Source organism: Adiantum capillus-veneris, chromosome 28, assembly GCF_014529385.1.
Source record: "Adiantum capillus-veneris isolate H3 chromosome 28, ASM1452938v2, whole genome shotgun sequence".
Taxonomy (NCBI): domain Eukaryota; kingdom Viridiplantae; phylum Streptophyta; class Polypodiopsida; order Polypodiales; family Pteridaceae; genus Adiantum; species Adiantum capillus-veneris.
This window is the reverse complement of record NC_140958.1, coordinates 23,936,332-24,008,420: the sequence shown is the minus strand read 5'-3', so window position 1 is coordinate 24,008,420 and position 72,089 is coordinate 23,936,332. Positions and strand designations below refer to the sequence as shown.

The 72,089-nt window shown below is 43.1% G+C and overlaps 2 protein-coding genes across 2 annotated transcripts; both read left to right on the top strand.

Moving 5' to 3' along the window:
* Nucleotides 1-32,782: 32,782 nt before the first annotated feature.
* LOC147420180 (Zim17-type zinc finger protein) lies at nucleotides 32,783-63,664 on the top strand. Its single transcript, XM_086504685.1, has 4 exons — nucleotides 32,783-33,055; nucleotides 62,883-62,986; nucleotides 63,072-63,329; nucleotides 63,396-63,664. Exons 1-4 carry the CDS (start codon nucleotides 32,857-32,859, stop codon nucleotides 63,555-63,557), a joined length of 723 nt encoding a protein of 240 aa, XP_086360811.1. The 5' UTR covers nucleotides 32,783-32,856; the 3' UTR covers nucleotides 63,558-63,664.
* A 403-nt stretch (nucleotides 63,665-64,067) lies between these two features.
* LOC147420179 (uncharacterized) lies at nucleotides 64,068-65,962 on the top strand. The gene is made up of 2 exons (XM_086504686.1): nucleotides 64,068-65,334; nucleotides 65,457-65,962. The coding sequence occupies exons 1-2, from the start codon at nucleotides 65,197-65,199 to the stop codon at nucleotides 65,532-65,534; spliced, it is 216 nt and encodes a 71-aa protein (XP_086360812.1). The 5' UTR covers nucleotides 64,068-65,196; the 3' UTR covers nucleotides 65,535-65,962.
* The last annotated feature ends 6,127 nt before the right edge of the window (nucleotides 65,963-72,089 follow it).

Below are 72,089 nucleotides of genomic sequence, written 5' to 3'. Positions count from 1 at the left end.
CCAAGAGCTTACAATCCACAATGGAATTATCCAAGCTCTTATACAAGTGGAGCCATGCCATTTAATAATAACATGCCATATCAGGCACCCCCTATGCCTAGGGCCACGCCTGTAAACTTTGGACCACCGTCTCGTACACCACCATACAAAATTTGGGACCCAAGAGCCGCGCGTATGCCAAGGCCAAGGCCAACTCCCATCTCACATGTGGTTCCAGGAGCACATACATCCATTATACCTGCTCAAATAGGAGATTTGGCAGCATTTGCTCAAACTATCGGTCGCTCTATTGCGGAAAACATGCGTAGTGCACCTGATAGAGAGCCTAGGAGCAAGGCAGGAGCAAGGCAGTTCAAGTAGCTAAGCTCACACAGAAATTCAGTGGAGACGGAGATGCTAGAAAGCATATGGAAGTCTTTGAACATGTGTGCGATTCCTTGGAAGAGCACAATGAGCTACATAAGTGTAAGGCTTTGAGTTTGACCCTAAGCGGAAAGGCTAAAGATTGGTATAGAACCTTAAGAGTAGAAGAGAAAACGATCTACTCTACTCTTAGGAGACTGTTCTTAAAAGAATACATACGAGAGGGAGTACTTTGGGGTGTAGCCTCTCAGCTCCAGAAAGCCCAATGAGAAGAAGGTGAATCCGTGAGAGACTTCATTAGTCGCCTAAAGAATTTGAATTCTCGATGCAATCCAAACGAGCGATTCAACAACAACCAATTGCTCGATAGATTCATTAGGGGACTACGACATGAAAGTATCTATAATGGCCTAGTCATTAGAGGTATCACTACTTGGGAAGCAGTCACCATGAATGCAATCCAATTGGGGGATAATTTAATGATTGCAGGAGAAAGAGTGTCTGCCGAGCCGAAGTCTAGTAGCTCGCAAGCATCAGGGCATGAGCCAATGAAGATAAAGCCAATCGTGAAAGAGCAAACGATATCTGAGATGACTTTCGCAGATCTCACAAAGGCCATCCAAGAAAGCCTTAGGGGTAATCGTGCTCCACAAAACACTCATATGTATCCAAGAAGGGAGCAACAATGGTGCTCAATTTGCTTGGGCCCACATACTACGAGTGAATGCCCTACTTTCAGAGTAAAGTTTAACGGGACTTGTAACGCGTGTGGTAGGTATGGCCATCAAGCGAAAAATTGCCTAATGCTTAAACGCATCATGGAAAATAGACCGCCTATAGCTTGGGCAGACTCACCTCGAGTTCCTGCATTGATGCCTACCCCACCCATGGAGCAAAAATTGCCATTACAACACATGGTCCCTAGAACCCAAAATGTGGTCCAAACCACACCGTTGCCACCTCCAGTGCTAGGACCGCAACCCCCTCATCCAAGAGTTACACCTATGAACCAAATAGGTTGCGTGTCATCTAGTACTTATGTAGATTGTGAAGAGGACATAGACTCTAGTATCACCTATGGAGTCGACATGCTTGAGGAGTGTCCCATGTACTATATGGAAGACCATTGGGGACAAATCAAACCGGTATATCAAGCTACTGCGCTAGCAGCAAGAGGCCAAAACATTAATAGTTTTGCCAGGAGAACACCTCTTCAGTGCTACGAATGTGGTGGACCACATCGAGTAGCTGAGTGCCCCATTAGAATACAAAAGAATGCCGCACTAATGCAAACAAGTCAAGGGAGTGCATTGGCAATGCCAATACTCATTTGTAATCGTTGTGGCATAGATCATTTGATCGCACAGTGTCCTAACAATCCAAACGCACCGAAAATCACACCATTGAACATAATAGAGATTGTTAATGGGACACCACCAACTATAAACATAGCACCAGTGAATGCACTCACACGGTCGATGCTCCAAAAGCAAAATTACATCCTCGAAGAGAGAGATGCTGCATCCATTGGCCGAGCAAGAAAGAAGAAAGCACGAAGAAAGAAATCCCTTAATGCTTCTAGCTCAAAACCTAGTTCAAAGACTAACATAGGGACAGGAGAGGATCCCGTGTATATGAATGACCCTGAGGATGACTCAGATTCGATAGAGACTACAGAGACCAAAACTATTACTACAAAGGAAAAAGCCAGTGAGGAGGATCACGAGAGGGAATCACGACGAACACCAAAAGAGTATTCAAAGTTAAACTGCCCAGTTGCGAACCCCCAAGATAAGCCACGAGAGACAAAAAATGAGAATTGCAAGAGAAACATTGGAACCTATCCAAACCCAACAATGGAAATTGAATGAGTCCAACAACTGAGGGGTTTGGTGGAAGAAACTCAATGAACATTAGAACTTGAACCCAAACATATCTAGATGTCGGACACAGTGTTTCCCACACAAGTTCAACCTCACAAGAACTACAGGCCGTTAGCTATACCTAGTATCATTCGGGAAGAGAGTGAGGGTAGGACATCTGAAAGTGAACACACACCTTTCCTACTAGAGAGAATGTTTGGTGAGGGAATACCCGACCCCCTTGAGGAAGTGGAGATTCCATCTTCACCATTCTCTTGTCAGGGTCCTACGTCCCACAAGATGCCATTAAATCTTGCCAAATTGATGGATTTCATGTCTTCAGAAGTTAGAACCACCATCATGTCCAAACTATATAAAGACCCCGAGCTAGTCTCAGCTCTTCGAGCCTTCCTCAATGGAGAATTACAGGCCGGATTACCACAGTTTGCACATATGAAAAAACTTGACTCGGTAATGAATGATGAGGAACATTTAGCACCACCATCTGACCTAGCGGGACATGAATCTGTAATTGAAGTACCCGTTAACAAGTTGGGGCAATACTTTGAAGGTGATGAATCTAATGCTACTCTGCCAATCACTACTAAAGGATTAACTGTAAAGGGAGTCCTTGATGGTGGTGCGGGAGTCAGCATGGTGACAAAGAGTTGTTGGGAGTCTATGGGGAGACCTCACCTTGAAGCCACAAGCGTAGTGGTAAAAATGGCTAATGGATCTATTGTTACGCCTATTGGAATGCTAAAGGATCTCAGAATCAAGGTCTTGGGACACAAGGTAAGGCAAACTTTCATTGTTATGGATTTTTCCAAGCATCCTATGTCATTTGAGATGATCTTAGGGCGTCCATTCATGAGGGAAGCAAAAATGGTGCATGACTGGTCCAAAAACCACGTCTACTTACAGTTCCAAGACTCTGTCATTCGAGTTGATCTTTTAAGTGGTCGAACGCATCGTCTAGGAAATAAATTCATCATTGATAATCGATCAGACACAACAATTCACTTAGCTCCATTACAATATTGTTACACGTGTAACGAAGACACGGATATTGGGAAGAACTCTCCTTATATGGATATCCTACCCGGAATGGCTGAGTCAGACAATGTCGATTGGGTACACCTAGCGGCAACTATAGATACATGGGGAGCTAGAGGAACAACCTGGGTAACACCAGATGGGAAAGAGATACCACACATTGCACCAGTAAACATGTTAGGTATAGCGCATGTAACATCCGATGATAAGAAAGAGGCACACCTACCTGAGAGTGAAACCGATGATTCCTCAAAGGCTTCAGGCCAATACACATCAGAAACGGAATCTCAGGGAGAAATGGATTCAGAACTTGAGGAAACATCGAGTGAGCCAAGTGTAGAAACTGAACACTCAAGGTCTAGTACGACCATCTATGGTAATTTATATGAGAGTGAAGAAGATACAAGCGAAGACCTATCAAGCGAGTCGAGTTCAAACATTTACCAAAATCAAAACCTTAACAAGAAACAAAGGTCATATAAGAGACGACGATATCGAGCAAATCTGAGAGCTAGGATAAACAAGGAAAGATCTACTGCAGAATGGCTTAGCTATCTAGGGGCATGTGATGCTCATCAAAAGCTAGTAGACAATTGGGGTGAACATCTCCAGAGTGTCATGTGGTGCAGCTCGCGACCCATTGACCTCGCTCAATTGGAGGTTACAGAGCCGAAATTGAGTCGAACTATAAGAAGTCAAAACCGAGAGTTAGCACAACAACAAAAGGAGGCAGAACTAAAAGAAAGGTCTCCGTCAGGACAAGAGCCTGCTGACTTACATACGGCTCCTGAACATTTTAAATCTTATACCATGGGGGAGCGAAAGGTTGTGTATGCCAAGGCCCAACGAATACCTACCAATGAAAGCAGTGGAGTCTATGATGGTCCAGCGGTAGTTAAAGAGATAGAATTAGCAGAACCAGGTGAGGAGTCTAAACCAGTCTTTATTGCTCAAGACCTTACCGAAACTGAAGAGGCTGTACTTAAGGAGCTCCTCAAGGAATACAAGGATATCTTTGCTTGGACATATCATGACATGAAGGGTGTTCCACCTTCTGTGGTGCAACATACAATTCCCATGATCAACACTGCTAAACCCGTCCAGCAACGACCCTATCCAATGAATCCTAAGTACGCCAAAATTGTACAAGAGGAGATTGAAAAACTTATCCAATGTGGAGTCATATACCCTATTGAGCACTCAGAATGGGTTTCTCCAATAGTCATTGTGCCAAAAAAGAATGGGAAACTAAGAGTGTGCGTGGACCTCAAGAAAGTTAATGCAGCCACTAGGAGAGACCATTATCCCTTGCCATATTCAGAACATGTGCTTGAAAGAGTTGCGGGCAAGGAAGCTTATAGCTTTTTAGATGGGTACTTTGGTTACAATCAAATCACAATTGCATTAGAGGACCAAGCTAAAACTGCTTTTATCACAGAGTTTGGAGTGTTTGCATTTCGTGTTATGGCTTTTGGCTTAACGAATGCCCCTGCTACATTCCAACGATTAATAAACACTGCGTTTAAAGAATTTCTAAGGGAGTTTTGTGGAGCTTTCCTAGACAACCTTTGTGTTTATTCTTCTTGGGGGAAGCATTTGTTATATCTACACAAAATATTTGAAAGGTGCAGATTTTATCACATCTCATTGAACCCTTTCAAATGCCAATTTTGGGTTAAGCATGGAGTCATTCTAGGGCATATAGTGTCCAAGAACCGGATATCCACAGATGAGAGTAAGATTAAAGCCATTGCCGATTTGCCACCACCTACGAACTATAAAGGAGTTCAAAGATTTATGGGCCATGTTGGTTATTATCGAAGATTTATTTTAAACTTTGTCGAGATAGCGCGTCCATTGTACAAGCGTCTTATCGAGTTTCACTGGACGGAAGAATGTCATCAATCTTATGAGTTATTAAAGAAGGCCCTAACAAGTGCTCCAATCCTGCGAACACCTGATTGGAATGTACCTTTTCATGTGCATATTGATGCATCAAATTTTGCTATTGGGTGTGTTCTAACTCAACCAAGAGAACATAAATTGGACTACCCTATTAGCTTTGCAAGTCGCCAATTAAATGATGCCGAGATGAACTACCCTACTACAGAGCGCGAAGGTCTAGCTATGATTTACGCAGTAAAGAAATTTTGCTATTACCTTCTTGCTACCAAGTTTGTGTTTTATGTTGATCATCAAGTATTGCTATATTTGGTAAACAAACCGTGTTCCACAGGTCGAATTACACGATGGTTGTTAATTCTTCTTGAGTTTGACTTCACCGTTGTTGTGAGGCCTGGGAGGAAACATGTCATGGCGGATCATTTATCTCGTATCCCTAATGGCGAAGCTCCTACGGGGGTTGATGATGAATTGCATGATACTCCTTTGTTCATTGTTGAGACAATGCCTGAATGGAGTGAAAAGATTGTTAACTTCTTAGTTAATGGTTTTCCACCCAAAGAACTGCGAAAAGATATAGCTCGAAAATTAATCAAGGAATGCGAACCCTATTGCTTACTGGCTGGAACTCTCTATAAGAGAGGAAAAGATGATGTTCTTAGACGCTGTGCCCGCGAGGATGAGTATTTATATATTCTACAAGAGGCACACATGGGCGTAGCTGGTGGTCACTTTTCAGGAAAGTTGACTGCCCGAAAGATCTTACAATCAGGCTATTGGTGGCCCACTCTGTTTAAGGATGCATCACTTTTTGCAAAGGGATGTGATGAATGCCAACGCTTCAACAAGCCACAAAGAAGGGATAGGATGCCTCTACATCGCATCAAGGTAACCCAACCATTTGAAAAGTGGGGCTTAGACTTTGTAGGACCGATTAGTCCGGCTGCACGTAACACGCAATCACGATATATCATTGTGGCTACCGACTATGTAACCAAATGGGCTGAAGCAAAAGCAACACGAAAGGCGGATGCAAAAACAACAGCTAAGTTCCTCTTTGAGAACATTATCACACGTTTCGGATGCCCCTTTGAACTTGTGAGTGACAATGGAACTCATTTTATAAATGAAGTAATAAAAGAACTCACATCAAACTTCATGATATCTCACCACAAGTCTACACCCTATTATCCCCAAGCAAATGGCCAAGCTGAGAGTACCAACAAAACTCTCATCTCCATTTTGACAAAGACAGCCGAGGCTCATCGCACTGATTGGGACCTAAAGCTTACATCAGCTTTATGGGCTTATCGTACTGCATATAAAGTTGCTATTAATTGCACACCGTTTAAGATGGTGTATGGCCAAGAAGCAGTTATGCCATGGGAGTTTGTCATTCCTAGTCTTCGAGTAGCTTCTCAAGAAGGTTGGGATGGTAACCCCTTAGTGGAGCGATTATATATCCTGGAGAGGATAGATGAAGAGAGGCAATTAGCTGTGCGAAATGCTCTAGTGGAGAAGGATAGGAGAAAGAAGTGATTTGATAGCCATTTAAAGGATAAAGACATCAAGGTTGGTGATAAAGTTCTTATGTACGGGATACGTAATGAAAAGAAGAAATTGAAATACGCTGGTAAGGGACCATATCGAGTGTGTGAAATTACCCCGCAAGGTACCATTCGTGTGGAGACTCTAGATGGAGTTGAAACCATTGGATTCCTTAATGGGAGTAAATTCAAAAGATATTATGATCCTCTAAGCCAGGAAGAGTTGCAAGCCATCCATCAAAAGAAGGCTGCCAAGGAACAAGCAGAGCTTAAAAAAATCCAAGCAAGAGTTGAGGCTCGAGAACGACAACAACATCTTAGACGCCAACGAGAGGCTAATCTGGGAATCACGCAAGCATTTTTCAAGGACACAGATGACGACTCATTAGAATCTGAGCCACCCCTACGACACCCAATTGAGCTAAATAGCCCCTATGGGAAAGTACTATACAATGCCTTATTAGATACGGGAGCTAAACACAATTTGTTATCCTATGGAGTTTGGTGTCAATTAGGGAAACCGACCCTATCCCCGAGTACGATGCAAGTCAAGGGCATTAATAAAAAGAAAACTGCTATTCTTGGAGTCCTTCAGACCCCTGTTGTCTATGACAATGGAAGCATAGTGCAGAGGTTTCTAGTCATGCCCGCGGGAGCTATGGAAGGCAACGTAAACCTGGGACGCACGTGGATGTTGGCAACCAAATGCACTATTGACTGGGATACTGGTAGTGTCACGACGCGACCACCGACTCTTACCCCTATCATTCAAGCAAAGTCACCTACGTTGCAAACTCTAGAAAAGTTGAAGGATAGCCAACATTCACAAGCCAAGGTGGTTAACTCGTCTTTGCCGGCTACCCATGAACCTAGCACTTCAACACTTGTAGTTGCAGCAAGCAGTAATATTGCAAGTACTCAACCTGCACGACCTAAGAGTAAATATCAATGGGTCCCCAAGGCCTTACTTCCAACTACCTCAACCCTCCCATCCATTCCATGAAAAAATTTCCTGGGAAAACCAAGAGCGCGCCCTAGGAGAGTCAAGACCAAATCACGATGGATTCCAAAACCACTATTAGAAGCCCAAGGCTACTATGATGGAAATGAGCAAATTTGGGTACCTAAACGTAAAAGGTGTCCTTCCCTATCGACAAAAAACCCATATGAGTCAAACAGTGTAACGCTAAAGCCAATGACAAATCGTGGGAAGGGAAAGATCACAGAATGCTACACACCTAGTCCAGAGCTAGTTTGAGCTCCAAGGCAAAACCAATTTATTCCACCTAGCTCAGGAAGGGGGGAGTTCCATGAATCTTCTAGCTCCTCATGTAATACATCCATAGAGGTAAAAGATTCTACGCAGCCTCCATCTATAGTAATGGACCTCCATGAAGCTACAAAAGAATCCACACCTCCCAATGTTCAAGAATCACCTGATGAACCACTTCAAGTTCGATCCTGGGAGAGTACCTTACCACCCTTGCAACTTGACGAGACACCTAGGGTAATAGAAAACTACTGGCAAAAATCCTCACCTATTACCAACTGGAACAATTGGTTTCAAAGGGTGACGACATCATTTCAAATGGTATGATCTACCCAAGAAAGGGGGGAGTGTTTGTTGACATCCATCATTCACTTGCTTCCCTCTCAACCTTTCTCCCTGACCTCTTAATCCCCAATCTTAGGGAATGTATATATAAAGCCTTATACTCACAAAAACAAGATAAAAAAGTAAAAGAGCAAGAGCCATAACACAAATCATAAAAACAAATTGCACAAGAACACGACCCTTGTAATATTTGCACTCTAACCATCATCTATTTGCGTGTACATATATGGCTAGTACGCTAGAGTCATCCACTCCTGCCTTGGGTGAGAGGTACCCTTGTTACTTTTCACAAATATTTCACATGGTCTTTCCAGTGCTTGCATGTGAATGGGATTTGATAGGTACGCTAGCATCTGAGAGGAATTTTGAGGAGTTAGAATGGCTGATACGTCTATTGACCACGTCTGATCCATACTTAGTAGAGAGTGTTTCTCCCATTGCACAAGCCTACCCTTTTGACCAAGATGACTATAGGCATCTAGTGACCTTCTTAGTAAACATGGGCACCTATGATGAAGAAGAAAATTTACACGACTACACGAATGGCACATATGGTCTCATGGATGATGACTTTGTTTATCTCGACGACGAGGATAGGGGTTTAGCCTTAGGGTTTCCCCCCAACCTCTACAATATCCTATTCCCTTGACTCTCTAGGGGAGTGCAAATAATTAGGTTAGGGTTCCTTATGTTTTTTGTTGTGTTCAATAAGTGTTGGTACCTTTTCCCACTAATGTGCCTCTTGGAGGTATTCCTTTTGTTTCCTAGTGTGTACAGGAGCGTGTTGCTATTGGTAGGATTTAAACCTTCATGGAATCTTTATCTCGACTCACTCTTCAAATCAAGCGCGACCATCGACACAAACAGGTGTTTCTTGTCCATTAGCATTGCCCCTTATCTTTTTTGCATCTATGATTGTCAGCTTTAATTGTGATTGGTAGCCTAATATACACCGCATTTGCTTAGTATCAAACATTTAATTCAATGTAATTTTTTGTCATAATCACTTGTCTAGGTTTAAAAATCAAGCAGTCCGACAAACTAGTTTGACCAAGTTAGGTGTTAGAGTCTTCTCTTAATACCATGGGGAATGCCTTCCTAATAATTAATGGTTACTTAGGTTCTTAATCTGATTTAGGCAGCATTGTGTGAAATGTACTAGGGCTTTCTAGTGGGCTTGACCCTATTGACCTTTAGCTTAAGTATTATAAAGGGAGTTTACTAGTGTGATGAGCCTGGGGAGGTGTATCAGTGTTCTATGACCCCCCAAAGTTACAAAATTAAAATGCTGAAAATGAACAAACAAAAAATCAAAGTGCCACATTGTAAAATCTTAAGCTGGAAGAGAAATCTCAGCTTAATTTGGTACTTCACTCACATGTATTGCCTATGGTACTAGAGCCCTAGAGGTTCCCAGTATGGGCGCTTTTACTTGAAAAGCAAAAAACCCAAGGCATACAAAATAAGCACACACATCAAAATTGAATCACTGTGAAAAGACTTTGGGGGGTCAAAGAAAAAGTAATCAGTCAGGCGATGATTTCATGAGAAATTCCTTTTATGGTGGCTTAACTACAAGGTCTTCTAAATATAGCCTCTAGTCAGCCCTCGAACATGAATACTTGGCTCTCGCGATTAAACAACTTAATTGACCACAAAAAATTAAGAAGCTTACCCATGGTATTAATATTCGATCTCTAGTGCCTTTCGACCGTCAAATTAGCGACCCCAGACTTGTTTAATTTTTTACCTTTACATCTGTTTATGCATTTGCTTACATTGCAATTTAATGTTTATTGCTACCAAATTGTTTGAAATTCTTTTACCAATCAATTTGTCTACCTAAAACTGCATATGCTTTTTAAGAGAATGCAATTACTGTGCCAATGTTGTTTGATTTTGCAGTGACTGAAGAAGGCTAAGGACATTCATCTCAAATGCTCTTCCACCTCGACGAACGAGCTTCAACTCAATAGCTTCCGAGGACGGAATCTACATCAGGAAGGGGGCATGTTAACCCTCACGGCTCACGGACACCCCATCACCTACGACGGACGTGTATTATGTATTTGGTAGAGTCAGGTACTGGGCTTGTTGGACCAATAGGAAAAGGGTAAGAGTGATCGCCGATGAGAGGCGCACTCTAACCGGGACATTCAAGGGATTAGTTGGCTAAGCATGGGCGCCCAAGTGTGAATGGGGTGAGCTCATATAAAAGCCAACTAAACCTAAAATTCACTTATTCTCTCATTTGTGCAATAGAAGAGTGCTCTTGCTCCATCTCCATCTCCATCTTCTTCTTCTTCACCTCCTTGTGTGTGTGTATGTGTGTGTGTGTGTGTGTGTGTGTGTGTGTGTGTGAGAGAGAGAGAGAGAGTGCAATCGAGCATTGCGGCGGCACGACGGCGGTGAAGAGGTTGAGCACGACGTAGCGGCGTCTCCTTCTTCTTCGCGGCGAGGAATCCTCCACGGCAGGAGCATAGATTGGTGAATGACACACCATTGCCCTCTTTTGAGCTTACTAGTTAAGCTAGTTGTGTGCTTGGAGCCGTCTATGGCTCGCACACGGTGTAACGGCAAGTCCCTTGCTTCGACAGTGCGGCAAGGAGCGCACAGCCAACTAATCCCTTGAATGTTCCAGTTAGAGTGCACCTCTCATTGGCGATCACTCTTACCCTTTTCCTATTGCACCGACAAGCCCAGTACCTGACTCTACCAAGTAAATAATACAATGTGTGTCGTAGGTGATAGGGCGTCCGTGAGCCGTGAGGGTTAACACCGAGGCTCTTGGTGGATGATGTCATGCTTGGCAATGCTTTGGTTGATATGTATGCCAAATGTTGTACTGCCACAAAAGCATGAAAAGTTCTTGATGCACATTCTCTCGTGAATGTCATCACCTACAATGTGTTGGTTGCAAGATATGCCCAATATGCGTGTCACAAGGGTATTGAAAATCACGTGATGTGATTGCTAATCATGTCATGCTTGGAAGTGGTTTGATCAATATGTATGCCAAATGTGGTGTCCTCACAATAGCACAAAAACTTATTGAAGTGCATCGTTGGGATGTTGTCTCTTGCAGCAGGCTAAGTGTAGGAGATGCCCAACATTGATGATGCAAGGAAGTTCTAGACTATTTTAATTGGATGCAAAGTGAGGTTTCTCACTAAATGAAGTCTCTTGGAGTGCTCTTATAAGAGGATATGCCTAGCAAGGGCATGCCAAGGAAGCTCTAGATTATTTTTGTTGGGATGCAACACGAGGGCAACTCCCCTATTGCAGTCTTCTTTCTTAGCTTGCTCATTGCATGGATTGCTGCTCAAAGGCTCTCGGAAACATGTTGTGCTTGCCAATTCTTCGGCTCATATGTATGCCAAATGTGATGCCCTTTTATAAAACGTAATGCTTGGCACTGTCTTGGTTGACATGTATGCCAAATGTGGTAGGGCCATGGAGCCCTGGGCTATTTCTAACAAATGCAAAGCGAGGGAATCTCTCCATATGCAATCACCTATGCTTTCGTCTTGAAGGCATGTGGCACCGCCTTGATGTACATAATGTTGTCTCTTCAAGTGCTATTGATTGTGGGATATGCCTAACAAGGATAGGGCTAGGAACCTCTAGTTGGCTATTTTCAGGATGCGAAGTGAGGACATTTCTCCTATTGTAATCACCTATGCTTGCATCTTGAAAGCATGTGGCACTACGTAGGAGCAATGGTCACATATGCGAGATGTGGTGTTCTTGAGAAAGTACAAAAAAGTGCATAAGGAGCTTTCTATACAGAATGTCATCTCTTGGAACGCACTAATTGTTGCAGGATATGCTCAACACAAAAATCTTTTAGGCTATTTTCAACAAATGTGAAGCGAGGGCATTTCTTTAGATGCAATCGCTTATGCTTGCATCTTGAAGGCATGTGGTACTATGCAGAATGGCAATATGGGCAATGTAATTCATGATGATATTGTTAGCTAGGGGCTGTTAAAAAAAACATCATATAAGATAGATGTGGTGTACTTCAGAAAGCACAACGAGTTCTTGAGGAGATGTATGTCTGAAATGTTAAGTTATAGATTGCACTAATTGCTAGATATGCCAAACAGGGCCGAGGCCAAGAAGCTCTAGAATATTTTCAACTGATGCAAAGTGAGTGGATCTCTCTATATGCAAGCACCTATGCTTGTATTTTGAAGGCATGTGGCAATTCAGCAGGCGCCAAGATAGGCAAAAGAGATTACAATCATATTGTTAGATTGTCAAGAAAATCTTTATGCTTGGCATTGCCTTTGTCGACATGTATGCCAAATGTGGCAGGGCCAGAAAGCCCTGGGCTATTTTTACAAGATACAAATCAAGGACATTGCTCTAGATGCAATCACCTATACTTTCCTCTTGAAGGCATGTGATACTATACAAGACGCTGATATGGGCAACTAAATTCATGATGATATTGTTAGTCACGGGTTGCTGAGAAAAGAAGTTGTGCTTTGGCATTGCTTGGGTCGACATGTATTCCAAATATGGTGTACTTCAGAAAGCACAAAAAGTGCTCAAAGAGCTTCTTATACGGAATGTCTACTCTTGAAATGCACTGATTACAAGATATCTGAAACATGGGCAGGGCTAGGAAGATGTGGTGTACTTTAGAAAGAACAATGAGTTCTTGAGGGGCTGAAGCAAGCACATCTCTCTAGATGCAATCACCCATGCTTGCATCTTGAGGGCATGTGGCAATTTGGAAGACGTTGAGATGGGCAAAAGAGCTCATGATGCTATTGTTACTCAGGGACTGCCAAAAACAAAATGCTATGATTGCACTGCCTTGGTCAACGGTATGCCAAATGTGGTAGGGCCAAGAAGCCGTGGACTGTTTTCAGTTGATGCGAAGCGAGGTCATCTCTCTAGATGCATTTACCTATGCTTTTGTGTTGAAGGCAGGTGGCACTATGTAAGAGCCTAATATGGGCAACAAAATTCATGATGATATTATTAGTCAGGGGCTGCTCAAAAAAATCTAGAGCTTCTTGGCCCCTCAATGCCAAGATTCCTAATGAGTTTCTTGTCCAAAATATTGTCTCTTGGAATGCATTGATTGTAGGACATTCCCAAAACAAGTGCATGACCAAGAAGCTCTGGGATTTTCAGCGGACACAAAGTGAGGTATGTAATTACCTCTACTTGCGTCTTGAAGGTGTGTGGTACTATATAGGACTCCAATATGGGCAACTATAATATTGTTAGACAAGGGCTATTGAAACAAAACATTGTGCTTGGCACTGCCTTGATCGACATGTATGCCAGATGTCGTGTGCTTTAGAAAGCACAAAAAGTACTTGAGAAGCTTTATGTCCGGAATGTCGTCTCTTGGAATAGACTAATTACACGATATGCTCAACAAGGGCAGGGCCATAAATCTTTGGACTATTTTCAGTAGATGCAAAGCGAGGGCATTTCTTCAGGTGCAATCACACTTGCATCATGAAGGCTTGTGGCACTATGTAGAATGCCAATATGGAAAAAATAATTCACGATGATATTGTTAGTCAGGCGTGTTGAAACAAAACATCATGCTTGGCACTGCCTTGGTTTACATGTATGCCAAATGTGGTGTACTTCAAAAAGCACAAAAGAATATTGAGGAGCTGCCTGTCCAGAATGTTATGCCTCAGATTGCACTGAATGCGGGATATGCCGAACAAGGGCGGAGCCAAGAAGTCTGGGTTGTTTTCAGCTGATGCGAGGTGAGCGCATCTCTCCAAATATGCAATCACCTATGCTTGCATCTTGAAGGCATGTGGAAATTTGGAAGATGGTAGGATGGACAAAAGAACTCATGATGATATCTTTAGTCAAGGGCTGTTGAAAAAAAATGTTATGATTGGCACTACCTTGGTCAACATGCATGACAAATGTGATAGGGCTAAGATGTAACATTTAATGGCCTAGTAACTTGTGTTTAACGGGAAACAACATGAATATAGTGAGCATTACATTAGAATAGATTCTTACTGAGCATAGCAAGAGTGCTTGGATGGAGAGAGCAACAAAAAGCATAACACCTAGTTAGATAGGCATGAACAATACTTCAAAATAGAGAGAAATTAAGCTATTGACAATAGTTGAGGACCAAATTTACATGGAGCCGGTCCCCCCTCCAAAAGGCTTTGTATTATAGGTTTCCCCCATGAAGGGAGACATTTTACAATACAATTCTTTGTGTTCCTTCAATAACTAGCTAGTGCAACGAAGATGGCAGCTTCAAGCACTAAACAAACACTTATAAAACACAACATCAATTCCCTCGTGGTCTCAGACCCAAGACCTCACACGCTTTCGAAGATGGTGAGAGCTAGCAGGGTATGAGAGTAGATTGAGAGGAAGAAGGAGTAGTCTTACGAGAAAGAAGTATATCTCCTCCCATAATCACTCATAAAAGCCTAGCATAGCTTAGTAATTAGCATGGTAGAGGTGATGAGCATGCATTGAAGCTTTGCTTTTGGTTGGATTTGCATCACAAAGCCAAGAGTTGTCGGTGTAGGCCTCCCTTCTCACAAGCTTGGAGTAGATGATGAGCTTTCCATTAAAGCTTGAGAAGGAGAGAGAGAGAGAGTCTTCTTGCTTCACACATGAGATTGTGTGAGTGTGTGTGTGATAATGCCTTGCCAAAATCAGCCCCCTCTCTCTCTTGGTCGACCCCTCTTGCAAATTACTCATGCTGGCACCCCATTGGACCCTGCAAAGCTTAGCCAATGAAAATTGAGAAGCATAAGTGATAGTCTTGTGACATGTGTCCCCCTTTCCCCTTTTGTGAGAGCTCTAGGTAATTAAATATATCAATTAAACTCTCATTGGACCCCTTTGTCTTTTGGCCAATAAGAAGCAGGCAAGCCATTGGGCTGATGAATGCTCGTTGGACCCCTTGGGAGACTGTCCAATAGTCTTCTAGAGAGCTTAATTCTTATTGGTTCTTTTATCAAGTGTTTCTAAATGAATTAAACTAGATTAACTCTAGCCTAATTCTCATTGGTCCGCCTCTATGGTCATCTAATAGGATTTGAATGCACCTTGTGGGCAATTGGGCTAGGGAGCTGACATGTGTCCATTATGCCCTTTATGTAAAGGGAAGCCTTTGATAGTGTGTGTGTGTGTGTGTTCTCTCACAAGCTTCTCTCTCTTACCCTACCTGTAGGGCTCGCCCCGTCCTCTTTAGGAGCCATGAAGACTTTTTGGTCATCACTAAACCATCCAATTTTCCCTAGGGTTGGAACCATTGGACATAACCTTTGATTTTTGGAAGTCTTAATGGGCTGAACCTTCGGGTCTTTGAAGCCCATTGTTGCACATTGCTCTTTTGCAGATGGCCCCCCCTTTGGATCCCTATTTTCCCTCCTTTGGATCCCTATTGTGGTTGGTTTTCCAGCTTAACCAATATTCTAGCTTTTTTTCCCTTGGTACTTCCCCATATTAAATGATCAGTTTAACATGAGAAAATAATTTAGGAGAATTAGATATTAGTTATTATTACATTACCTCTCTCTTGAAATCATAGTCGTCCTTGACTATGGGGTAGAGAAGATAAAGCCTATTCATTAGTCCTTTTTCTAGCGGGGAGAGGATCCCTATGTTACCCTACAACATCATTCCAGAATGGATGACTAATCCATTTGGTGCTTAAGAGCCTAAGCTGCTGCAAGCATGTTTGCACATTAGTCCTATTGATATTCCATAGTAGAGTGACAAGCTCTACTTGGTGTTTGGGAGACGTCGTCTCCGCAAACTTGATTCTAAGCATCCATACTATCTAGCATTTGTGCACAATAAAGAAAAAGAGAGTCTTATAAGACAAAAACTTTGTTCATTTTAAACATTTGTACATTTGCTTACTCTAGGGAAGCATTGACAAGGTTTATATTGTCCTTTAATTGCATGTCTTGCATCCATCTAGCATCTTCAAAAGGATAATTCTTAAACTTAATGAGATACTATTGGATAGTCTTACCACATCTTAATACCTTGTCTTCATGTCGGAGAATGGACTCGGGCTGCAATACCTCTTCTTGGTCCTCGATCTCTGATGGGTCTTCAATAGTTGGTTCTTGAGGTGGCTCTCCTTTGTAAGGGTTTACTAGGCTCACATGAAAAGCATTGTGTATGAGCCAATGACTGGGCAACTTGAGTTGATAGGCCATGTCATTGATTGGTCTAAGAATCAGGAAGGGACCATAGTACCTTTTTGCTAACTTAGGATAGTACTTTTGGTGTCTCGTAGGATGCTTGCCCATCGTGTGCCTTAATCGAGCCTTGGGAAATTTAAGTAAGACCCAATCGTTTTTCTTTAAAGGCTTGGTCTCTTTTGTGCTTATTGGTAGCAACCTTTTGCCTTTGTTGTGAGATAGAGATAGCATCCTTAATCTTTTGGAAAGATTCTTGTAGGTCCCGGCTATACTCATCTGCAACGAAGATCTTCCCATGTACTTTAAGTAGCAGGGGACTTTTTGATCTTCCCTCAATTACCTCGAAGGGTGCTTTTCCCGTGGAAGTATGTACAGTGTTATTGTAGGCATACTCCACTAAGGGTAAGTACTTCTCCCATTGGGACCTTTGATCTACTTCCATTACATAGGCTTTTAGTAGATCAAGAATTGTTAGGTTAGCTATTTCACTTTGGCCATCCGTTTGCGGGTGATTGACCAAAGAGAAATTTAGCCTTGTCCCTAAATTCTCGAAGAGACCCTTCCAAAAATTATTGGTCATTCTAGGATCTCTATCCGACACTATGGACATTGGCAAGCCATGATACTTGAAGATTTGTGATATAAATAGGGTTGCCATTTGATGGGCTTTGATAGTCTTTTTGATTCCGTATTCCCATGGATAGACTTCGGCAATAATGATAAAATCCATGGATATGCTATCCCATGGTGAATTAGGGATTGGCAAAGGTTGAAGCAATCCAGGTTGCTTCCCTCTATCAAACTTCGTCTTTTGGCATACCACACATTTAGAAACATACTCTTGTATGTTTGCTTTCATTGTAGGCCAATAGAAATATGTTTCAATCCCTTTTCGGGTAGACTAAATCCCTCTATGCCCCGCATAAGGAGGAGCATGAGATTCATACATTACTTTCTCACGCAGTGAGTTAGTAACACATGGTCTATTGCCATAGAGAATATAACCATCAAATGGTTCCTCTTTCTTCCCTAATGCAAGGGCTAGAATCACATCTCTAAAATTGGGATCAATAGCATACTCATCTATCATAGAAGATAGATCATTGTGAGTTGCTATAGAAACCGCATTCACTCTCGGCCATCTTGAGAGTGCATCGGCTACTTGATTATGCTTGCTAACAATGTGAGCAATATGAAAATGAAATTGTGAAAGGAAATTTGCCCACCTCATTTGTTTGTCGGAGAGCTTGGTCTGCGCCATGAAGTACTTAAGGCTTTGGTGATCCATCCGCAGAATGAAAGGAGTCCCCAATAAATAGTGCTTCCTTGAATCTAAGGCATGTAGAACTGTGAGGAGTTCTTTTTCATATATGCCTAGAGCTTGCTCAACAGAGCCTTTGACTTTCATAGGCTATGGTGTGCCCTTCTCGAAGCAAGACAGCTCCAAGGAAATCACCATAAGCGTCACATTGGACCTTAAATGGCTTTGAGAGATCCGATAGTGTAAGCACATGTTGAGAGATAAGCTTTTCTTTAAGCTTTTCGAAAGCATTGTTCTCCTTGGCAGACCATGTGTACCTAACGTTTCTCTTTGTTAGGTCATGTAATGGTCCTGCTATTAGTGAGAACTTTTCTATGAAGCATCTATAGTATGCACACATACCTATAAAGCTTCTTAGTTCATGAAGATTCCTTGGATTAGGCCATCCTTTTATTACCTCTAGCTTTGATGGATCCATTTGGATGCCATCTTGAGAGATAACATGACCTAAATATTGAATCTCTTGTAAGAAAAACTCACTTTTCTTTCGGTTAACATAAAGTTTATATTCTCTTAAGACTTGAAATATTACCTGGAGGTGTTGCTTGTGTTCCTCTAGTGAATTAGAGTAGATGATGATATCATCAAAGAACACTCCAGTAAAGGTTCGGTGAGGCCTGAATAGCTTCTCCATCAATCGGTTGAATGTGGTTGGTGCATTGGTCAAGCCAAAAGGCATGGCAATGTATTCATAAAGACCAAACGTAGTGCGAAATGCGGTCTTTACAATATCTTGATCAACTATCCTTATTTGATGGTAGCCACTTTTTAGGTCAATCCTACTGAAGTAGGTCGACCCTTGCAGCTTATCAAATAGGTTTTTTATCCGTGGAACGGGAAACCTATTTTTGATAGTGATCCTATTTAGTGTTGTATAGTCGACACACATACAATATGTGTTGTCTTTCTTTTGCACTAATAACACGGGTGAGCAAAATGGAGATGAGCTAGGCCTAACCATGCCCTTCTCAACTAACTCATGCACTTGCTGCATAATCTCCTCTTGTTGAGCTTGAGAAACTCTATAAGGAGGTTTATTAGGCTGTGAACTTCCTAGAAGAAGTTCAATTGCATGGTCATCATCGCCTCGTTTAGGAGGTAGTTCACAAGGAATGTCGTCAATAAAAACATCTTGAAATCCCTTGAGAAAATTGGATAACATTAGTTCCTTGTGATTGTTTTTATTTTCTTTTACTAAAGCATTAGGTTCATTTTGAGAATCTTTAACAAAAATCATGTACATGGAAATAGAGCTCTTTATTGACTTATTGAAAGCTTGCGTATGTAGAGTGGGTATGGTGTTACCCATCTCTTTGGCATCTATATACATATCTTTTTCCCTGTACTTAAAGTAGATTTTCCTTTCAGGAATTTAACATTGGCAGCCATGCGATCAAACCATGGTGCCCCTAGGATTACATCCTCGTGCTTGAGAGGAGAGATAAAGAAGTCCTCTTTGTCCACATAGCTTTGGACATGGAGCCTCAATTTCTCGATTAAGGGAGTTACTGAAGCTTCTTGCCCCTTGAAAGCATCATCTTCGTGTAGGAAATCTCCCATCTCATAAGCTTGGATGCCTAGCTTGGTGGCCAACTCTGTGGATATGAAATTGTGAGTCGAACCAGGGTCAAAGAGAATAAAAGCATCATGTTCTCTTACCTTTCCCCAAGCATGGCATAGAGGAGATCCTTCGTGGTGAGCTTCCTCTTCTTGGATTTCGACCAAGGTAGCTCTACGAGGCTCATGGCAGGTGTTCTTTTGGGGGCAAGCACGGTACGCATGCCCTTGCTCGTCGCATTTGAAACAACGGTTATCCTTGCGATAACGCTCAAGCTCTTCAAGAGAGAGTTTGTTTTTGCCTTTGTAAACTCCCTTCTCCTTACCTTTGTTGTTATTGGAATTGCCCTTAGGAGACTTTTGGACATTGCTCATTGGAACCCTTGTTTTCCATGGGCTTAAGATTTCTCTTAGCCCCTATTTGGAAATTGATTCGTGAAGCCACCAAAGTATGGTGTATGATTGCACATATATGCGTGGCCTTTGGGAGTTGGCATACTCCGCCATATCTTCAGTTAAGCCCGCACAAAATTGTTGTTTTTGCTCTCCAAAATCCATCTTTTTGAAGACGGTGGCTTTGAGATGTCACTCCCAAAAATTGTCTACATATTTGTGAATGGATTCGTGGGGAGAGAGCTTCAAGATTCACCATTCGGTGAGTACTTTGTCTTTGGCATCGGTGGCCAAAAACTGCTTCATGATGGAAGCTCTTAAAGCTTTCCATGTTTGTGGAGCTTCACCATTTGCCTGTAGGCTAGACCACCATTGTTAGGCGGACTTTTGAAAATGCATAGCTACATGGCGTAGCTTAGAGGACTCCGTGAATCCCTCATCTCCAAACGCCACATCGAATTGTTGGATGAAAGCCAAGACTTTGTCCGTAGCACCAAAGGTTCCATCATAGGTAATGAAAGAGATGCTCTTTCCTCCCTCTTTAAACTTCTTGAGCTTGGACGATCTCTGCCACGCGGCATACGATTTCCTACGGCCTCTTCTTTTTGATGGTTCAAAAGTTGCACCATTGCTTTCTTCAAAAGATGAAGATTTTGAGGAAGATGGAGAAGAGGGCGACATCTTCCTCGCCTTTTTTTTGCCTTGGTCCTCCTTGTCTGCACCATCACTTTCTTCATAAGAGAAAGAGGATGAAGAAGATGGAAGTCTCACAACGAGGCTTCCTAGGTACTCTCTCGTCATGGTGGGGAGCTTGGAGAATCCCATGAGCACGATGCTGCTGCTGCACTTCACTTTGGAGGGATGGATTGTCCATGGCTTGTTGAAGTTTAGGAACAAGGTAGGTAACAAGCATAGGGGCATCATTAGTAGCCTGCTCATTAGCAAAATCAAAGCTATCAACATTAATCACACTCTCTTTATTATTGTCAACCATTCTAATAATTTTTAGGTGTACTTTGGCACTTCAAGCCCTAGTTGTTGCTCCTCTTTACCCCTTTAGAAAAGCACTCAAGCTACTGTACTCATGGCTCGAATATCATTAATTTCAAGGAATAGAAGAGAGGGTCTTTCAACACCAAAACAACACCGGCTTCTGTTAAGCTTCTAATAGCTCAATAGTGGTTAAGCCATAGGCAAGCCCCGTAGGACTCCACTATTAAGACCATAGCTCTTGACGGTGATGCCCCATTATCTGCACGAAGGCAGGAGCACTGCAAGGCTGAAAAATCCCTATTCTACTTACTCAATTGCAATTAATCGCCATTCGGTGAGTAGTTTGTCTTTGGCATCGGTGGCCAAAAACTGCTTCATGATGGAAGCTCTTAAAGCTTTCCATGTTCGTGGAGCTTCACCGTTTACCCGTAGGCTAGACCACCATTGCCTGGCGGACTTTTGAAAATACATAGCTACATGACGTAGCTTAGAGGACTCCGTGAAGCCCTCATCTCCAAACACCGCATCGAATTTTTGGATGAAAGCCAAGACTTTGTCCGTAGCACCAAAGGTGCCATCATAGGTAAGGAAAGAGATGCTCTTTCGTCCCTCTTTGAACTTCTTGAGCTTGGACGGTCTCTTCCACGCGGCATAGGATTTCCTATGGCCTCTTCTTTTTGATGGTTCAAAAGTTGCAGCATCGCTTTCTTCATAAAAGGAAGAGGATGAAGAAGATGGAGAAGAGAGTGACCTCTTTCTCGCCTTGTTCTTCTCTTGTTTTCTGTCATCCGTCTTTGAATTATGGTGTGGAGAGGTGGGCGATGGTCTTCTCCGTTTAGGAGGTGATGGAGAGTGTTTTGCCCGCCGTCTTCATGGAGCAATCTCCCCCGAGGTGGTAGGAGACTCACTTCTTTCTCGTTCCTTTGGTGGGAGCTCTTGAGTTCTCCTTTGGGAAGGAGATGCGTCATCAAGAAGCAAAATTTTGAGCCCTTCGTATGGATCCTCTTCTTCTTCCCGAATTGGAGAGAGGCCGCTTTTGGAAGTCTCACAAGGAGGCTTCCTAGGTACTCTCTCATCATGGTGGGGAGCTTGGAGAATCCCATGAGCACGAAGCTGCCGTTGCACTTCACTTTGGAGGGATGGATTGCCCATGGCTTGTTGAAGCCTAGAAACAAGGTAGGTAACAAGCATAGGGGCATCATTAGTAGCCTGCTCATTAGCAAAATCAAAGCTATCAACATTAATTTCACTCTCTTTACTATTGTCAGCCATTCTAACAATTTTTAGGTGTACTTTGGCACTTCAAGCCCTAGTTGTTGCTCCTCTTTACCCCTTTAGAAAAGCACTCAAGCTATTGTACCCACGGCTCGAATATCATTAATTGCAAGGGATAGAAGAGAGGGTCTTTCAACACCAAAGCAACACCGGCTCATGTCAAGCTTCTAATAGCTCAATAGTGGTTAAGCCATAGGCAAGCCCCATAGGACTCCACTATTAAGACATAGCTCTGGACGGTGATGCCCCGTTATCTGCACGAAGGCAGCAACCATTTATAGCTAGCTCCCTTCTTGAGCAAGAAAAGAGAAACCTTGTGCTCAGATACCAATGTAACATTTAATGGACTAGTAACTTGTGTGTAGCGGAAAATAACATGAACATAGTGAGAATTTCATTAGAATAGATTCCTAATGAGTATAGCAAGAGTGCTTGGATGGAGAGAGCAACAAAAAGCATAACACCTAGTTAGATAGGCATGAACGATACTTCAAAAGAGAGAGAAATTAAGCTATTGACAACAGTTGAGGACCGGATTTACATGGAGTCGGTCCCCCCTCCAAAAGGCTTTGTATTATAGGTTTCCCCCATGAAGGGAGACATTTTACAATACAATTCTTTGTGTTCCTTCAATAACTAGCTAGTGCAATGAAGATGGAAGCTTCAAGCACTAAGAAAACACTTATAAAACACAACATCAATTCCCTCACGGTCTCAGACCCAAGATCTCACATGCCTTCGAAGATGGTGAGAGCTAGCGGGGTATGAGAGTAGATTGAGAGGAAGAAGGAGTAGTCTTACGAGAAAGAAGTATATCTCCTCACATAATCACTCATAAAAGCTTAGCATAGCTTAGTAATTAGCATGGTAGAGGTGATGAGCATGCATTGAAGCTTTGCTTTTGGTTGGATTTGCATCACAAAGCCAAGAGTTGTCGGTGTAGGCCTCCCTTCTCACAAGCTTGGAGTAGATGATGAGCTTTCCATTAAAGCTTGAGAAGGAGAGAGAGAGAGAGAGTCTTCTTGCTTCACACATGAGATTGTGTGAGTGTGTGTGTGATAATGCCTTGCCAAAATCAGCCCCCTCTCTCTCTTGGTCGACCCCTCTAGCAAATTACTCATGCTGGCACCCCATTGGACCCTGCAAAGCTTAGCCAATGAAAATTGAGAAGCATAAGTGATAGTCTTGTGACATGTGTCCCCCTTTCCCCTTTTGTGAGAGCTCTAGGTAATTAAATATATCAATTAAACTCTCATTGGACCCCTTTGTCTTTTGGCCAATAAGAAGCAGGCAAGCCATTGGGCTGATGAATGCTCGTTGGACCCCTTGGGAGACTGTCCAATAGTCTTCTAGAGAGCTTAATTCTTATTGGTTCTTTTATCAAGTGTTTCTAAATGAATTAAACTAGATTAACTCTAGCCTAATTCTCATTGGTCCACCTCTATGGTCATCCAATAGGATTTGAATGCACCTTGTGGGCAATTGGGCTAGGGAGCTGACATGTGTCCATTATGCCCTTTATGTAAAGGGAAGCCTTTGATAGTGTGTGTGTGTGTGTGTGTGTTCTCTCACAAGCTTCTCTCTCTTACCCTACCTTTAGGGCTCGCCCCCTCCTCTTTAGGAGCCATGAAAGACTTTTTGGTCATCACTAAACCATCCAATTTTCCCTAGGTTTGGACCCATTGGACATAGCCTTTGAATTTTCGAACCTTAGCAATTTGGAAGTCTTAATGGGCTGAACCTTAGGGTCTTTGAAGCCCATTGTTGCACATCGCTCTTTTGTAGATGGACCCCCCTTTAAATCCCCATTTTCCCTCCTTTGGATCCCTAATGTGGTCGGTCTGCCAGCTTAACCAATATTCTAGCTTTTTCTCCCCTGGTACTTCCCCATATTAAATGATCAGTTTAACATGAGAAATCATTTATGAGAATTAGATATTAGTTATTATGACAAAGAAGCCTTCATAGCAGATGCGAAGCAACGACATCTCTCCAGATGCAATCACCTATGCTTTTGTCTTGAAGGCATGTGGCACAATGCAAGATGCCAACATGGGCAACAAAATTCACAATGATATTGTTAGTCAAGGGCTATTCAAAAAAGAATTTGTGCTTGGCATTGCCTTGAGTGCATTGATTGCAGGATATGCACAACAAGGACAAGGCCAAATTATGTTCGTGTTTCATCCTATTTCAATGTTGTGTCTCTCTTTTCAACTCAAATTATGTCTAGTAAAACTTTCGTTGCCTAGTAAAATTCAAGATCTTTTAGATTCTCTATTGCCTTGTTCCGTTCTCGATTCATATAAGCAAGAGAGAGAAAGAGCCTTTGCTTTATTTGAAAGCTTTGATTTCTAGCTTTTGGGCTCTGCTTTTAGCACCCCTTGTACTTTGTAAATAAGTGGGCTGGCCTCTCACAACTCAGAGCATCTAGACGCAGAGTCTGAGTGTGAGTGCCTGCCCGCACTCTTGTACTTTCAACTCTGGTTTATACAAAAAGAAATACTGAAAGGGGCGCCAGTCTTTGGGGCCAATATCTCTAGGCACGGAACTCCGCGGGGCCAGTGTCGAATAAATTGTAAACTGTGAACCGTTTTGAAGTGGTTATTTGGTGCTGTCGTTGTAGATTCTTGACTTGGAGTGTCCAAGTCTGTTACAGTGGTATCAGAGCACGACCGATTTCTCTTCTACCGGAAATCCGATCCCAAAAAAATTTATGTGGCACCTATGACTTCATGCAAGGATCAATCGACTCCTTTTGCATCCAGAGATGCAGGAAGGGTCACATCAGGCAAGGAGTATGGCCCGCCTCGGCCTACTCAAGCGGAGCGTCGAGAGATGGAGCGTTAAGTGAAAAATGTCAAAAATAGGGAAAATAGGTCTATGCACTGTAAAAATGCTCCTGATGGGTTTCGATGGATTCTGATGGGAATGTTGATGATCATGTTCTGTGTAACCAGAGGATATGCATCTATTCTAAGTGTCTAGACATGCACGGTCTGCGAACAGACTCATGAAGAACTCAAAGGAAAGGAAAACATTGCCAGGTGCCATCATGAGCTCCCCATGGCCTGAAAGAGCCAGCTCTTTTTTATTATGTGCCATGGAGTTTGATCCTAGATTTCATTAGGGAAAATTTATCACGATGATTAACACTCTCTTACCTCCGCCTCTCACTCTCTCTCTCTAACTCCCTGGGTACAATGTGCAGCGCATACACTTAATTTTCTATTAAAAGACATTGGTAAAATGGCCATCATAAAACAAACACTACTGGATGCAATCATGTGGTGAAATTTATTAGAGAGCACAACCACGGTTTTTACATCATTATATTCCACAAGAAGAGTTGTGTTACCTTTGTTTAGTACTTTGTTCATAGGAAATGGATTTGACAAGTTTATTTTGAGATTCTTCTAAGTGCAACTTTTTGGTTGTCTTCTTTGTTAGTCCTATTATTCCCAATTTCCCAAAGTGTTTTGCAGATCTCTCCATAGATGTGGTCTAATCTTCAACCATTCTCCCAATGTTATGGTGCATTGAATAGTTGTTGTCACGATAGACTAAAGGTTTTTCATATCTAAGGTCTACTTTGCCCAATTTAATGTTGTTGATCTTACATACCAATGATGTTTCTTTGTTCTCTCCCAAGTATGAGGGTAAGGTCTTGAGTGTTTGGACTTTTGAGACTGTATGATCTCCAATCCCTATATGGAGATTGTCCGTCCAGTTCCATGGGTGGATGGTCTAGCTAAACTTCTTTGATTGGATATAATTTTAGTGTTAAGATTCCATTATTCACACTCTCTAACTATTTTCCACAAGTGATTCCGCCAATCTTCCATCACCAAGGAGATTCCTTTAGACCGCAAGCCATGGCTACTGACTTAGCATTGATTGTGGTCCCTCCATAGCCATGGGTGGCTTTTCCATTTGTTCTATGTTATGTGGATACCTATACATAGGTTGTCCTTGCTACCTCATAGATATGTATTGCACATTTCCATCGTATTTTTATTGATAATAGCACTCATTGATGTGAGCTCACTAGTTACCAAGACTCGCTATCTTATTGTAGAGACAATGAGAGCCACGTACATAAATGTCATACCATGGGATGGAGTTGACTTTACTAGTGCATGCAGGCTACAAGAGGTTGTAAGGCTCATGGAAAACACACTCTTATCTATCTAATCAAAACTACGCTCAACTGCAGGTGTCAAGAAACAAATTTCAACTATACCACTTGCAAACAAATCTTGTCGATTCACTAAGCAAACAAAGTCCAATTGAGACCAAACTTGTAGCATGGCTAGGCAATGACTAACTCCAAAGTCGCAATTATTATAGATTTGACTTGACTATTTTTGGCCCTGGATGCAACCTAGAGCTTAGCAATGATGTCCCAACACACCTCTTATGCATAAAGTGCATTTTTGTTACGTAAGTTTTGAGTTATGAGTTACCTACAACAAAAGCACAGTTTTAGCGTGAAAGACTTACAATGTCACAAAGAACTCTCATCTGTGAACGCAAAGAAGCAGATGGAACCTCAAGTGGAGACTTCACAAGGGACTTATGAGCTTGAATTTTATACCTTAGCCAAAGGTTTTAGGTGAAAAAATAGTAATCTTGTAGCTCTTTAATAGCTTAGGAGTTCATTGATACAATCTAGAAGCATTTAGCCCCACTTCATCCGGCTCATAATTCGCACATAATCCTTTACATTTTTTAGTTCAAGAATCAATAAATTACAAAGGTGTATAGCTAGAGACATCCAAATTGCTCAAAAAAAAGGAAATTACAATATATGCTATTATAAAGGCTCATTTGTTATAGTAGTAGTGTGGCTAACATTTCTCGCCCCCTTGTTTGGATTGTTGCAACACAACTAGTTGATAGCTAGATAGTTCTTGAGCCTTCGTGATTGATGGTGCTTGTGGAGGTCTTCTAGAGCTTTGTGGCACCTGATTCAAATCTCTTTATCCATTTTAGTAATGAATTGCATGGCTAGCTTGTTCTTTGGCTTTGAGATTCTATATTATCGGGGGCTGAACATTTGGGATCTAGAAGTGAAGAACCTTGTATAGAAAGACTCCTCAAAGTTTTGACTGTAACACAAAGTTTTACTCTACTTCTTGGAAGGTCTCCAAGTAGGTTAGCAACATTCTAGCTATTTTAATGAGCATGATGCAAGCCAAACCTAGAATCATCTTGAACATTTGCATTGCCCTTGTGAAGGTCTAGAACATGTATGCTTCAATGTGTTGGAATTAGGGTTGCGGAGAAACACACACAGCTTGGAGAAGACGAAGGAAGCTCAAGGTACACAATAGAGAGTGTGCTACTTAGTGTGCAATGGAAAGATAGATAGCCCTAGAGTGATGGGCGTATATACAATGCACGGGGGAAAAAACCTCCTAAAGAGGGAAAAAATGCCCCGGCGGTCCTAGTGTGTTCACACACATCACTACCACATGTATATGGTAGCAAATCCCCACTGGAGTGATGCGGTGAACGAGAGCTGGTACATGAGTAAAGGGAAGTGCCCTGCCCTAAGGACAGGATCAGTCCAAAAAGGGGAGTAAGCCCAAAGCTTTGCGGAAAGCTTCAAGCTTCTCACGAGACAATGCCTTTGTGAAAAGATCTGCAAGGTTGTCCTATGTTGGCACATAAGCCAAGTTGACCTCTCTTGCTGAGAGCCTCTCCCTGACATAGTGGTAATGTACCTCAATGTGCTTTGTGCGAGCATGAAAAATTGGGTTCCTCGCAACTGCCAATGCACTCTGACTGTCAGTGTAGATAGTGTTGGCAGTGTCCTGTCCAACACCCAAATCAACCATAAGGCGTTTGAGCCACACACACTCAACCGTAGCTATGAAGACTGCCCTGTACTCAGCCTCACAACTCGAAGTGGCCACAGTAGGTTACTTCTTGCTCAACCATGATATACATGAACTGCCAAGCATGAAACAAAAACCACTTGTGGACACTCGCGTGTCAAAACAACCAGCCCAATCTGAGTCCGAAAAAGCATGTAAGTCTGGCGGCAATGATCCCCCCTTGGGATAAAACAAGCCAAGATGTAAAGTGCCACTTAGGTAGCGGAAAATCCTCTTGACAGCTTGCCAATGCTTAGACCCTGGGCTATGCATAAATCTGCAGACCTGTGAGACTGCAAACTGAATATCCGGCCTCGTGTTGCATACATAAATGAGGCAGCCAATAGCAGTTTGGTAAAGAGTGACATCAGCAGGATCAAAGCATCATGTAGACTCAACTTCAAACCTGTTTCCATGGGAGTGGCAATAGGTTTGCAATCCTCAAGTCCAAACTTACGTAGCAATGTCTCTATGTAACTTTTCTGACACAAGGCAATACCACCATCACACTGCTTAAACTGTATACCCAAATAATGATGCAACAGCCCCAAATCTTTCATCTTGAAAGTAGCATTCAAATCAGCCTTAAATTCAGCAATATGTCTCTCATTTGGTCCAGTGATAAGCAACTCATCAACATAAAGAACCACGATGAGAAATACATCACCCTCACGCTTTATATACAATGTGCTTTCTGTTGGACTGTTACAAAAGCCTTGTTTGACCAAATGAGTGTCAGCTTTCTCATACCAAGCACGAGGAGATTGCTTCAACCCATACAAAGCCTTGTTACATTTGCACACTTTGTCCTCTTGTCCTTTTATGACAAAACCGCGAGGCTGCATTACATAAACTTCCTCAAATATGTCACCAATCAAGAAAGCAGTAACAATGTCTGATTGATGTACATCCCAACCAAAATGAGCTGCCAATGCACATAGAAAATGCACAGTAGTCATACGACAAGTGGGAGCAAAAGTCTCTTCATAATCTATGCCTTTTTGCTGTGCATAACCCTTTGCAACAAGTCGAGCCTTATGGCGATCGATCTCACCATCCGGCTTGCGTTTCAACTTGTAAACCCACTTCGTACCAATGGCCTTTTTGCCAAGATGCAAATCACATAAAGTCCATGTGTCATTCTCTATAAGTGCATCATATTCTGATTGCATGGCAGCCATCCAATTTTCTGAATTCTGTGCTTCATCAAAAGATAGAGGCTCCTCAACATCATGTAAACTAGACACAGCCAAAGCATAACAATCTGATGCATAAGATGCATGGCAAGAGCCTGGACGAGTACGACTAGACAAAGGTGCATCCAATTTACTGTCACGCAAAGTGTGCACCAGCCATTTTGGCATACCTCTAGCCTGCTCATTTTCAGCCCTTTCCTCATCAAGTACATCATGTACATCTGCATCAGTAATAGGCTGATCTAGAACATTTTCAGAAACCCCCATAGGCTGTACATTTGCCTCATTGGAAGTTACATTCGTATTTCCACCACTGAAAAGAGGCAACAAAGTGTCATAAATGTCCTGTGAGCTTACATTACTGTCTCTGGTACATGACAGCAAGGGCTGAACAGAATCTTCCACAAACACTACATCCCGTGAAACCAGAATACGTTTTGTTTGCGGATGATACAACCTGTAACCTTTGCTTTCAGCATTATAACCAACAAAAGTACATTTGACAGCCTTATCATCCAATTTTCTGCGCTGCACTCGTGGCACCAAAGCATATGCTAAACAACCAAAAACACGCATGTGCTCAATAGAAGGCTTTCTATCATGCCATGCTTCATATGGAGTAATAGATTGCAAAGCTTTCGTAGGACACCTGTTAAGTACATAAGTGGCACACATAATGGCCTCAAGCCAAAAATAATGCGGCAAAGCTTGACTTTTGACCATACATCGTGCCATTTCCGTCAGTGACCTGTTTTTCCTCTCAACAACACCATTTTGCTGTGGTGTATAAGTCACTGTACATTGGTGTTTTATCCCACGACTAGCCAGAAATGCATTAAATTCATGAGACATATACTCCCCCCATCGATCAGAACGGAGGGTGCCCATAGTACATTTCGAGACATTTTCAGCCATAGCCAGAAATTGTTTGAAGCACATAAAAACTTCGGACTTCACAAACATGTTTGACAGGTGCTTCAAGAGGCGGCAAAGAAGCAACCATATCGGATTTTTGCAAACGCAGCAAACTGGCAAAATTCAGATGACCAAAACGTGCATGCCAAAGTTTTGCATTTGAAATAGCCCTTGAATCTGCAACAGCATTTGCAAAATTTTGTCCACACTTGTCATACAAAGTGAGCTTATACAGCCCACGGCACAAAAGGCCAGATGCAACAATTTCATCAACAAAACTGAGATCATGAACTGTACATCGGTCATCCACAAATTTGACTACAAGTCCAAGTCTAGCAAGTGCGGATACAGACCAGAGATTCTTCTTGATCCTAGGTACATAAAGTGCATCAACAAGTGTGAAGGAACTGCCATTAGCAGCAGTGAGCACAATCTTTCCAACTCCCTGAACTGGATAAGAGGCGTTGTTGGCACAAGTGACTGAATTCCCATGAGGGACAGACTCGAGAGAGGTAAACAATTCATGATGTGAGGTAATGTGCTTTGTAGCACCACTCTCGAAATACCACACATGTGAATCTGCAGCAACAACTGACAAGCATGCATCATGGACAGCAGGATTGTAAGTGCACTCTACGCTAAACGCCCATTCTGCATCAACATCAGCAACACAGTCTCCTTTCACAGAAGACTCAACAATGACTGCATTTGTAGTGGAACCAGCATTTGCAGTGGAACCACCCTCTTTCTTCTTAGTCTCTTTGGCCTTCAACTTAGGACACGACTTGATCAAGTGATCATTGGATTTACAATAATGGCAACGCATCTTCTTTTTGCCCTTATCACCAGAATTGCCAGATGAAGTGCTGCCAGCAGAAGCATTAGGAACAAAATTTTTGCCACTCGCAGCAAAACCATGAGAAGTGGTTGCATTACTGTTACCACCCTTTCTTTGAGAAGCAATAAAAGCCTGTTCAACTGCACGCTGCCTAGTCCTGTTTTTTCTGGAAAGTGACTCTTGCAACAACAATGTGCATAATGCATCAAACTTGACAACTTCAGGATTTCCTTGGGTCATAAGTCTCCAAGTACTAGCAAAAGTCTGGTAGGAATGTGGTAAGGCATCAAGAACAGTCTGCACAAGGGAACTATCTGAAATGACTTCACCTGTAGAAATAAGCTGCTCATTGATATCCTTGACACTAGCAAGGAAAGTGTCTATATCATCTTCCTCATGCATAATCTTCGACTCCAGCTCTTTACGCAACAAAGCACTTTTAGCCTCATTGCGGCTTGCATAAAGACCTGCTAGAATATCCCAAGCCTGTTTTGCAGATTTTGCTGAACGAATGTGAGGAACAATGGTGCGCTTCACAGACAACGCAATCAATGCATGAGCCTGCGCATCCTTAACATCCCAATGAGCTTGTTCTGCCGTAGGCAAAACAACTCTAACAACTGCAATCCTTGCAGCAAGACCTGCAACATCCTCAACATCGCCTACATCCTCAGAACCAAGACGTACATCAATGCCCTACACAATGTTCCAGACACCCTTTGACACAAGAACATGTTGCATCATATAAGCCCACATGGGGTAGTTGTCCCCATCCAACCTGTCCTCAGCAGCAAACATCTTGAACACATCTGTGTTGTTGTTGTCAGTCATGGTAAATGCTGCACCTGATGTGAAAACTGCCCGAAAATAGGAGAAACGGATCGGGAACAACCTGTGCTATATAGCACAAACCGTAGAAGACTATAAGGCACCTATTATGTAAAAAACGGCACTGATAGAAATTCTGCACAAAATGACGAAATAGCCTGTGCAGTACTGCCTGTAGTGGAAACGGAGGCCGAAATGAGCCCAAATCAAAATTCTGAGCAGACGTGTGCTGGAGCAGCTGGCGACTAAGCCCGGGAGGACGTGACTTGCTCTAATACCAATTGTTGGAATTAGGGTTGCAGAGAAACACACACAGCTTGGAGAAGACGAAGGAAGCTCAAGGCACACAATAGAGAGTGTGTTACTTAGTGTGCAATGGAAAGATAGATAGCCCTAGAGTGATGGGCATATATACAATGCACGGGGGAAAAAACCTCCTAAAGAGGGAAAAAATGCCCCGGCGGTCCTAGTGTGTTCACACACATCACTATCACATGTATATGGTAACACCATGGGCTTCTTATCCTTTGGTAGTGCCAATCTTGGGTCTTGAACGGTGAATCAAGTAATCAAGGTACCCTCGTAACCACTTGTGCCAGCACGTCATGTGATAGCTACGATGATTTGTATTATTTAGAAAAAACCATAGGAGCTGTGCGCCTGCCAGGTCCAAGCTCCAATGCATCTTCATAAGCAGTGCACCTCTCCTCACGGGCAGCCCTCAACCTTGCTGACTCGGCTCACCCCTTACTACTCGTTCTCCTGCTTTGCGCGACATCTTAGACTCGCCACATCTCACTTGATTCGCATTTCTTTTACAATAAATTCCAGCCGGTACCCCTACTCACTCTACACCTAAGCAAAAATCTATACTATATATTAAGGAGACGGGTTTTCCAGTGCCACGTGTCAAAGTTTGCTGCATCCGGTGAGTTCCGATTTATATGAGTGAGGGGGAGAGGGGGAGAGAGAGAGAGGCCGCCTTCGACGGCCGGGCGTACTAGTGTTCTAGAAAACGAAGAAGAAGAGATATTTAACGTCGTAGGAACAAATCCATTAGAGACCTCAAAAATCCATCGGAGAGAGAGAAGTTTCGATCTGCGGATATTCCTCGGGAGAGAGAGAAAGGGGCTATGGAGGGCTTGCTAGTGTCACGTTCTGTCGTGGGTGGCGCGGTGGGGGGAAAGGGTTGCTGCCAGGCCTCTTGGAGCCCTATCAACCAGAAATCTCATAATTCTGGCTTCAGTCCATTCTTCACCTTTGGAAACCTTTCAAACACAAGCTCTTCCATGAGCTCTAGTATGCCCGCTCTGGATTCCTGCCAATCATTCGGTACGTGATCAACTCTATACTTACGTTTTCTTGGGGGAGTTTCTGCGTTGGTCTTGTTGCATATTGAATGAATGGATGACTTCCGGCTTTCATTTGCATGATATCATCTGATTTTTCAGTGTTTGTGCTTAGAAGAAGTGCTCATTCAGAAATTTGACAAACCTTTGAAAGGCAGCAAGGAGTTTGATGATTCTGCATGTCTATTTGAACCTGTAGAATGTTGAGCATGCACGGTGTGCATCTGAATGCTCAATCCGAATGTGTTGAATGTGTGGGCAGCAGTTAATGACGTGGCCTTCACTTCAGTTGGTGGCCCTTAGATTGCGTTAGTTGCGAATTTTTCTAGATAAAGTGCGATCTGTGATCTTTCAAGTGAAAGTAAGGCCATTTACAAAAATGTGGCTAGATTCAAAAGGTCCTTCATTATTTCAAGGTGCAGATTTCAACTTTCTCGTTTTTGTTTCTGACTATGTGGTTAATATGAAATGCTTGAAACTAGGACAGAATATTGAACTTTTTTGTAAAAAGTTTAGGGATGTGTATGGTTTAGCGAGGGGCAGGCAGTCGTACATTCTCCATAGGTCTATATCGGGATGCGTATGGATGCGGAAATCATATGGAAAAGACTATGCAGTTGAAACGCTAGTGATTTATACCAGTAGACCATGCACTTCTCTGGTGACATGTTGAAGATGAAGAAAGTCGGAAGCTTATCTAATGAGATGTCGGGTGGGGTCATCGATGTTGGGAACTTGGGGTTCTGTGGGCTGTTCTGGAGCGAAAGGTCCCAATGCTCCCTTCCAGCCAGGATGAGAAGCTGGATGATAGTATTTGGAAAATCATGATGCAGGCTGTCTTGGATGCTTATGACCTTGTTGAGGTGGTCTTGAAGGGCATGGAAATCTACTTTGATGGACTTAATTGATGCTAGAGAGAAGGAAAAGCTACTCAAATGTAGCTTGAACTCGCGGGTTGGCGCATTTATATGCTTGAGCTTTATTCCAATGGTGATTGGGTGTATCAAACACCTGCCTTTGTCGATATTGTTCCATGTGGAGGTGATGTTGGAGATCAGATGGGGAGCCTAGTTCTAGTAATTTTGCATCTTGAAAGGATCATGTTAGTAAGATAGATGTGAAGTGAGCCAGGAATAAGAACTCCTTGAAGAAATAGAATAGATTATAGAAGTTGTGCATCGTGAACTTTGAAGGAATCTCTAAGATATGATGGAAGTGTGATGGGTCTGGTCGTTTCTAAAAAGATTAGCCACAGGAGTACTTGAAGGACTCACAACCATTGGATTCCTAGGACTTGGATCTTGGAGCTTTCACAAACTGCTGACGTGTCAAGCCACTGAAGAATGGAGCCAACCTACAGCTCCCGACCGAGAGGCCTAAACCCTAAGAAGTAGTAGCAGAAGAAGTAGAAGCGGCACAAGAAGTTTTACCAACAAAGCTAGACCCACTTACACACATAAGAATTGCGTGGTGAGCGGCAGCTGTACGAAAGACCCACAAATTACGTTGGACTGTTGATGTGGCAACCTGTACGGAATTCCTGGATTTTGCGTTGACATGATGATGTGGCAGCTGTACGGATTTCCGAAAAATGTGTTGGTAGCTTTTGGACGCTAGTGCTTTTGGGACCAAATGCTGTCACAAACTGGTGATGTGGCAGCCCAGACACAACCTTGCTGACGTGGTAGCAACCCGGATATTGCATCGACAGGTCGACATGGCAGCCCAGAAATCCGCCGGATTTTACGTTGATGATGTGGCAGTAGTCTGTACGTTGTATGGAATTGCGCAAATTACGCTCGTTGTTTTTAGCAGCTTTTGGATGAAAGATTTTTAAGGAATTGCTTTTGGGACATAAAGCTTTTGAGTTAAAAGATTTTGGGGCTCTGCTTTTGGGCATCCCTTGTACCAATAAATAAGCGGGCTAGGTCGCATCACTCAGAGCATCTGGACACAGAGCTTGAGAGTGAGCACCTGTCGACTCTCTTGTACTCTGAACACAGATTAATATGAAAAGAAATATCGAAAGGGACGCCAGTCTTTGGGGCCAATATCTCTGGGCATCAGAGCGCGACCGATTTCTCTTCTACCGGGAAATCTGATCGTTTTCTCGCGACACTTATGGATTCTGACAAGAATCACACGACTTCTTCTATATCTGCTAATGTGGGAGGAGATCACAATGAAGATTTTCATGATCAAACAAAGGAAGAGTACGGGCCACCTCGGCCTACTCAGTTCGAACTTGAAGAGATGGAATGTCGACAGCAGGTTGACAAGGCAACAAAGTAGATGATTAAAATTGTGAAGGATTCGAAATTTGCAAAATTTTTGTCTCAGCAAATCCATCGCAGAAGTGCACAATCAATGGCAAAAAGCCACAGAACCACCCATCAAACCGGTAATCAAGAAACCTCCTTCTCCGAGTATGTTTACAGAGCAAGAATTACAAGAGGTGGTACATGAACACAGACCAGAGAGTTCTAGAGCAGCTGAGGAACATGGGAGAAAAGGTAAGATGAAAGCTGGTTCCAGATTGCATGGGTAGTGACCCAAGCACGACTGATGAAAGTACAGAACTTTGTCAAGCTTGGGGCAAAGTGAAAGATCAAGAAGCCCCGATTTTCTTCGACGGAGGAGCCAAGATCAACTTCATTTCACCTGAATTGGCGGCGCGGCTCGAGATTACGCGTTTTGCTAGAAATCACCATATCAACACCAACGTTTTCAGATCAGCGCCAGTGTTTTCACATCAGCAGCCAGCGTTTTCAGAGTTCAGCCCCTTTCCGTCGTAGGAAAAGGCTTGGATCTGCCTTCGCGATTTCCCCATGTGATCCGATACTTCAGCAGCCCATCGAGCCTCCCCTCAGCCATTCCCTCGCCAGCATCGAGTGCTCCACTGCTGTCCATCATCGGCATCATCGAGATCTGCATTTTCAGCCTTGCCTTACGTGAGAGATATACTTCGTTTTACGATGCAGATTTTCGTTTTTGCAGTTAGCTTCAGCCCTTCACTCCTCTCTCATTTGGAAAGAAATTCAGCCCCATATCTACCCTATGGTGGCCATCCGCAATCCCACATCGAGCAAGATCCAAAGGTGCATCAAATCAGCCCCAGAGGTGCCTCGTCTTGAGGAGTTACCGCGGTACAATCATCAATAGAGTCTGCACTTGAGGTATTGCATGTGTGTGCATTCCATTTATGCAATCTAAAGCAAATACCACATTGGCAACGGCGTGGGGGGCCCTTGAGAGGGTTAGTTGGGACCCCATCGGGTGTCGTTCTCCTCCTCTCTCTTTCTCGCTCCCTCTACACATCTCTACTGCACTCTCATTCCCTCTCTTCAAAAAAAAGTTAAAGAAACCATCATTCAAGCTAAAAGCAATCACTAACACAAGGAAGGAAAGAAAAAATATGTGGAAGTGTAAAATCTAGATCTTCACCATTTCAATTCCGCTGCACTTGACATTGGTATTAGAGCTTTTAAGATTTTGCACTAATCCACTAATCTTTGAAATTTTTCCTCGAGTGTTTGAGTGTGTGTTGTAGCGTTTCGCCGAAGGACGCTTCTCTCAATCACAGAATTGTCATTGTGCGTACAAGAGGATAGTTGAATTTGCGCCAAAAACATGAAGATATTGATTGTGAGTATCAAGATTTGTTAGCGGTCTATGACGACAAAGGAAGGCGCCATCTAGATCAGCCTATTAGCTTTGGAGTCTTGGCATTGTTTGCACCACCATCTCTCCCATCTGCTTGGAGAATTCAATCATTCTAGAGGAGGCATTGCATCGTCATTGATCTGTACAAATCTTTGGCAGCACATGCCCACACCATCTACATTTTCTTAGCAATCGGTGGCCATCAATTCGGAGCCAAAGAGTTCCAATCCGAAGCAACCACCGCGGGAGGTCACATGCATTGTGAGCCTACATTAGCGGCCACATTCGTTGCAAAGCCGAGGATTCATCTAGAGCTTCCATCACGAAGCCACAAGAGGAGCCTCTTATCATTGAGGAGTTATTTGGCGGTTTCATGAGACATCATACAAAGGACTTGCCATGGTTCGTGGTCATTCCAAAGAACATATCCATCTTCATCTCCCATTCGACGTTGCTCGCCAATCTTCCCGCGTAGGGCAACATAGGTTGGTTAGTAACCTTCGAGGACAACTGCAATTGAAAGTGTATCTCCGGCAAGAAAAATTCACTCTTCTTGGCATTGATAACTAACTTGTGATCTCACAATGCCTGAAAGACGTGTAGCAGATGGTGTCTATGTTCTGCCTCATCCTTAGAGAGGACTATAATGTAAGTGCCGACAAAAGATCTGTACTCTCTAAAAATCCTATCCATCATTCAGTTGAAAGTCGCTAGAGCATTGGTAAGGCCAAAAGGCATCATTAAAAATTCATATAAACCGAAGCTCGTCTGAAAAGCTGTCTTGTAGACATATCCCGGCGCGATTCTCATGTGATGATATCCGCTTTTCAAATCAATCCTACTGAAACAAGAGGATCCCTGTAGTCGGTCAAGAATATCATCGATCCGTGGAATCAAGAATCTGTTCTTGATGGTGATTTTATTGAGAGCTTTGTAATCAATGCACATCCTCCAAGATTTGTCTTTCTTTAAAACCAACAACATCGAAGAGTAGCAGGGTGAAGTACTCGGCTGGATAAGACCCTTTTCCAAGAGGTCTTTCACTTGGTTCATAATCTCTTCATTTTGGGCTCGGCCAATACGATAAGGTGGCCAGTTCGGTGGTGTGCTTCAAGGTTTTAGATCAATAGTGTGATTCAGAAGATCAATCGGCATGAGTGTGGAGAAAATCTTGGCGTTCTTTATCAAGTCGAGACATATTAGTTCTGTGTTCATCATTAAAATCTTTCAAATAGATCGAGTAAACAAACAAATTGGATTTCATTAATTTGGAAACGGCCGAAGCCGATACAATAGGGCCAGACTCGCCCTTCAGTTTCACATCAAGTATAATTTTTTAGCCCTTTTCATTTGTCAAAGTCGCTTTCTTCGCCCGATAATCGACCACGGCGTTGTTCTTATGGTACCAAGGGACTCCGAGGAGGATGTCACAACCTTCCAAGGGCATTATTTAAAAGTCCTCATGCCCCAAATACCCCTGACAATGTGATTGAAGTTTGCCAATGACATGTAATGGCTATGTCCTGTTCGGGTGCCACTAGAACTGCCTCTGCTGGTGGTCCCATCCGATCGGGTGAGGCAGATGTGAAAAGTGGAATCGCTAGGCTGCCCTTCTGCTAGCTCTAGGTGATCTGCAACTTGCTCAATTGCTTGGCTTGATTGCTCCTAGGGGTCACTTATACAAGGAATAAAAGCTAGGTCGGGCAATGCCACTAAAAATCCCACGATTTGTAGAAATGTCACTTATTAATGAAATTCACTTACAAGAGGTGCTTCACATGCAAATGAATACCTAGTTTGAGAATTAATGTGTAAGGTGCAACGGAAGTGAATGTTGAAATTTGCTCAAGATGAGTGCTCCGAACTGTGCTCAAGGTTCCTTTTCCTTATGGAAGGGAGAGCCTTCCATTCCTTTAGTGAGCGAGTGTAGTGGACACAAACAAAGTGATGAACACTGTGAATGAAGGTGCTGAGACTGAGAGGTAGAGAGAGAAGAGAATGCGACACCAGGAAGTTGTCAAACCCTCCTCCGAAGGCCCCACTCTCGATGGCGAGAGCGGTCTACTTATGATTGCACAAATCTCTACAATGTTGGACTTGCTGATGAAGTCGACGACGATAAGGACCACGATGAGACGGGTTGAAATCTGAGAATGCTAAGGGCTGAAATCTGCAAATATTTATCTGCTGAATTTTGACCCGAAGTGTCTTGCAGATGCAAAAACGCTAGGGCTGAAAATGGTCTTGCTGTGGAGAATCTGCTAACACTGGGGCTTCTGCTTGTTCTGCTTGGTCTGCTGTCGCTAGGGATCTGCAAGAGCAAAAACGTTGGCTGATCTGGTCCAAAAACGCCAGCTTTCTGCTGTGAAGAACGCTAGGGCATCTGGGGGTTCTGCTGAGAAGTTGCCTGTTGAACGAGTGCTCCTGCCGCCTCTTCTGCCAGAAAGAGCTAGCTCTGGTTTGCTTATCTATTATCTTAGCAAAATTGCCCTATCTAGTTCCCAACAAAAGTCACTTAAAAATAATAAGTGAAAAATGTCAAAAATAGGGAAAATAGGTCTATGCACTGTAAAAATGCTCCTGATGGGTTCTGATGGAAATCTGATGATCATGCTGTGTGTAACCGGAGGATATGCATCTACTCTACGTGTCTGGTCATACACGGTCTGCGAACAGACTCACAAAAGTGCCAGATCACTTCCTATTCTAGACTGATTTGATTGAACTGAATCCTGGTCATGCTGTAGCTTGTCCACGGACACATAGGGTTGGATGTGTCACGTGACATCTCCTCCTTTTCAAAGTGAGGTATGTTGGGTTAAAGGCCTCCTTTTAATGTATATTTTAAAGGTACTAACCTTTGGCCAAGTTCACATTGAACTTAATGTGAACTTGGCCACTAACTCATTAAATTGGTCCTTATACAATAATAAAAGGATAGTGAGTTTTTTACAAACTCACTCACTTATCCCCTTGAGAAACTTACATGCCCTCTCTCTTTTGCTAGCGCCTCCTCTCCTGCTGGTCTTCGCCTCGCTTCTCTGCATACACTGCACTTCTTCGCGTGCTCTTTCACTTGCACACATCGTCGCGCGCTCATCAACTGGTATCAGAGCCTGATTAGGGTTTGCCCACAAACCTGCAAACGATGAATTTCAGCCAAGAAGGTCAACTTTCTCGCGAGTTTTTGCAATTTCGTCGCCAAAGGATTCGTCCCCGGACACTAGAGAGCTCTCGGCAACCCAAATTGACCTAAAACATGCTGAAATTAGGTCAAAAACAGGGGACTTAGCAAAAGTATTCCCACACCTTAATACATCATTTGCAAAACCTGTATTTTCGCTGTCATAACCTGTAATTTCTCGCTACCCGAAAACCCTGAAATTGTTGAAAAACAAGCCCTAAAACAGGTGTTTTAAGCAAATATCAGATTTACGCAAGTTTTTGCAAGTGTTTTTATGGTGCGATTACATTGGGGAAAGTGCAAATTGATGCAATCTACGCACGTTTGACAAATTTTGTCTATGTATGACCATTTGTGGCTCAAGTTCATGCAATTTTGATGCTACAAATTGGGGCTTTTGCGCTTACATGCTTCTAAAGGCTGTGTATTAGCCTTATGTATGTCTTCTGAGGTTAAAAACAACTAAATTTGTTGTTTTCGAGCACAAATTCGCTCGCTGAAATCTCCTGTGCATAAATTTCAGAAATTGAATTTTGTGCCCAAATCGTCCTATTTTGCCTCAAATTGCTCCTTTGACCATTTGGAGCTGTAGTGCACATCTCTGTGAGGCTATACTCTGATTTTTGCGCATTTTGCCTAAAAATTCAAGGTATTATCCCTCTTATTTCATGCAACTATGGCCTCATCTTCTTCGGATGTGAAGAATCTCTTCGAGATTAGGAGGATCGATGGAACAGGTTTTGATCTTTGGAAAGACAGGATTCAGGGAATCCTATTTCTTAAGGATTGCGAAGGGGTACTTGAACATGTGAAGCCACAGAATATGACAGATGAAGCATGGGTTAGCATGAACAGGAAGGCTGTTACATACATTAAAATGGCGATGACCGATGAGACCATCATTGATGTGAAAGGTCTCACGACTGCTTTTGATGTGTTGGAGAAGTTAAAGGGAATGTATGAAAATACAACGCCTGTCATCGAGGTGCACTTGATGCGAAAGCTTGTTGGCATGCAACTAGATGAGTCCAAGTGTGCGGTAGAGCACTTGTCATTGTTCGCAGGTACTTTGTCGCAGTTACAGGAGTCTGGCTTGTCCCCTTTTGCTTCTTGCTTATGACCTTACCTGAGTCATGGGAAACTTTGGTGGTTTCGTTGTCCAATAACCCCAATTTGACCTTTGATGGTGTTAGGGGTTCTATCTTGAATGAAGAAATCAGGAGGAAAGCAAGTGGAGAGGGAGGTAGCTCTGCCAACATGGTTAGAGGCAGGACAAAAAAGAAGAATGCTTATGCACAAAGGAGTAAGAGTAAGAGTAAAGAAAGGGGAAATGCAAGCAAAGGCAAGGGTGATGTGACTTGCTATCAATGTGGCAGGAAAGGTCACAAGAAACCTGATTGTGGGTACTATAAAGCTGAGTTAGAAAGGAAAAATAATGGCGGAGACAAAAAGAAAGAGAAGAAGGAAGTCAAGGCAGATGCACAGGATAACTCAAAGGACAAAGAGAAGGCCAATGTGGCTTCTAGTGTCGTGATTGAGGAGTTGTCAGATGTAGAGGACATCTTTTGTGCCACTTTGTCAGATAATGATGCTTATGACTTTGATGCCTCTCTTAATATTCATTCACAGGACATGCAGAACACCAAGAGTGATCTTATTGATGCTTTGTTGACTGTTAATGATGCATTGTCCCAGACTTGGATTGTTGATTCCGGTGCTTTATTTCATGTGACTCTTATCAAGGAGTGTTTCTCTACTTTTGATGCAGGCAAGCGTGGCCATGTATACCTTGGAAACAATCATGCATGTTTTATTGAGGGTATTGGCACTGTGCATCTCTCCATAGATGGCACAAATGAGCTTGTCTTGCATGATGTTCGATATGTGGCGGGAATCAAGAAGAGTCTGCTTTCTGTTGGTCAGATGGATATGCATGGTTACAGCATCTTGTTTGAGAGAGGGTCATGGAAAATGACCAAAGGCTCAAGGCTGATTGTAAAGGGCACAAAGAAAGGGACACTTTATTGCATGCATGGAAAGGCCGTGTTGGGCAAGTTTATTGCATTGGCTGAAATTAACTCTCACATGGAGTTGTGGCACAAGAGGCTTGGCCATATGAGCCAAAAGGGCCTTTCTAAGCTTTGTACTTTGAACAAGCTTGATGCTAAAGGCACAAAGCTTGATTTTTGTAATGAATGTCAATATGGCAAGCAAGTAAAGCGTTCTTATTACTCTGGTGTCTTTCGTAAATCTTGTGTGCTTGATCTTGTACATTCTGATGTATGTAGCATGCCTACTAAGTCTATGGGTGGTGCATGTTATTTTATCTCCTTTGTTGATGATCATTCTAGGAAAATTTGGGTTTATTTGCTTAAGTCTAAGGATGAAGCCTTTGTTGTGTTTAAGAGATTTCATGCATTTGTGACCACCCAAACAGGTAGAAAGCTAAAATGCTTGCGTACAGACAATGGGGGGAAGTACACAAGTGCTGAATTTAACAAGTTTTGTGAAAATTTGGGCATTAAGAGGGAGCTTACTGTACCATACAGCCCAGTACACAAGTGCTGAATTTAACAAGTTTTGTGAAAATTTGGGCATTAAGAGGGAGCTTACTGTACCATACAGCCCCTCTTCTAATGGTGTGGCTGAAAGATTCAATATGACACTTTGTGAGAGGGTGAGATGCATGCTGTCCACAGCTAATCTCTCATGGATTTTGGGAAGAAGCTTTGAAAACTGCAGTGCATATATGCAATTGATCCCCTCACATGTCTTTGAAAGGTGACATCCCTGAAGAGGTTTGGTCTGGCAAGCCTCCTTCATATGATCACTTACGCATTTTTGGTTGCGAAGCTTTTGTGCATGTTAGACCTGAGTTGAAGAGTAAACTAGATGCGAAGTCCATTAAAGGCCTCTTCATGGGATATGGTGAAGAAGGCGAAATGGGTTATAGGATTTGGTTACCTCAGCTCAAAAGGGTTGTACGCAGCCGGGATGTTGTTTTTAATGAGGCAAGGCTGCTTCAAAACAATTGTGCCTCAAAGCATGACCATAAAAGGGTGAATTTCAGCATGACCAGCCACCTGTTAGGCCTATTTTTGACCACTGAAAATGTAGATGATCTAGTGGTGTTTGAGCCAGATGATGTTGGACAACAAATTGAGGCTCCTGAAGGGCATTTGCAGGCAAGAAACAATGTTGAAAATGGTGCCGAAAATGATGTACAACAGCCCATTGTTGATGATTTTGTAGTGCCACTTGATGTAAATCCATTGCCGGATAATGTGGATCATTGGGTGAGGCGGTCTACTCGTCAAAGACTGCCTGTGAGTCGATATGACCCCTCTTTGCATTACATTATGTTGACAGATGAGGGAGAGCCTCTTACGTATAAAGAGGCAAAGACATGTGAGCACAGCGACAAGTGGGAGCTTGCTATGCAGGAAGAGATTAAAGCTTTGCATGCTAATCATACTTGGGATTTGGTTGAATCGCCCAAAGGAAGGAAGGCTATTCCTAACAAATGGGTGTATAAAATCAAAACTGTTGATGCAAAACCCAAGTATAAGGCAAGGCTTGTGGCAAAGGGATATGTTCAAACCAAGGGCATAGACTTTCAGGAAGTGTTCTCCTGTTGTGAAGATGACCACTTTGCGTGTATTGTTTGCCATTGTGGCTGCTCTTGATTTGGAAATGGACCAAATGGATGTACATACCACTTTCTTGCATGGTGATGTGAAGAAGACCTTTACATGAAGCAACCTGAGGGTTTTGTCATCCCTGGCAAGGAACATTTGGTATGTATGCTCAATAGAAGCTTGTATGGGCTGAAACAATCATGTAGACAGTGGTACAAGAAGTTAGATCGCTTCATGCTTAAACATGGTTACAAAAGAAGCCATGCAGACCATTGTTTGTATACCAAACGTGATGAGGATGGCAGCCCGATCATTCTTGTGCTCTATGTAGACGATATGTTGATAGCTGCAAAGAAAAGAAGCACTGTAGATGCTCTTAAAGGGCAGCTGAAATCTGCGTTTTTAATGAAAGACCTTGGGGCAACTGAACATATACTTGGAGTGCGTGTTACATGGCAAAGAGACAAGCGCCTATTGTATTTGTCGCAAGAAAAGTACATTGAAAAGTGCTGGATAGATTTAACATGGCTGAAGCAAACCCTCTTGGTGTGCCATTACAGCCATACGTTAAAATCTCCAAGGATGATTGTCCCAAGTCAAAGGAAGAAGCCGATGACATGCAAAGTGTGGCTTATGCTTCAGCTTGTGGTTCACTTATGTATGCCGGAGTTGTGAGCCGGTTTATGGCTAATCCAGGCAGGTTGCATTGAGATGCAATGAAGTCCATTATGAGGTACTTGAAAGGGACTAAAAACAAATGCCTCTGCTATGGTAAAGGACCAATGGAGTTGAAGGGATTTTGTGACTCTGACATGGCTGGTGATGTGGATACACGGAAATCCACAAGTGGCTATGTATTTACTCTTGCGGGAGGTGCTATTTCATGGTGTTCTAGATTGCAAAAGATTGTTGCATTGTCTACTACAGAGGCTGAATATTTTAGCCACTGAGGCTTCCAAAGAAGCTATTTGGTTAGCACGCCTATGCAGTGAGTTTGGCTTGCCTGCCAAGGCACCTATGCTTGGTTGTGATAGCCAGAGTGCTATATGTCTGGCAAAGAACGCCATGTTTCATGCACGCACAAAGCATATTGATGTGTGGTATCACTTCATACGAGAAGTGCTTGAGGATGGCCTTATTACACTGGTTAAGGTCCATACATCACAAAATCCAGCCGATGCTCTCACTAAGTGCTTACCCAAAGCACAACATCATCTATGCATAGAGATGGTGGGAGTCATATAGCTTAAAGGCGCCATTTATGCCTTTAAGTGGGAGGTTGTTGGGTTAAAGGCCCAAATGGCCCCCTTTTAATGTATATTTTAAAGGTACTAACCTTTGGCCAAGTTCACATCGAACTTGGCCACTAACTTATTAAATTGGTCCTTATACAATAATAAAGGGATAGTGAGTTTTTTACAAACTCACTCACTTATCCCCTTGAGAAACTTACGTGCCCTCTCTCTTCTTCTAGCGCCTCCTCTCCTGTTGGTCTTCGCCTCCCTTCTCTGCACACACACTGCACTTCCTCGCGTGCTCTTTCACTTTCACACACCGCCGCGCGCTCATCAAGGTACTGGTACCGAATTGTATGGTGGTGAGGGAGATCGCCAATAGCATCCAGAATCCTGGAAAGGACTCTTCGCCGGCCCACTCTGATGTGTGGGTCGTGCGATACTTGAACTTCATAAAGGTCTGCAATGCCTTCTTCTTTGGGCCGCACCGAAAGCGACACAAAGTCATTTGTGGCTCCTTCAATGCTTCAACTTCGTCTAGAGTCATGCGTCTACCTTCTTCTAGAATCTCTGAGGCGGAAAATTCCTGAAACCACTTCCAACACAAAAATATGAACATACCCATTCCCTGTAAAGTGACTGGAAAAAATCTCGTCTTCTCTAAAGACTGTGCATGCAATGTAGATGAACAAATAGATGGAGTGCCAACTCGTTCACCATACACACGCAAACAATGAGATCGAATCTTGTCTTTCTGATCTAAATCAATCAATTGTGGCAAAACACAATGGAAATGCCGATGCTTGATGCTGAATCCTTCTTGTGCTCTTTCTGAGATTGTGTTGTGCCAAGGAAGAGACATGAAATGTGACTTCCTTGAATGCATACTTTTCAGCTTTTCATGAACAATCCGCATATATCCGTGCTCATTCATGAGTGAAACGTGCTCAACGTACAATATGTCATGCCTAGGAAAAGGGATCACATAGAGACGCTGACTAAAATATAGGAAACGATCACGAATGAAACACTCAAACAATGCGTGTTGACAAATCTTTCGAACACATAGTACTTCCTGAAAGGGTTCTTTGGATCTAGGCTCGAGAGCCAAGATCGGTTCGTCGTGTTTGATCGAATCTTCTTGTGGGGGTTCTGTGGACCTCGACTCGAGAGCCAAGACTCGTTCTTCGTGATTGATCGAATCTGCAATGAGGTTAGCTTCGCTAGAAAAAGCATCAACTAAACCATCATCCTTGTGAACAATCACGTCTTGATCATACAGATCATCATGCTTGTGAGAAATCACATCTTGATCATGCAAATCATCATGCTCGTGGGAAATCACATCGTGATCATCATGCAAATCATCATGCTTGTCCTTATCATTGAAATCATTATGCAAATCTTGTGGCTCATGCTTGGGAGAAGAAGAGACTAAGAGTCTCCTTTTCCCGAATCTCTTCAATCTTCGCTTGCACATTAGAAATGAGAGAGGAAGAATGAACAACGTTCTTGCGATCCAATTTTGTTTTTCTTTCTGCGTACTTGCGATCAAATTCTTTGGCCTCCAAGCGTAATTGCTCGCGCTCACGCTCCATGGTTGCCATTCTTGCTTCGTGCCACGTTGTCATCATGTCCATCATTGCCTTCCACCAAGTCTCCATAGGATCTGATGCAATCCTTGGCGTAGATGGGGAAGGGGGAGAGTTGGAAAAACCTCATGGTGGGGAAAATTCTTCTTCACCTCTCTCATGCTCATCACCTCCAAGCGAAGTATCCATTCCGCTTCGAGTGATGACCATCCACTGAAGTCTTGGGTTCTTCTGGGTTCTTGTGGTCTTGGGTTCTTAAGTTCACGAGGAACTTGGGGTTCTTAGGTTCTTAAGTTCACGAGGAACTTGGGTTCTTGGGGGTCTTGTGTTCTTGAGGTTCTTCTTTCGCTTGCAATCTGTGTTAGAGAAGGATCTTCTCTTCACCCGAGTTCTGCTCTTTTTTGTGGGCGCACCCCTTGGTGGCATTGCGCTCACACCAAGGTTGCTTTTTCCCACCTCACGTCGATTGGCCGGCCGCTAAGTGCACGGTCCGCTCTCAATGAGTGAAAAGAGGTACAAGGGGAGGTTGGACAAGCCCTTCTTTCTTGGGTTTCCTGTCACTCTTCAAAAACACGATGAGGAATCGACACGCCCAAGAGAACTTGGGTTATGTGCGACCGCAACAAGCAAAAAAAATTCTGTGGTTCTTGTGGTTCTTTCCTTGAGTGATACAGAACACTACCAAAGCTTTGATACCAATGTAAGGTGCAGCGGAAGTGAATGTTGAACTTTGCTCAAGATGAGTGCTCCGAATTGTGCTCAAGGTTCCTTTTACTTACGGAAGGGAGAGCCTTCCATTCCTTTAGTGAGAGAGTGCAATGGACACAAACAAAGTGATGAACACTGTGAATGAAGGTGCTGAGACTGAGAGATAGAGAGAGAAGAGAATACGACACTAGGAAGTTGTCAAACCCTCCTCCGAAGGCCCCACTCTCGATGGCGAGAGCGGTCTACTTATGATTGCACAAATCTCTACAATGTTGGACTTGCCGACGAAGTCGACGACGATGAGGACGACGACGAGACGGGCTGAAATCTGAGAATGCGAAGGGCTGAAATCTGCAAATATTTATTTGCTGAATTCTGACCCTATCTCGGTGATTGAAACGAACTAGGAGATAGGATCTCCCGGCTACACAGACCGCCTACAGATACGCGTCGGACGAACCACCCGACCATAGACACCATTCGGCAGCTCCCCGTGCTGGGGCCAACGTCCGAGGATGTAGGCGTGCACCTGTAAGACCGAGCGTCCCATACCACCCGGCCTCACCTCCTCAAGGTGACCTCGCGCACTCCTAGTCTCGCGGGCTAACCATTGGCACTCTGCCAGTGGGGGTCGATAACTGTAAATGAGGCCTTGGCCTCCCTTTTATAATAATGGCCGGACACACTGGTCGGGTTCACACTACATCCACCCGGACCCTGGACGCCCATCCCGACGGCATCTGGGCTAGATTCCCTCTCCTGTGAACGGGACATAACATACTTCCCTCCTTAAGAACCATTGATGTCCTCATCAATGAAGTGGGGATACTGAGCCTTCAAAGCTTTAACAGGTTCCCAAGTAGCAAACCTTTCAGATTGACCCTTCCATTTAATTAAGTACTCGTCATAAGCCTTTTGGCGCGAATAACGGGTACGATGATCTAGAACTACTTTTGGCTCTTGAGGAATATGCTCAGTTTGCATATCTTGCCATACATTTTCCTTGATAGGCACAACAACGTCGGCGTCGCCCAATTTGACTTTGAGGCGGCTGACCTGAAACACTGGATGTACACTAACATCCGAAGGAAGAGCTAGTTTGTAGGCAACTTGGCCAATTTTCTTTGTGATCAAGAACGGACCACAATATCTAGGTGAAAGCTTATAATGCTTTTCCGTTCGCATAGTCTTGGAATCCTTGGGTATCTTCAGATAGACCCATTGTCCCACATCTAGTGTCCTTGGAGACCTCTTTTGATTAGCATAAGTAGTGACTCGATCACGAGCCGTTCTTATACTATCCTTAGCCAGTTCGAGCATTTCTTGCATGTCATACAGGAAATCACGAGCTTGGCGTTCCTTGACCTTCTCTAAGCCAATAGCAATTGGGGATTTAGGCTCAAATCCATACATCAGCATGAACGGGCTAAATCCAATAGCAGAATGCTTGCTACTATTATAGGCAAACTTTAACTGTGGAAGATACCTTTCCCAATCAGATTGCCTGTGAGAGACATAGGCTCTCAACATGTCCTCTAACGTCTGATTCATCCTCTGAGTTTGTCCGTCGGACTCAGGATGGTCAGAAGACGACATACTCAACTTCGTTTGAAGATGAGTAAACACATTTCGCCAAAATCGGCCAGTGAACTTAGTATCTCGATCACTGACGATATCCTCTGCAAGACCGTAGAGCTTATAATGCTGATCGACAAATAAAACCGCCAACTCATGGCTTTTTACTGTCGACTTTGTTGGTATAAACTTCGCCATTTTTGTGAGTCTATCGACCACAACCCAAGTAGCGTTATTGCCCCGACTAGTATTTGGCAAACCAACGATGAAGTCCATGGAAATACTTTGCCATTTGGCATCTGGGATTTCCAATGGGTGTAGCAGGCCAACTTTCCTAAGGCGCTCTGCCTTATTGACCTGACACTCAGCGCATCTCTTCACATAGCTCTCTATGTAAGAGCGCATTCTTGGCCAGTAGAAATATCGTTTGACCAAAGCCAAAGTTCTCTGGATGCTTGGGTGCCCAGCGCGAGGAACATCGTGGCATTCGCACAAAATCTTTTGTCGAATCTCATTGATTTCCGACACGCAGACTTTACCATTTCTGAACAATAGTCCATCTCTAACGGAATATTGTCGTTGTCTCGTCTCTCCAGCACGACTCACTTGGGTCTCCGGATCAGCCAAGCCTGTATGCGAGTCATGCCCTGTCACAAAGTGATGACGTGGCGGACAACAGAAACCCTAAAATTCTTGCAAACCCTAATTTTTGCCAAAAACCCTAAATTCTGGAAATCGCGGAGGCGGATTACTAAAAAAAAAATAAAATAATTTTTTTTTTTTGGAAAATGATGAGCGACGCGAATTTTGCTTTTGCTTTTTTTTTTATTAAAAAAAAAAGAAAAGACTCTCTAAGAGAGAGAGAACTGATGCTTTTGATTTTAAAAGCTTTTGGGGCTCTGCTTTTGGGCATCCCTTGTAACCTTTAAATTAGTGGTGAGGGCCTCACTTCTCAGAGCATCTGGACGCAGAGTCTGAGAGTGAAACCCTAACCGCTCTCTTGTACTTTGATGATTGATTAATACAAAAAGAAATACCGAAAGCGGCGCCAGTCTTTGGGGCCAATATCTCTAGGCACGGAACTCCGCCGGGCCAGTGCAAATCTATTGTGATCTGCGAATTGTTTTGAAGTGGTTATTTGATGCTGTCGCGGTTGATTCTTGACTTGGAGTGTCCAAGTTTGTTACAGTGGTATTAGAGCACGGCCGATTTCTCTTCTACGGGAAATCCGATCCCCGAATTTTTTTCCCGCGGCACCTATGGCTTCAGGCAATGATCAGTCGACTCCCTCTGCATCTGGAGATGCGGGCTGGGATCACAACGAAGATTCAGACAGAGAGTATGGCCCGCCTTGGCCTACTTGGACAGAGCGGCGAGAGATGGAGTGTCGCCAGTTAATCGGCGATGCAACAAAGATGATGCTCAATTTTGTCAAGGACCCGAAAATGGCAAAATATATGAACCAGACCTCTTTGGAAGAGGTACAGACGGAGTGGCAGAGAACCACAACACCACTCCCGAAACCCGCTCTCAAGGAACCTTCTGCCTCTAAGAAATATACGGAGAAGGAATTGGAGAACGTGGTTGATGCACGGATTGCTCAGCTTTTTGACACGCAAAAGAAAGCCAAGAAGCACGGCAAAAAGCAGAAGAAAGGCACTGACTTCCCGGGATATTTAGGTCGTCGGTCGACATTTGACAAGGCAAAGAAATTGAAGAAGCGCGTCAAGTTTGAAGACCTACCCAGTTCTTCTTCTTCTTCTTCTGACAGTTCTTCTAGCTCCTCGGATTAGAGCGAAGAAGACAGAAAAAAGCAAAAAGCGAAGCAAGACACAAAGCTTCGGAACGGGCAAGAAAAAGGCAAAGAAGGCTACATCTCGCCCAGAGACTGACAGTTCTACTGAGGACTTGTCTACAGACAGCTCAGATTCCGATGACGGAAAGTTTTATGCGAACAAGAAGAATTTTTACAAAGCCAACCAGTATGACTTTCTCAAAGATAACAGCAAGAAAGTCCGAGAGTTTAAGGAAGGTGGCCACTCGATCAAGTTTGATACTTTTCAGGATACTCAGATGCTTCGAAGGCTTTGTCTTTTATACAGCAGTTTGATATCGCTTTCGCGGGAGGATGCTATTCAGAGCACTCCAAGATTCGGAGAGCTGCCTCTTACTCTGAGGGGAATGCTCGTACTTGGTGGTCCACGCTTCTATTAAGCAAGACTGTGCCAGTTACATGGCTGAAATTCAAGAGGCTTTTTATTTCTTCTTGGTTGACTCAAGAGTTTGAGCGAGATATACGAGCTGCTTGGAACCATCTCCGGATGACCAAGAGCGATACAGTGAATTCTTATTGTGAAAGATTCTGGAGCTCTTTTCTACCCGCCTCTTCATTCAAGAAGATCTCGTTCAGAGAACAGATTGAGCGGTTTACCTTGGGTCTACCTACAGAGATCCGAGATCACTGCTTGGAACAGAAGTCAGCTTCTATTCAGGAGTTGATGAGTCATGTGAAGCGGGGCTTTGCCATTCACTCTGGCAGTCTGACCTACCCCACAGATGAGGCCATGACACAACGAGCCGAACAGACTTCTGGGAATGAAAGTAGAATGAAAAAGAGCAACCCGGAGAAAAAAAAAGGATGCACGACCCAAGCTTACTCCTGAGGAGACAGCTCGCTTCATCAGAGAGGGGAAGTGCTTTGGATGCGGGGAACATGGACATATTTCCGCAAAGTGTCCTGATAAGGCACAGAAAGAACAGAATGATAAAGACGACGACAGGTCTGAGAGTTCGAGAGCAGCTGAGGAATGTGGCAGAAAAGGCAGATAGAAAAGCAGAACTGGTACCACATGGCGTGGGACCTGCACCGAATCTAATGAATGAAAGTACAAACTTTGCCGCTTTCGGGGCAAAGCGAAGGATCAGGAAGCTCTTTTGAAGGAGCCAAGGCCAACTTCTTTTCACTTGGAATTGGCGGCTCGATTTGGAACTACGCCCGACAGACTGACGCCACAGGCGGAGGTAGTTCGACTGGCACCCGGATGGGATGTTGCCATTACACCGAGCATTGGCAAACTTCGTTTGCAATGACAGGGGTGTTCAGGGCACGTGAGTGACGTTCTACTCGGGATCCCTTGGTACCACAAGAACTACGCCGTGGTTGACTACCGGGCCGAGAAAGCGACTTTGATAAATGAAGGGCTTAGAGATTGTACTTGATGAACTTCAGTTTTCTTACTCATTCTTTTGGGAGAACTGAACGATGGATAAAAGTTGAATATGTTTTGACCTGAAGAAAAGAACGCCAAGATTTTTTTCTCCACGCTCATGCCGATTGCTTTTGAGAGGGCCTGAAGATCATACCATTGATCTGATATCTGGAAGCACGCCACCGAATCGGCCACCTTATCGTGTGAGCCGAGTACAGAATGAAAAGATTATGAACTCAGTGAAAGACCTCTTGGAAAAGGGTCTTGTCCAGCCTAGTACTTCACCGTATTGCTCTCCAGTGTTGTTGGTTTTGAAGAAAGACGGATCTTGGAGAATGTGTATCGATTATAGCACTCTCAACGAAATCACCATCAAGAACAGATTTCCGATTCCTAGGATCGATTATATACTCGACAGGTTACAGGGATCCTCGTGCTTTAGCAGGATTGACTTGAAGAGTGGATATCATCAGATCAGGATAGCACCAGGAGATGTCTACAAGACAGCTTTTCGGACGACTTTTGGGTTATTTGAGTTTTTGGTGATGCCTTTTGGCTTAACCAATGCTCCTGCGATATTTAACCGGATGATGGACAGGATTTTTCGAGAGTACAGACTATTTGTTGGCACTTTCTTTGACGACATCATTGTTTTCTCCAAGAATGAGGCAGAACACAGAGATCATCTGCTTCAAGTCTTTCAGGCAATTACGAGATCACACGTTAGTGATTAATGCTAAGAAAAGTGAATTTTTCCTACTAGAGATACACTTTTTGGGACACATTGTGTTAGCAGCAGGAGTGCGAATGGACCCGGCCAAGATAGAAACTATCCGTGATTGGTCCGATTTGAGGAATGTCCATGAAGTTAGAAGCTTCTTGGGACTGTGTTCGTACTACAGGCGGTTCATACGAAAGTTTGCAGAGGTTGCTTCCCCTTTGCATACCTTGACACAAAAAAGGAGTACCTTTTCCGTGGGGACCCACAGAGGTGACTGCCTTTCGGACATTGAAAGAGAAATTGACTACGGGACCAGATTTGACTTTGCCGGACTTGCAGAAGTCATTTGAAGTATATTGTTATGCTTGTGGTCGTAGTCTGGGTGCGGTCTTGATGCAAGAAGGCCATGTCATAGCTTACGAGAGCCGTTTGTTCTCTAGGCCGGAGATGACAGCACAGATCTATGGGAAAGAGCTTTTGGCGGTTATCCATGCTCTTACTCAGTGGCGGCATTACCTACTCGGAGCGGATTTTACTGTCTTTACAAACCATCAGAGTTTGCGCTACTTCTTGTCACAGAAGCAGCTTTCGGAAAAGCAGATGCGGTGGGTGAACATCTTGTCACAGTTCCACTTCCAGATTGTCCATGTGCAGGGACAGAAGAATGTGGTGGCAGATGCTTTGTCTCGAAAACCGTTGGTTCAGGCTATTTCCGCGATACATCATAGGAGCTTCGAGGATATGGTCGATCAGTATGCCATAGATACAGATTTTGCAGATATTTTCACACGGATACGGGATGGGGAGACAGTAGCGGGATACTCCCTTCGGGAAGGCTACTTGATGAAAAAGACTATGTTGTGCGTTACACAGCGGTTGAGGGAAAAGGTTATGACTGAATGCCACTGTCTACCTTTTACGGGTCACCGCGGCATTGCTACCACCATGAAAGGGGTAGAGAGATATTTCTTTTGGCCGAGACTCAAGAAAGATGTGGAAGAGTTTGTGCGCAGTTGCTTGGTATGCCAGAAGGTCAAGTTTGACAGGCATAAAGCACGGGGATTGTTACAGCCTTTACCCATACCCACCTGCCCCTGGGAAAGTATAGCGATGGATTTCATTTTTGATCTCCCGAGAACACAGAGTGGTCACGATGGTATCTGGACTGTTATTGACAGATTTAGCAAACAGTCAAGCCGGATCACTTAGCGAGACTGTTTGTGGCCCAGATTTTCAGATTACATGGCATGCCTGAGACAATTGTCTCCGACAGAGACCCCAGATTTATGAGTTTGTTTTGGAAGGCAATTTGGGAGAACATTGGCACGCGGTTGCAGTTCTCGTCATCGTTCCACTTGCAGACTGACGGGCAATCTGAGATTGCCAATTCAGTGATTTTAGATTTATTGAAGTCTTGTATCTCGCATCAGAAGACTCAATGGGAAAAGAACTTACCTTTGGTGGAATTTGCCTACAATAACACGATACACTCTTCGACGGGGAAGACGCCATGAGAGATTGTTGAAACTGCTACGAAGGTTCCATCCTTCCTGAGCACGAAAGATTAGAAATTTGAAGCGGATGAATGTTCGCGAGATTTGGATACGGCTTTTGCCAAGGTTCGCGAGACTTTACAGAAGTCTCAAGAACGACAGAAAAAGGCAGCGGATCGCCATCGTCGCGACTGGAAACTGAAGGAGGATGATTGGGTGCTCTTACTTTTGAGAAGGCACGCCTAAGAAAGAAAAAGGGAAAGGAGAGGCTTTTTCCAAAGCTTAGTATGTGATACTACGGCCCTTTCCAGATTACTGAAAAGATAAATGAAGTCTCCTTCCGATTGGAACTGCCAGATACTTGGAGGATTCACAATGCATTGCATGTGAGTCTCTTGAACCCTGTTAAGGGTGATGTGCCTGATGATGGGGAGCCTGATGAGCAACCCGAAGTGGAAGAAAACGAGGAGATCCTTGTTCCTGAACAGATTTTGGCACATAATGATACGAAGAATAAGGGTAAAGTCCGAAGGCGGTTCTTGGTTAAGTTCAAGAACTTTCCTGCATTTGATGCGAAGTGGATGGAGGAGGAGGACCTAGCAGATACTCCTCGGATTGTGAAACTTTACCTCGATGTTTTGGTTTAGCATAGTCTACTCCAAACGGAACCCAGAACTCAGCTTGGCCGAAGATCTGGTGCAGTGGGATGCACAAGAGGGGAGTCACTCCACTCCTTTGTCAACAGATGCCTCGATTTTGATACTAAAGTCACTGATGTCTCTTTGAGCTTCAGGGATACTGAGAGCTGACAGTATTCTGCTGGATGACTTTATGAAATGGAATTCCTGATTATGATACTGATTTGTTCTTGACTTCTTGTGAGTGCAGGAACTGATAGCCGAAATGACTGCAGCATTTTGGTCTGATTGATCTCGAATAGACATGGTTGCAATAGGGGTTAGTCAATCGGACATCGATGAGGTCCCGATTGGACCTAGATGTGATTGCTAGCTACATTGCCGATAAATCATGGTCTAAGATCCGAATGAATGTTGAATGTCATGTGATGTCCTGTGATGTCTGGTGATGTCCTGTGATGTCGTGTGATGTGACTGTCGATTTTGTACATGTGCTAGATGTGTGTTCCTAGTACGTAGGTACTAACAGTCAGTGTCTGCTAAGACGGTTTATGGCTTTTGTCGGTTTTGCAGGCGTAATCGCGGTCGATTACAATGCTTTCAAGAGGGGGGTATGTCACAAAGTGATGACGTGGCGGACAGCAGAAACCCTAATTTCTGCCAGAAACCCTAAAATTCCTGCAAACCCTAATTTTTGCCAAAAACCCTAAATTCCGAAAATCGCGGAGGCGGATTACTAAAAAAAAATAATAATTTTTTTTTTTTTTTTTGGGAAAATGATGAGCGACGCGAATTTTGCTTTTGCTTTTAAAAAAAGAAAAAAAAAAGAAAAGACTCTCTAAGAGAGAGAGAGAACTGATGCTTTTGATTTTAAAAGCTTTTGGGGTCTGCTTTTGGGCATCCCTTGTAACCTTTAAATTAGTGGTGAGGGCCTCACTTCTCAGAGCATCTGGACGCAGAGTCTGAGAGTGAAACCCTAACCGCTCTCTTGTACTTTGATGATTGATTAATACAAAAAGAAATACCGAAAGCGGCGCCAGTCTTTGGGGCCAATATCTCTAGGCACGGAACTCCGCCGGGCCAGTGCAAATCTATTGTGATCTGCGAATTGTTTTGAAGTGGTTATTTGGTGCTGTCGCGGTTGATTCTTGACTTGGAGTGTCCAAGTTTGTTACATGCCCCGCTTCGACCTCGTTCCATATCTTGCCAAAATGGCCATCGGAACGACATAGCCCTCGGAGAGAGAGATAGAAATCCGTCGAGATTTCAGCCATAGACAAGGCATTGACCTCAGGAATCCTACTGAGAGCATCGGCAACTCGATTGCTGGATCCTTTTCTATAATGGATCTCAAAGTCAAACTCTTGCATAAGCTCAACCCATCTAGCCTTCCGGCCTCTGAGATCACTCTGATCACAAATATAGCGCAAGGAATGATGATCTGTCCATGCAGCAAACGGAGAGCCATACAAGTAGTGCCGCCATTTCCTTAGGGCGTGGACTACGACGTAAAGCTCCTTGTCATACGTTGGATAACGCATCTCAGCTTTAGAAAGCTTCTTACTTTCAAACGCAACAGGACGTCCATCCTGATATAACGCCGCACCAATAGCATAATCGCTAGGGTCCGTTTCAACCACAAACGGTTTGCTAGGATCCACAATGTGCAATATTGGCGCAGTAGTCACCAAGTGTTTTAGTGTCCGAAAGCTCTCGTCGAGACGCTCATTCCAGACAACAGGGGGATTACCTTTACGATGAGGACCCGAAGTCTTCGGCCCTTTCACCCCTCCTTTTAAAAGTTGCGTAAGCGGCAGCAACTTTAGAGTAATTCTTGATAAACTTGCGAAAGAATCCAATAAAGCCTAAAAAGGACTTTACTTGGCGTACATTCTTCAGAATGGGCCAATTTCGCACTTTATCCAACTTTTCAGGGTCGACGCGAATTTTATCGCGAGTAATTATGTGACCCAAGTATAGAAGCTTTTTCTTAAAGAATTCACACTTCGAAGCCTTAGCGTAAAGCTTCTCAGTTCTCAATACTTCGAGAACAGTGCGTATATGCACTAGGTGCTTAGAAAAACTTCGGCTGTAGATCAAGATATCATCGAGAAATACAACAACGAAGTTGCCTAAAAATGGTCTCAGCAGATCATTCATCATCTGTTGGAACGTAGCTGGAGCATTGGTCAAACCGAAAGACAAGACCAAAAACTCGTAGTGACCATAACGCGTATGGAAGCCTGTCTTAGGAATATCTTCCAGTTTGATCCATATCTGATGATAGCTTGATCGCAGGTCTATCTTCGTAAAGTACAACGCTCCATGGAGCTGATCTATCAAATCGTCCATGTGCGGGAGCGGATACTTGTTCTTGACAGTGAGCTTATTCAACCTCTTATAATCCACGCAGAAGCGCATAGTGTTATCCTTCTTTCGAGAAAGTAATACTGGCGCTTCCCACGGGGATTTGCTAGGCTGAACAAAACCCCTGTCGAGATAATCCTTCAGCTGTGTGCTGAATCTCGTTCTCCTCAGTTTTACTGAACCGATAGTGAGGGTTGCTTTGAGAAGGGTTGACTACCAGCCACCAACTCAATGCCATGATCTACTCGCTCGAAGGCGGCAAGCTAGGAGGTACCTTCGAGAGGAGTAGATCATCAGGAAAAACATCCTTGAAATCAGTCATGATTTCTCGGATAAGGTTGGATTTGTCGGAATCCCAAGTTCAATAGAAGAACATGAAACATTTTTACGAAATTCAGTGACAGAAGTACCAAGCACTAATGAATCAAACCAAGCAGATGGTACACATTGATAAAAGTCAACATCAGAAGAGTTTATTTCTTTATACATTTCCAAAGCAGTAACAACTGGTATTGCAAAACCATTATTTACAGACTTTTGATTACAAAGCGACACAGATACATGAGGCATGTTCTGCTTAACAAAAACAAGAGAACGATGTACATAGTCTATATACAATGAGTCTTGTTTATCATAAAACCATGGAATTCCTAAAATAACATCCGCTCTGACCAGGCGCATGATGTGGAAATCCAGGTTCTCTTTGTAACCATCCAACTCGAGCGACAAATCTGGAACCATCCGATTCCATACATCCGTATCCACGCCACGAGCCATCTTCACGTGATACTCATGGTCATTGTCTCGCGTCTGCAGGCTCAGTTTCTGCACCAATTTTGCATCCACAAAATTGTGTGAGCTTCCATTATCAAGGAGTACGGTCACGTCGTGACCATTGATCTTCGCGGGAAAACGGAGAAGATCGTGCTTATCAAACACTTTGGTGCTAAAAGTACAATTAGTGCATGAAATGTGTGCTAAATGATGGATTTCAACTTGAACAACATCAGAGTTACCTGAGATCTCATGGATTTGAACCGAAGGACGGCCTTGCGGTTTCTGCGTCTTCTTCTTCTTGGTGCAATCCTTGATTTGGTGACCCGTCTGGCCACATCCGAAGCAAGCCCCCTTCTTCACTGCATTAGCAACTGAAGCATTTCTGGCTTTCTTCTTCTCTTGAGAAGATCTCGGCGGTGATTTTGACTTATGCTGGAATCAGGATCGCTTCCTCGAAGCACCCTCACTGGATTGATGGTCTGCAGTTCTTTTCTTCGCATAATTCACTCCATTTATCAAATGGAGCGCCCTGGCCTTTGCCAGTGCATCCTCGACATCAGTCGGGGCTTTGTCCTTGATCAAGGCCCAACGGTAATCTTCATGTAATCCCAGCAAGTACATGTGCACGGCGTGCGTAGAATCCATCTTGCAGAAGGTGAGCGCCTCTTTGAAAGCTGTCGTATATTTATCAAAAGACAGAGTTTTCATCGAAAGACTCTGCAGTTTGGCATACGCTTTCAAAGGGTCCATTTTAGCGAAATCCCTCTTGAATTTCACACAAAAGTCAGACCACGTCGTAGGCTTCTCTGTCATGTAGCGCCACCAGGTAAGCGTCTTGCTGCGCAGATAGAGGAATCGTTTGAATCCTCCGTTCATCATGCTCCCCATGGAGATCAAAGTATGTGGTCCACTGGTGCAACCAGTTATTTACGGCCAGTTCCGTACACTCCTTCTCTTCACCTGAGAAATTCGTAGTTTTGTACGGAATCGTGGCAGTCGGATCATCCTGTGAACGCCCAAAAGCAGCAATCTGCATCTGCAATTGCTGGAGATTGGTTTCCCCCTCGGAAATACGCGCAGTCGTCGATTGAGCCATATTTTTGAGAGTAGAGAGTTGGGAACTGAGCCCCTGCACAACCCCTTCGAGAGAGGCCAAGCGAAGGTTCGTCTGAACATTCACGTTTTCCAGAGCAGTAACACGCTGGTCGAAGATCTGGAAAGTGCTTGTAATCCATGTGTAGAGAGCATGCGTGAATGGAATTTGGATGGTACTTGACGCGTCATCACGCTGCACATCGGAGATGGAGGAATCCATGGCGAAGTGCATGAAAACCTGGAAAATTTACGCGAAACCGAGCCTTTTCTGCACTTTTCGGTCGCGAAAAGTTGAAGTTTGAAGAGCTCTACGTGTCGGCGTGAGCGTCTGAATGCGAGCAGGCGATGGCGGGAGTGCGGGAGCACGAGAGCGCTAGCAGGTGTGAGAGAGGAAGCGCGAGAGAGAAGCAGGAGACTGAAGAAATAAAGTCTCTGTAAATTCCTGCAACTTTGTAAGTGAGTTTTTTAATAATGTACAGGTTTCACACCCAACTTTAAAAAATTAAAGTCTCCTGGCCATTAAATTGGAGCACTTAAGTTAAAGTGCCTTTAAAAAAAAGCTCTTGAGTAAAAATAACCCACGCAGACTGCTAGCGCAAAAAAAAGAAATCGAAGGCAGCGCTGTTGCGTGGAGATCACGAAGAGAGAGGAGAGGGCGTGTGGTTGCCCATGGCCAACACGCACAAATCAAAGACTACGCCATATACCAGCGCTATGCAGCCGTCCACGCTGGAAAAGCCAGCACTGTCACGTTCCCCTGCAATCCACGTTGGAGAAAAAAAACAACGCCAGTTCCTCTTCATCTTCTGCTGTAGACTCAAGGCCCACAGAGAGAGGTAGCGCTCTCTCTCTCTCTCTCTCTCTCTCTCTCTCTCTCTCTCTCCATGCTTCGCACAGAGGGACTTACAGGGAGAGAGGGATTTACACAGAGATGTTAAATGCGTTGTATGCTGAATTTAGTCTAAATTCAGTAAATTAAGAAGCAATTCTCTGCGATGAAAATCAGTAAAATTTATCAGTAACCTTTCAATTTCCAGCACTCCCATCTGCTAGACTGCTGAATTTTATAAAAAATCAGCGAGCAACCATTAAATTTCACGTGCACACAAGCTTATGAGAAGAAAATAATCAGTTAAACAGTTAATTCATCAATAATTGCATAAAACAGTGATTATCCGACTCGAACCAGCCCGTAGGTGTGCACACAGTCTCTCGTGCAGCCAAGCCGGCTCTGATACCATGAAACGAACGAGGAGATAGGATCTCCCGGCTACACAGACCGCCTACAGATACGCGTCGGACGAACCACCCGACCATAGCCACCATCCGGCAGCTCCCCCGTGCTGGGCCAGCGTTCGAGTACGTAGGCATGCACCTGTAAGACCGAGCGTCCCATACCACCCGGCCTCACCTCCTCGAGGTGACCTCGCGCACTCCTAGCCTCGCGGGTTAACCACTGGCACTCGGTCAGTGGGGGTCGATAATTGGAAATGAGGCCTTGGCCTCCCTTTTATAATAATGGCCGGCCACACTAGCCGAGTTCACACTACGTCCACCCGGACACTAGACGCCCATCCTGACGGCATCTGAGCTAGATCCCCTCTCCTGTGAGCGGGACATAACAGTGACGATGTCGCTGGCGACGATGCGACGACGACGCGCTGAAAACGCAGATGCTGAAATCTACGTTTTCCGGGCTGAAACTGCAAACTTTGCGGAATCTGACCGTGCGGCGAGGATCTACTGTGGAGAGGTGAGATCTGCGAGGTTCGGGACGTCTACTGCGGGTGCTAACTGCTGAAAACTGAAAACGTTGAAGTGTCTTGTAGATGCAAAAACGCTAGGGCTGAAAATGGTCTTGCTGTGGAGAATCTGCTAACGCTGGGGCTTCTGCTTGGTTTGTTGTCACCAGGGATCTGCAAGAGAAAAAACGCTAGCTGATCTGATCCAAAAACGCCAGCTTTCTCTGTGAAGCAAAAACGCTAGGACATCTGGGGGTTCTGCTGAGAAGTTGCATGTTGAACGAGTGCTCTTGCTACCTCTTCTGCGAGAAAGTGCTAGCTCTGGTTTGCTTATATATTATATTAGCAAAATTGCCCTACCTAGTTCCCAACAAAAGTCACTTAAAAATAATAAGTGAAAAATGTCAAAAATAGGGAAAATAGGTCTATGCACTGTAAAAATGCTCCTGATGGGTTGTGATGGAAATCTGATGATCATGCTGTGTGCAGCCGGAGGATATGCATCTACTCTACGTGTCTGGTCATGCACGGTCTGTGAACAGACTCACAAAAGTGCCAGATCACTTCCTATTCTAGACTGACTTGACTGAACTGAACCCTGGTCATGCTGTAGCTTGTCCACGGACACATAGGGTTGGATGTGTCACGTGACATAATGCAGCTGTATGCGAACACTCCCCAATGCCTACATCGAGTAGACACCGGCCGTGCTCATGCGCAATTAGAGGGTATGCAGCTACTTTAAAGTGCCTGGACATGCACGTCTTGCGTACAGGCTCACAAGGGTGCCAGAACACTTCCTAGGCTGTCCTAAACCCTGGAAATAGGAGCTACCTTGTCCACATGCACATAGGGTTAGATGTGCACGTGACATCCCTGCTGGTGATTAGAGACAAAATGCTGCAAACACTTCTCCTCTAGGCTCGCTCTCGCACTCACAAAAACACATGTTTGCAAGAATACATCGATCAATCAGTTCTTAAGGAATTCCTAACCTCAAGCCCAAAACTTATTGTCAACTTTTTATGTACATATCATACAGTCACTCAGTAGAGTACCGTCTGCTTGTGAGCACCCCCCAAATCTCGAAGAGAAACCTGGTTTGACTCTATTCTCTTCTTGCAACGTGTGACAAAGGAGTGGAGTTGCTCCCCTCTCGTGCAACATGCACCGCACCAGATTCAGCCTGCTAATTCGATGTGCACTTTCGGAATAGTCGAAGCTAAACCAAAAGCCTCAAGGTAAAGCTCTCTGAGGAGTATCTGCCAGGTCCTCCATCACCTTTGCAACAAATACTTGTGAAGGAGATCATTTTGTACAGGGTTTAGAGATTGCTTTGCCAAGGCCCAAGGTCAAGGAGGCTTTGCAGAAGTCTCGGTCACGGTAGGAGAAGGTAGCAGACAAGCATCAATGGGACTTGCAGTTGAAGGAGACTGATCGAGTGCTTCTTCGTTTTGAGAAGGCACGCTTTAGAAAGAGGAATGGTAAGGAGAGGCTTTGCTCAAATGTAAGCATGCGATTTTGTGGGACCTTAGAGGTTTCGGAAAAGATCAGTTACGTGCCCTTGAGATTGATATTGCGAGGGAAGGTTCACAATGCTTTCCATGCGAGTCTGTTGAGACCTTCGAGGGTGAGCTACTAGAGGACAGGGAGCCAGAGGAGCAACCAGAGGTAGAAGAAACTTAGGAGATTCTTATACTTGATTAGGTCCTATCGCACAAGGAAAGGAAAGTGAAGGGTAGGGTTGAACTAACGAGGTTTAGAGATTTCAAGATTGCCACTTTTGGATGTACAAGGTTTGTTTCCTAGGTACAATGTGATTGTGGCTTTATGCGTATTCAGTTAATATTTGCCTACAGTGAGTTTGGCTTTACGTGCAGACAGCAAACGTGTGCATGCCCAGAGATGTTGTTATCGGCTGCTTTTGGACCACCCAGATCCAATGATGAAGTTTTTTGGCCAACAACATGAGAAGTTTTCCTGCCCGAAGTATTATGTGGGAGGGTAGTTGCAGTTAATTTCGTGGTGGTTCTTATAACAAACCAAAAGAATTCCTTTGGTTCTATCGTTGGACTACGTACATGATATGTTATGTGTTCTCATTTAGCATTGTTTAGTCGCTCTTTCAAGTGACATGTCTTCTTTCGCTGAGCCATTTGTTACCTTTTGACAGGCAATCTGCATGAATCAATCGGGCATCAAGAGGTGACAGCATTGGTGCATGTGCAGAGAGATGCGGACTTGCCATGTGCTGGTCAATTCAGTACCTTGTCACAGGTAATTTGGAAATGTGAGAAACTATGATGTTTTTGATTTGAAGCGGTGTCGTAAGACAGCTGTACAAGCTTATCGTTTTTGGCAGGATATGGCCATGGGCTTAATTCTTCAGGCAGCTTCGGGAACGGGGTGGACGACAGGTTCTGGTTTGGAGGGCCCTTCGAATTTATTTGGATTAAAGGGAGAGCAGTCACTGGAGGAAACTACTGAACAACCCTGGCCATTGCTGAGCAAATCCCCACGTAGGCGCATGAGGGTGGCATTCACATGTAATGTATGTGGTGAGCGCACGACTCGTGCCATCAATCCACATGCTTACACAGACGGTACCGTTTTTGTGCAGGTAACTCATGACTGCATCAGACTAAATAGTCATCAAGCAAGAATTAAGCATTTTTTACGTGTGCAGTGCGCTGGGTGCAACATCTTCCATAAGCTGGTGGACAACTTAAAGCTCTTCCATGAGTTGAAAGGAAGCGTGTTTCCCACCACTGTCATGTATGGAAATCATAGTTTTGGTGAACATGATTCATACGATTTTCTAGGGTTAGATGATGATGCGGCGGCATGAAGGGGATGCATTCAAGCCAGTCTTTTGTACATACTGTTAGCTGTATATGTGACATTGTTGTGACTTGTAAAGACATTGGTTGAATTACATTAGGGAGGGTTGTCCGACACATTATGTCTTGAAACACTTGCTGCCCATGAGAAGATTTTTAAACAGTGCCTCTTTGAATGCTTCAGAGCGTAAGATGATGCAACTTAAGATAATAATATAGCTTACGAGTTGTACTGGTTCAAGATGTCAATAAGGCAGTGCATTGAAGGAGAAAAGGGCATGAACATTCAGAGGTAACGCTAGTTTATGTGCTTGTGTTTTGATCTGTCTTAAGAGGATGATTGACTCGCTCGACAAGGTATGTGACATGGCTGAATCAATTGTGCAGGTCGAAGAGAAGATTGTAGCCTAGAGGAGGAGATATAATGGTTTTTTGCAAATGTGTTGGGGTTATTTAAGTTTTGAACTTCAATGCTAGCATTTGATATGCATGCCATGATATAGTGAAGGAGATCAACGCATATCATTTGCGATATGGCCTTGGTTTGGTTGTTGCCATGTGGGCCATTGGGTAAAAATATGCAATACATGTCTGAGAATAAAAAAAATGTATTATAAATGGTGGGAGAACAATCAAGAGAAAATGATCCAAGGACACATTTCTCAAAGGACCGGCTCCCTAAGAGCAGGAGAAGGAAGAATGTGAGGTAAATATGCTGGCTCCAAACCAAATAATCCTGTAAAGAAGAACTAAAGAGTGCGGCAAGAGCTCACAAAGACCATCCTCATCACACATCAAGATCTTTTGTTCTCCTTCTCTCATTCAATTTTGTTTTTGTTGAGGAATAGGTGTTGATAACATGTGAAAAAGATAATAGAAACTGCAAAAATTAACTTTTTTGGGGGGGATGAAGTTATTTGTCTCAGATAGATTTATGAGTCTCAAACTCTTTAAATCTATTGGATTGCTTGAAAGTTCAAGAAGCAACCTACCAAAAGCATCGCAAAAGTGAGCCTTCTTACGCTCTCCCCATTATTACAATGTTGCTTACTCTCTCTCTCTCTCTCTCTCTCTCTCTCTCTCTCATCTAACCTAGTATATGCATAACTTCTTTTTGGCTTGCCCCAAAGGGGGGAGGCTTTAGTGATGGTTTCCCTTTTTGCTAATGAAAAATAGGAGGTTATTTTTTAAAAAATGAACATTTTTTGGCAGATTGAAAAAGATCCCAGTTACTGACTGCAAAGACAAACAGATATCCAGTGTGAATCATGGAGAGAAGAATTTTGTGGCATAAAAATTAAAGTCTAGATCGTTTTGCGATAGAAAGAGATTCTCTCTCTCTCTCTCTCTCTCTAGAATAGGACGTGTTCCTGTGTGCATGTGTGTGTGTTTGTGTGGAAGCTTGTGGTCCATGGAGTATACAAGCCTGTTGTTGGTCTGTCTCGCTCATTATGTGTGAAACTGACTTCAGATCTAGGGCAGCCCTTCAAGTCCCTTGCAGCTGCGTGAGGTGGAGTGAAGGTAGGAGAGAAGAGAATATATTGCACATGTATACTATCTGAGTAAGCTTGGACTTCTTGGCAAATTGCAAGGTGGTGCATGTAAAGAGACTCAAGCTCGTTTGAGCTTACGCAGCAGCTCATACATATGGGCGCCAGAAGCAGCAGCCTCATGAAAGAGAACCACAGAACTCATTCTTCTCAAGTCAAGGGCAGCCCTTCAAATCTCTTGCAGCTGCCTAAGGTGGAGCGAAGGGAGGTGGCAAGATCGAGCACATTGCCTGAGGTAGAGCAAAGGGATGAGGCAATAGCACACATTGCTCACATCCTCTCTCTCTCTCTCTCTCTCTCTCGTGTGCAATAGGCATCTATGTAAATATCATCGTGGCCTAGCTTGACCTTTTGCAGGCTCGGCAATATCTTGTCTCTTTCTGCGATCTTCTCCAAGTCGAGGGATTTCAAAGATTATCTACTTTTTGTCCATGAGACACAGCTTTCAGGTCTGCATCCTCCATAGTTGCCTCCTTTTGTTTTGATAGGCCCAACCCCAAGATTCGAGAGTGTGAGGAGAAGTATTTCTGTTTTTAAGCATTAATCCCTGGCTGTTGATGCACACACATCTTCTCACGTGTTTTATGTGATTACCTGCATGCTTAAATGCTTCATGTATGAAGAACTGGCTCCCAATGATAAAGTTGCTATAACATGAGCCAAAGTAAAAGCTTGTTATCCTCAGGTGCTTATCTCATGGAAACTTCGGGCAGGCCTCGTGATTTTGTCACTTGTTACACTAGGAATTGATATTGCTTGTAAACCTGGACATTGCAAAAAAATTCTCGACTCTCCGGATCTTTGAATTGCTTGTAAAAAATGTTGTTATATGAAATCAAGATCCATAGGAATGTTCTTTGGGATTTTAATCTTCTATGGGGCCAGATTTTGAATTTTCACCTCGAGCAATAGTTGTGGAATTTTTTTGTGATTGGGAGTCATTAGGAGTCATGAAATGAGGTTGTGAGCATAACAAGAGAGAGGAGGATTATGTTGTGAAGCTCTTTCCTCCTCTCTTATCTTCCTTGAGCTGGTGCTTAGCTCTTGGCCAAGATGAGATCACACCTATGTTCTTTGTGAGCCTAGACCAGCTCCCCATTTTGAAGGTGAATTAACATTGGCTTTTCTACCAATCTTTGTTAACACACTTTGTACTTTGGCCACACACACAGAAGTAGGAGCCATATGCACCGCACTGCTACAATAGAGAATAACGAATACACCTCAACACCAACCATCTATCACAAGAAGATTTAGAATTTTTCTCATGTAGGAAAAGGGAGACTTTTTCAGTGTTTTTCATACAATGCATAACATCATGAACTTCTGCTCGGGAGGCACCGCATACCTAGCTAGGTACGATTGGGGCAGGGGACCACCTCCCCCACGCGCCCAACCCACCGGGCCGGCGGTCCCCTGCCCCCAATCATACCTAGCTAGGTATGCTGTGCCTCCCTCACAGAAGCTCATGATGTTAAGTCATAATGTGGGAATTATTGTGCGAATATGTCCAAAACTTCTTGTGTATAATGTTGGCTTGCTTGCCCATACAAGCTAACCATCACTAGTAGTCCTTGCCTGCATGCCCTCACCCTTGGACCTTAAACCACTCATTTTCAACAATTTCATAACAAACTCATTGTTGCTGTGCGTAGACTCCCTAATTGCTATGAGCTTGTAGCCGCTAAAGATTGCATGATAATTTACCACTTGTTTGTCTTAGCTTTAGAGGGCTCCCCCATAAACCCTCTAAAGGGTGCTTGCAAAGGGCTGTATATAGGTGTCCCCTAAGGTTCTTTACTTTTGTGGCACCCTCATCCAAAGAAATAGGGGTACGTGGGTGGTGATTACTACATTTTAGGTAGGTGGTGCCCTCAAACTTGAAAGCTCTTTAGTGGGGCCTATGGGGGAGCCCACACACACACACACAAACACGGGTGCATGTGTACACATGCACATGAGAGAGAGAGAGAGAGAGAGAGAGAGAGAGAGAGAGGAGGATCATTCATCATGCATACGATTAAATAATATTTATACATGTTACTATCTAATGTCTTGTTTACTTATCAAATCGTGAAGTTCCAATAAATATTCAATAAGTAATGCAAAAGAAAGGCCACTTTAATTTGTACTTGTCGTTTTTAGAACCATTCACATAAGATTCAACATTTATACAGTTTAATGTCTTGTTTACATATCAAACCGTGAAGTTTCGGTAAATATTTAATTAAAAAGGCCAATTTAATTTGTAGTTAAGTCATATCTAGAACTATTCACACAAATTATGAGTTTTTATAAGATTTTTTCTTTTGTTTGATGTACAATTGTGAGTGGTAGAGTTGTATTATCATAGCAAAGAATGTACACTAAGCCTCAAGCATGGTGTGTCATGAGGAGTGAGATACAAAAGGGTGCTTCACTCTCTTCCACCTATTCAAGCTGTGGCATAGCTGGTTGAAAGTCCACAACTAATACTTCCTCTAACATTTAGAAGTACTTGCTTCCACTCTTTAGAGTCTTTATGTTTCCTAATAGAGAGAATCCATTCCGCTCTCTTGAATGATCTCTTCATACTTAGCCCTCGCAATCGCGAGGTCTCCTTCGAATACTAAAAGATTCCTCGATTTTTAGGTTTTTTTTTTTTGAGATAGCAAAAGCAGATAATCTAGGTGGAAACCAAAGTGGCTTGATTCTTAATAACCTTTCCTTCTAGAATGAGGTCATCGTTATGAAAGCATATCTTCCAAGCCTTTTGCACCCATTTGCAGATTTTGCTTGCTAGGCTCTTTGTGGCCGGGCAGTCTTTGAATAGATGGAGGGGGTCTTCGATTGCTGCTTTGCAACCAACACATAAATTTGTGCTTATCCCTTGGGTTTTTGCTTTGATCCCTATTTAGTAGTGCCCCCCATACTGCCTTCCAAATCAAGAACTTCATTATGCTAGGCCATGGGGGATCCCAGATGTTACGTGCAACTACCGCCCATTTGCCTCTGGCCATAACAACCTCCACTACTTGTTAAACAACAAGAACCAATCTTCTTTGTATCTAAGCTTATAGTATATTCTTTTTGTCTTAGGTAAAGCAAACTTTATGTTTTTGGGATAGCTTTTATAAGCTATTTTTTCTTCATCTATGTCCAAACTTAGTGAAGGAACTGAAAACTAAGAATAATCTATAGATTATTTCACCAAAGTTATGTAACCATCATAGAGAAGACCATTTACCCTAGGTAGTTACATAGAAGCTCAATATTTTTGTCTATAAGCTCAACAAATAAGAGAGTGAAATAAAGATCTCAAACACAAAGAGAGGTTAAAACTCTATTAGACACATTCGAAATACTTTGAACTCAACATAATGAGGAACTTTCAAACACTAAGCATCTCATGACAACAAGCAGTGAGATAAGGGATCAAAAACCTTGAGAACATGTTCTGAGTTTACACAACAATTAAGAACAATTATAGAGCTCACCTAGTAAACTCGGCACATGTGCAAAAATACCACCCTCGCCACCACATGTGCAAACAATAGCCTCCATGGATGTTAGTACGATTGTAATTTTTTTTACAACAAAATGATGAGCATTAGGGCATTAGGGGTCCACCTCAAAATCTATAAGTGTAATTCAACCACAGGGGTTTTTAATATTTGAAAAAGTGACACAATTGCATGTATTAGAGGGGTTACAAAATGAAAGTTTTAAATAAAGTTATAGGTTTATGAAAAAAAGGAGTCTTTTAACTCATGGTGAAGTGTGTGTGTGTGTGTGTGTGTGTGTGTGTGTGTGTGTGAAGGATTTTATAAATGCCTCTTGAACGCATGTGCTATAGGTATTTTTGAAAGGTGGAACCCAATGCCAAGATCATCCTCCAAAAAGAAAGTGGCTGCACCCCCAAGAGAAGCACAAAAATTTGAGATATACTTGGAGTCTTGTGAACGTGTTCTTTTCTGATGAGGTATTGTACGAGCTTGATGTCTCAAATAAGAATTTGTCTCTAAATTGCAAACTCCTCATCATAGGATTCAAATGCAATTTGCAAATTTGAATTGTGACTTTATATGCAAAAATCGCTCATCCACAACCCTTTGCACAATGAGAAAGTCATATGCGATAGGAGTTTGGGTGTATTTGTAGCAAATGTTTCTGCATAAGAATTTCACAAGAAAGAAAGATTTGATAATGGAAACTAGTAAATAATGGTGTTGGTTGAATCTTTGAAAATTTTGAAGAACACGAATTGAAATAGAAAATATATGTTATTTTCCTTGAAAAGTAAAATGAATAAGATAAAATGCCTTGAACACATGAGCTATCCTTACAACGACTCAATACTTGCAATAAATTTGCACACACCAAATATAAGAAAGTCCTAAAAAAAAGTCCTCAAAAAAGAACAAGAGGTCATAGATGGAGGTTCTCTCTACCCAAGGAAGAGAGAGAGGCAGAGATAGAAATAGATCTATTTTGTGTCGATTGCCCAGGTATTTGAGGAAGTTGTCCATTTCGCAACCTCAATGAAAACCCAGTCTCATATTGTTAGAATATATAAATCTCGCGTACGTTTTGATGTTGTATGTTATGTGAGCTGGATCATTGTCTGATTGCCTACATGTATACAATATATGGCAACATTTACACTCCACCAATAGGACTCTTGGTGGTGATCTATGTAAGATAGAGGGGATTGGACCATGCAACTCTCCACCCAACCTCGTTATATAAAGGATCGTAGAGCCGTCCAAATATAGGACCCCTTGATTGCATGTCCGCTCTGGCCCTTGTCCTACCTGGTCTTATCCTATGCATGACATTACTCTCCCCTTGGAGAAGCATTTTTGTCCTCAAAAGAAAAAGTGATGATATCTTCATAAAGAACACTAATGTTTTCTGCAGTGGCATTCTTCATGGATCTAGCTGTCCATTTGATTGGAACACGATTTAGTAGGAGGTTCAATGAAATAAAGACAAACATCTTGTTTTTCCACATTGTTGTCCCTTTGCAATCGTCTTGTGTAACTGTGCCATATTCACCAACATAGCGTATAAACTTCATTTAGAACTCACTTGAGTGTGCTAAACGAGTAATCACAAGTAAGATGTATCTAAAAGAGTACCTTTTTCACTTTCCATAAAAGTAACTGGCTGACGTAACTCATCATTAAAGTATAAGTCCTTGACTTTATATCATTTTTTATCAGTAAACAACCCCACCGTAACCGATGTTCAATGTTGAGAACCCGATTTAAACATGAAGAGACTAAACTTAGTCTCGCAACATGCTTTGCCTCATGGTAACCAAACACCAAAATAACCCTTCCAATTGGATTGCTTGGTGCTAACGTACGTGCTTAGCATATTCTTTAGCACAAGATTAACACTTTTCAACTGCCTATCCTCTCTGGATAACTGACAATACTGAGACGTGTTTTCCACCGTTTATAGACAATCCTCCAAAATGACTTGTAAACAAGGATTACAATTCCTTGCATTATTGTTGATTAATCAATAATTTTAAAAACAACCATCTCGGTTAACTGTAGTGAGCTAATCTACAAGCACCCAAACCGAACCATGACCTCTATTGGTGATTGATAGATCTACAATTAGTCTCATATACATAGTGCACATACAGTGCGAAATGCTTTAGAAGCTATCAATATCATGACTGTGCATGCCGCTCCAAATCCACCTTTGCTAAACACTAGGACCTATAACACCTAGTGTGCATACATTTAGCAAAAAATAGATCCGAACATGCATATCATGACCGTACTTGCTAATGTTATGCTCATGGCTCACACAAAAAGAACTAAATACTTTCCACGTGAAAACCGTGCTAACATATTTGGACCATAATACAATGTGAAAATCCATCACATCTAGATACCAAATGAACTTGTTCATTAATAGAACATAATTTAGCTACATGTGTAAACAACCATCTACTAAAGTTGTTTAACATTACTTGTAACCTTAACAAGCCTTACTAAGTATTCTGGCCACTGAAATTGTTCCTAATACAATGTGCTCAGAATGGTATAGTAAACGGATTTGACTAGCACCTAATGTTATAGAATTGATATTTTATTATTTATTGGAGTTGACAGGTGGAAAAGACTAGACCGAGCTAGGCCTATGCGAATGAAAATATATACATTGTACATTTTATTATTCAAGTGCTCTTTTATGACCTTTGGCCATTATGACCGGCCGGCCAGTTTGTACTCACATTTGACCATTTAAGAAATCTATAAAACAAATACGTGCAAGAGGGAAATGGTCACTCTTGCACGGGGGAGATTGCACCCAGTGTTTGCGTCTTCTTCTCTTCTCTCCTCCCTCCTCTCTCACCGTGCTTGCGTAGCACTTCGCTCTGAGAGGTGCACCTGCACGTGTTCTTTCGCTCTCTCCCGCTCTCTGTCTCTCTCTGTTTGTATTGTGCTCGATTATGGATTTGTACGAGTCGACAGGTACGTAGATTTATTCGTTTATGTCTTGCTATGCGCTATTTTGAGTATTTTGCAGGGCTCTCTACGCTCCCGTCTATAGCAGTGGTATCAGAGCTTTGCCTACGTTCTTGTGGATGCAAGTTTAAAGGCTATGGGGAGCTCCAAGGGCTCGAGATAAGCATTCCCCCCCCCCCTCTTATATGTTAATTATCTTTTGCATGCTATGAAGGTTTCTTTCTAGGCGTACTTAAGAGAAAAATTACTGTCGTTACTTTTATTCGTCAAAGAAAGACCACATAGTTGTATAATTTGTGTACGTTTTATATCCGGAATGATATATTTGTGCATCATAGAGGTTATATATTGACTAAGATCTATAATTGATCTCAAATTATTGATGTACTCGCATAATTAAGCATCGCCCGCTCTTTCAAAGAGATGAAGGACGAGTCTAGAGTCGATGTTCTTTTGGATTACTACAAGGATGAGAAGAGGAATAAAATAAACTCTCATGTCATAGAGACTCGTATCCTAC

What these genes read in the sequence shown, in the direction of transcription:
- LOC147420180 (XM_086504685.1), top strand. Translation starts at nt 32,857, where the DNA reads ATGGAGGGCTTGCTAGTGTCACGTTCTGTCGTGGGTGGCGCGGTGGGG. An exon ending in GGATTCCTGCCAATCATTCG is followed by an intron (nt 33,056 to 62,882) that starts GTACGTGATCAA and finishes ACCTTTTGACAG; the next exon opens with GCAATCTGCATGAATCAATC. An exon ending in ACGGTACCGTTTTTGTGCAG is followed by an intron (nt 63,330 to 63,395) that starts GTAACTCATGAC and finishes TTACGTGTGCAG; the next exon opens with TGCGCTGGGTGCAACATCTT.
- LOC147420179 (XM_086504686.1), top strand. Translation starts at nt 65,197, where the DNA reads ATGGGCGCCAGAAGCAGCAGCCTCATGAAAGAGAACCACAGAACTCAT. An exon ending in GATCGAGCACATTGCCTGAG is followed by an intron (nt 65,335 to 65,456) that starts GTAGAGCAAAGG and finishes GACCTTTTGCAG; the next exon opens with GCTCGGCAATATCTTGTCTC.